The 71236-nt window shown below is 49.9% G+C and overlaps 2 protein-coding genes across 2 annotated transcripts; one reads left to right on the forward strand and one right to left on the reverse strand.

Annotated features, from left to right (window-relative positions):
• Positions 1-5249: 5249 nt before the first annotated feature.
• col5a3a (collagen, type V, alpha 3a) lies at positions 5250-48464 on the reverse strand. The gene is given in 77 exon segments (XM_067230847.1): positions 5250-7154; positions 7156-7233; positions 7488-7733; positions 8951-9019; positions 9144-9214; positions 9217-9255; positions 9477-9597; positions 9599-9649; positions 9651-9784; positions 10885-10939; positions 11368-11403; positions 11518-11540; positions 11543-11570; positions 11734-11789; positions 11792-11841; positions 12479-12531; positions 12698-12751; positions 12923-12987; positions 12990-13029; positions 13116-13169; positions 13465-13512; positions 13514-13519; positions 13800-13853; positions 13963-14022; positions 14116-14207; positions 14210-14222; positions 14507-14545; positions 14687-14758; positions 15594-15647; positions 17324-17379; positions 17517-17597; positions 17600-17624; positions 17717-17770; positions 18235-18288; positions 18379-18486; positions 18773-18880; positions 19115-19168; positions 19441-19530; positions 19883-19990; positions 20142-20195; positions 20373-20426; positions 20594-20647; positions 20875-20919; positions 21210-21263; positions 21397-21441; positions 21573-21626; positions 21933-21986; positions 22073-22180; positions 22372-22425; positions 22669-22713; positions 23291-23344; positions 23696-23740; positions 24148-24201; positions 24779-24823; positions 25069-25122; positions 25331-25375; positions 25703-25756; positions 26652-26696; positions 27009-27062; positions 27326-27379; positions 28157-28210; positions 28364-28417; positions 28524-28577; positions 29880-29936; positions 30191-30274; positions 30481-30555; positions 31482-31544; positions 31673-31714; positions 31815-31868; positions 31969-32088; positions 32187-32306; positions 33138-33545; positions 35424-35546; positions 39151-39313; positions 39608-39821; positions 39950-40117; positions 48360-48464. Coding segments are annotated over 77 exon segments (5631 nt in total). The 5' UTR covers positions 48445-48464; the 3' UTR covers positions 5250-7085.
• Positions 48465-57203: 8739 nt separating this feature from the next.
• On the forward strand, positions 57204-61650 carry rdh8a (retinol dehydrogenase 8a). Its single transcript, XM_067232848.1, has 6 exons — positions 57204-57445; positions 59247-59408; positions 60094-60273; positions 60533-60626; positions 60941-61124; positions 61317-61650. Exons 1-6 carry the CDS (start codon positions 57340-57342, stop codon positions 61542-61544), a joined length of 954 nt encoding a protein of 317 aa, XP_067088949.1. The 5' UTR covers positions 57204-57339; the 3' UTR covers positions 61545-61650.
• The last annotated feature ends 9586 nt before the right edge of the window (positions 61651-71236 follow it).

The raw sequence follows: 71236 nt of genomic DNA on the forward strand, positions 1-71236 counted from the left end.
TGTGACTGGAATCAATCGGAGGCTCATTCCAGGAGAGGATGAATTTGTGTGCGTGTGTGTGTGTGAGTGTGTACGGCCGCGTGCGAGCGGGTGCGCGTAACTGTCGTGTGTTATTTCCGTGTGACTGTTGTGTATAATCGAAGTCAAAGACATTAGAGAGAAAGGGGATTGAGGGAGAGGGTGTGTGTGTGCTTGTTTGTCTGTGTTTGTTTGTGGCGTGCTGGAGTGTGGTTGAACCGCACACGCTCACGTGCGGCTTGTGGGCGCTGGCAGGTGTGTGCGAGCACGCACGCTCTTCTTGGAAGCAGACGTGCCCGTGGCGGTCAGAGCAGGACGTCGCGGTACGGCAGTGTGTCGAGGGGAAATGAAGGGACTTCCAGCTTACCTTGGCCTGGGCTCTCCCCTGGCTAGGATAGCATGCTTTATTAGAGATCAAATGGGACTATAATGACAAGGTGGAAGCTTCTCCTCCTCGATCGATCCCAAACAAAAGGAACATTCCTACCAGCAGCAGTTAACTGGAGGAGCCCGCCGAACACTTTGGCAGCTCGAGCTCGCTAACACGCTATTCCCGGTGAGAGGCTGACCACAATGGGCATGGCTGGGTACCTCTTTGCCTGTGACTGGATTGTCTCTGCCAATTACCGACCCCTGTGGAACGCCACCTTTTATACCGCAAGACTGGTGAAGGCTCCCATCTGGCTGGACCTTTCCATATTCAATGAGAGAGCTGCCGTCGACAGAGAGGGCTCGGAGCGCAGGTGAGGCCTGGTGCGCTGGGCTCCTGCCATCAGGGGACAGGACGGGATTGGCCCAAGCTCTGAGCCGGCACAGGGGAGATGAGAGATGAAGGGGATGTGAACAGGTGTGTGTGTCAGATGCGTGCGCGTCTGTGTGTCTGTGTGTGTGTGTGTGCATGAGGTGTAGACGTGTGAAGGGTGTGTTTGACGTGTGTGTCGGCGTGTGTGTCGGCGTGTGTGTCGGCGTGTGTGTCGGCGTGTGTGCGTACATGGGGGGGCAGGTCTGCTCTTCCAGCCTGCTGCCTGACAGTCTCTTGATTAATGAGCAGCTGTCGACCATCACTATTCATGAGACCTGTCACTCACCTCCTCTCTCAGAGCTCCTCCACCTGAAAGCCCCAGCCTCTCATTAGCTCCACGCACCCCCCCCCCCCACACACCCACACACACACACACACACACTCAATCACAAACGCAACAAAAACATCCAGGAAACAAAACCTGCACCTTTGATACCAAACACACATCCAATATAGACTGCTGCTCAAAGGGAAATCCAGAAGACCCTTGCAGGTTAGAGTCTGGTGCCTAGCCGCTACATGAAGAAGTCCACTGGCAACAGTCCTCTACTGTCCTCTGGGACAGTTTCCCAGCACTGCTGCGTGGCTACATGAACCGTGCGTTTGTTTACCTCAACACCTGTGTTTGTGTTGAGCAAGATGCTCGCGTCGGTTTGCGCTTGTATGCCTTGGATGTACTAGCATGTTCCATGGGTGAAACATGAGCCAGGGGAATAGAGAGAGAGTTGTTGCTGTACAGCTTATGTTACGTCGCCTTCTATCAACCTTTCTGTGTACCCTATCTGATATTGCATCTTACACTGTGTATTGCTCAATTTCTCAGGTTTGTTGTTGAATGTGTCAATGTTCAGGACTTTACCGTACTTACCAGCTCGCAATGAAAACCACGTACCATGTAACGCCAGGAAAGAACACGATGCTATCTTGATTTACCACTACTGGTTACAGCCGTCGGCATCCTCATGAATGCAACTTATGTAGTCGACGGTAGTAAATTCAGCAGCCTCACGGTCCTGTGTCTCCCAGGTCCCCCCCCCACCCCCACCCCAATCCCTCTGTTTCCTGCAGGCCTGCTATCATGGCGCCTTCTCCTCGTGCCCTTCACCTCTGCACTGTACTGCAAGATTTACGGAAAGCGTCCAGGCCTTCATAAATAGCTGCCATGTCCGATTCCCTCTGATAGAATAACAACCGTGTCAGCGTTTGTCCTGAGGCCCTCGCAGGACAAGGTGCATTGATCATCCTCCGAGTGAGCGGGTGGGAGATGACGGGAGAGGGGGATGGAGGAGAAGGCAATGGAGGAGGGGAGGGAGGGAGGGAAGGGCTGATGGAATATAAAGGTCCGTGCGAAATACGGTTCACTCAACTCACAGGAGAGAGCTGGTCTGTTGGAGGGCTGAATGGAGATGCTAGCATCCAAGTAGCATCCATGTAATCAGAATCAGAAAGGGTTTTAATCGCCATGAAAGTTTGCTCAAACAAGGAATTTATTTAGGCAGGAAAAGTGCATACATTAAACACATAGGAATCTTAAAGCTTGAGTCTTAAGTGAGTCTGTCTGACCCAGTACGCTGCTCCCATCGTTATTACACGGTCCTCCTCTCCCCTTCACTGACTCCCATGATTTATATGTGCAAATCATCTCTATTGAGCGGTAGAGTCAGGCACTTTCTCTCGCCTTCCCCCCTCTTTGTCTCTGTCTCTCTCTGTCTCTCGCTCGCTCTCTCTCTCTCTGTCTGTTTCTCTCTGTTCCGCACACACACACACACACACCAAGTGCTGGCGTCAATTTCCAGTGATTTGTTTCAGTTCCTGATCGGGGCAGATTTGATCATTACCACTAGATGAATACGTCTCGCTGCTCTGAAAGACGACGTTCATGTTTAAATTGCCCTGAGTGATTCGAGGTGTGAGCTCTCTCTCTCTCTCCGCGTCTCCCTGCATGGCTGGTTAATATGGGCCCGTTGATGACCCCCTCTCCGAGGGAGCGCTCAGACGACTCTGTCCTCCACACTAAGGACTAAATTAAGCGAGTATGACACGGCACCGTCGGCTGTGCGGGCTGGGAGAGCAGGAACGGAAGGGGAAGCGGTGCAATCTGAGGACGAGCCTGCCTGCTCGCACTCACGCTCTCTCTCTCTGTCTCTCTCTGTATCTCTCTCCCTGTCTTTCTCTCTCTTTTTCTCTCTCTCTCTCTCTCTCTCTCTCTCTCTTTCTCCATTCCTTGATCTCCCTCTCTCAGTCTGCCAGATAATCATTGGACTGTCTCAGACCCCCCCCCCTCCCCCCCCCCCCCCCCACCATCGCCCATCGAGAAAATATTTTTCTCGTCTTCCCCTTCATGTCCTTTTTTATAACCATTTTGCTAATGTTAACCTTGTCGATAACTGCTTCGGCTGGAGAGGAGGATCTGCGGAGCACGTTTTCCCCTCTTCCTGAGACAAAGAGGCAGGGCACGGAGGCACTGCAGGCAGCTGAGATCCTCACGCGCACACACTCATGGCAGCACACTAACACGGCACGATGTTCCCAAATCTTCATTCTCCATCCTCATCCTCTAACATCCGTACTGTACGCACACACGGAGTGCGCGCGCACCCACACGCATGGACATAAACATATACTGTATGTGCTCACAAACTGTATGTTCTCAAAAAAGAGTCCAACGTGAACAGTTTCTGCTGATCTACGATGAAGGAAAAAAACACACACGTTTCACGCAACCCTGGTTTGGAAAGTAATTAGAGTTGTTATTGATCGCGACGCAAACAGCCCAATTTAGATGGAGGAAGGGAGCCGTTTCAGAAAGTCAGGTTCGGCCGTTCACCCGGAAATGTGCAGTAGATGATCTCACTTCACTCTCTTGTTAATTTGAACGTCTGTTTAATTTGTTCGTTTCTCCCAGTGACTTGGTGACATGGTCGGCCTAGTTAGAATCACTGTCACTGAGCCGGGGGGGGGGAGGGGGGGAGTGGGGGGGGGGGGGGGGGGGGGGAGGGGGCAGGGAAGGAGAGGGGTGCGGAGGGAGAGACGAAGATATCCTGCTAAAAAGTAATGAGACGCAAAGATGGGATGGAATAAGAAGGGAAACCAGAACAAAAGAAATGAGAAAACACTGAAGAGAGGAGAGTGAGAGAGATAGAGAGACAGAGAGAGAGAGAGACAGAGAGAGAGAGAGAGAGAGAGAGAGAGAGAGAGAGAGAGAGAGAGAGAGAGAGAGAGAGAGAGAGAGAGAGAGCTTCTCATCCCTGTGCACTGAAACTTAGGATCACAGTGACTGCCGAGAGGGGACATGGCTCCCCCCTTGAACCCAAACAGAAAAAGGGCAGTGTAGAATGAACATCACATAGATACATACTGCTCTCCCTGAACAATAGCAGAGATCACAACATCAGCTGGAATCCCTCCATCTGTGAGCGGTATAGATCTCCTGGATCAGAGGACCACAGAGCGGCGGATAAGAGGTTATCAGGAACACGGGGCGGCACAGATGAGATAGAGAGATAGAGAGAGAGCGAACGTGCGAAGGTTTCGCCGCCATCTTAACAAAGGACACGCCGAGCGAGGTCTCAAAGGCACCCGGGCGCAACGGCAGGCGGCGGTTTGAACCGACGGATATGTGCTCAGGAGAGAGGTGCCTGGTGCTGTGGGGATATCGACGGCCACGCCGCACTTTTCACTCGATCACTATGCCGAGGCAGCGGCGAGGGATGACCTTTCCTCGTCAAGAGCTGACGCGTCGGTTCAAGTTCCATCGAGTCGGAAGAGAGCACAAAGGCGACAAATACACAACCGTTATTCTGCTATTGACGCTAACCTTGAGGAATATCTCCCACGGGGGAACCTATCGGACTGGACTTTGACGCGAGACCGAATGAGTGTGTGGGTGTGCGCGCAGCGGCGCGCTCGTGCGTTGTGCGAATGACACGTAGATGTTTGTTGTGGGGGAGGGAGCAAAAGAGAGAGAGAAATAGCGAGAGATGCTGTAGAGGGAGAGGGGGGCAGAACAAGGGGGGGAGGGGGGGAGGGGGGGAGGGGGGGTGAGACAGGTGTGGTGATGGAGGACAAGCGGGGAAAAGGCGTTTTAGTGACGGCATAAAGAGGGAGAAGGTGTAAAGAGAGGGGGGGGGGGGGGCTGTGGTCACGGGACCAGACGACAGGAGCCGGAAGAAGCAGCCGTGTTCGTCGGCACGTCTCGAAGGACGAGCACGCCGCTCCACCGTCCCTCCATCTCTCACGCCGTCGGCTTCGTCTGGCGGTCCGTCCATCTCCGGAGAACGAGCCACCTTTCCTGCGGCAGTGTTCCTTATCCTAAACATATCCCCCTCCCCCCCACTTCCCTCCCTCCCTTCCCTTCCCTTCCCTCCCCCCCCCCCTCGAGGAGGGAAACACTAGCTAATTGAAACAAATGAACTGGGGAACGGATGAGAGTTGATTACATCGTCCGTGCGGGGATGTTGATTGCGTCCTCTCCTCTGTGAGTGAATGTCGCAGCACCGCTGATAATGAAGAGGCTTGTTTGTCCATTAGGGCCAGAGTGGACCTAACAGACAGGCTGCTCTCAGAGCACCTCAGCTCCAAAGCACAGCCTGGCAGACCAACCCAACCGGTTTTTCATCGTCTTTATTCACTTTTCACAACCACATTGTTTTTTCATGGAAGGCCACAGACTGTTATCACTCCGACTCAAGTACTTATATCTGTACAGTATATAAAAATCAGTATGACGTTACACTATACACGGGGAATGGCGGGACTGGGGGTGGAGGATTTTTAATAACTGAATTGTTTAAATACTACTGAAAAGAGTGAGAGGAGTACATTGCTAAGTGACGCAGACTGGGGGATGAGGTGGTTGCGTAGGTTGTCGAGATCCCATGAAGACAGTGTGTGAAGGCGCTACTACTAGGAACAGTAAAGGCCAATGGCGTTTCTTTCGACCCAAACACCTCCACAAACCATCCCAGGGGTGCTGCAGGCAGGAAGGCCGTTCTGCAGCTTAGAGCGTGCGCGCAACACGCACCCCTGTCTCAGCATGCACTGCTGTTTTAAGCACCAATAACTCACGTGTCCCTCATCATGCTTCTTTGGACACGCGGACATAACACGTTCTTTAGCACCACCGACGAGCAAAACATACATCGGAAAACAAACATGACATGATCAAAATGACAAACACATCCACAACAAGAACTGTACTGGGACTGTACGGATGTAGGGCTGAGGTGGAGATCGAGATTCTAATGTTCGAAAAGATACTTAAAAGCGATTAAAGTAGAAGCGTGCCTTGGCACAGTCTAACGGATCACCGTAACCGTAAACACGTTGCGGTCATTCGGTTCAGAACATGGTCTGAATCTCATTTAGTCTTTAAGAGCCCCGGCCCCGCTACTGAGGCCGGGGCACAAGGACAACAAAGCTGCGAGGTGGACGCACACCGCGGGTGAGAAAAAAAAAGGGAGGGATAAAATGCATGCAGTCCTGCCTGTGGATTAAACCAGTCGGATGAAGAAAACAACCCCATTCATTCAAGCAACTGTAAGGCTCAATACATGGGAACACGTGTACAGAATACCAATCGAGGTAATTAGTATTAAAACTGCAGCTGAAGGGTAGAGGCGAGCAAAAAAATGGAACATGCGGCACCGTTGAAATGAGATACATCTTCAGATACAGAATTAACATGCTAAAGCAGATAGCAACGCAGCCCGGCTCTTGTCATTCTGCTCAAACTGGAATATGCAAATGAGCGTGAGAGTGCTTCCTGCAAATCTCTCCATTTTATGTCGATCCCCCAGGTTGCGCCGAGTTTGAATGGAAGAGCTGGGATCCGACTGTTCAGGTGACTGACACCACAGATGAAAGACAAGCCACGCCCCAAATGGGAGGGGTTCAATCTTCTTTTTGTTGTTGTTGGTCATGTTCATGTGGTGCTAGTTCCTACTTCTAGTGAACTGAACAACGGGATTTAAAAGTGGCGAAAAGAAAAGGATGGAAAAAGATTGGAATATATCTTTTCGGAAGATTTCCCTTTTTGAACAGCTTGTTTTGTTCCTCTTGGCTTTTGTCCTGTGCTTGACATTGTTCTCAATGTCATGGACACTCCCATCCAATCGGCTGCATGAGAGTCTCACGAAAAATACCACAAACCCACCACATACACGACGAACATATATAATAAATATTGCTTGTGGCAACGGTGAAGTCCAGTCTCATTGGTTGGTAACCTTGTCGTGCGGGCCATGTCTTTGTGGGTACGACCGTGTTAACCGCTGAAACAGACTCGGCCGACTTCAAAGCCAAACTTCTGGTTGCTATTTCCAAAGTCTGACGGGGGCAACATCTTTGATGGGGAGCAGCTCTGCTGAGGGCGAGCTGATCTCCAGGACTGTCCTCTCCTGACCCTTGCGATACTGAGAGAGACAGAGAGAGAGAGAGACAGAGAGAGAGAGAGAGAGAGAGAGAGAGAGAGAGAGAGGGGACACACACAGCACAGATGTTAACTCTCCTCCTGAGCTGTAATGCACATTTAGATGTGAGTAGGTCACTGATCTGACCGATACCATCTGCTAGGTCTCGCTGCTGCAGCAGCCGACAACAGTTGAAGCACCTCGGCCTCCTTAAGGCTAATTCCTCTCGGAGCCCCCAGCTCCTGCCTGTCACTCACCTGGCAGCCGTCATGCAGCGGCTGGATGAAGGGCGTCTTGGCCTGGGTCATCTCCTCGTCGTTGCCCCCCCGGAAACGGAGAGCACGCTGGTGACTGCGGGTGGTGCTGTCGAACCAGCCGGCAGAGTTCTGGCAGGTGTAAGTGAAGGTCTGCTTGGCAGTGGGGGGCAGGGGGGCACTCAGCAGCTTCAGGAAGGTCAGCTGCACCACGTGGACGGGGTTCCCATCGGAGTCACTGTAGGAGAACTGAGACGGCACAAAGACACAGACGGCAAAGTTCCTCTCAGTGACGTACAGTGCAGCCGGCACCGGACGCGCGAACTTCGACCTCGATGCGCGGACTGCGACGGCTCCAATCAGGAGGGATGACTTGAGAGCTGAACACAGCGGACGGAGGGAGAATGGTGATGCGGCCTGGGACTGAGTTATGAAGCTGATAAGGGGACGAGGAGCAGGCTTACACCTATTGTACTTTTATGAAGCTCCTCTCTTGTCTCCGAATTTCACTGTCCGTGTTCCATGAATATATGTAGGAGGGAGGGGAGGACAGTTAAGGTTACTCTAATTCGCCCAGAGAGTGTGGACAAGGGAGCAGGGGAGGGAGGAGGAGAGAGAGGGAGGGAGGGGGAGAGCACGAGAGAGAGGGAGAGAAACGGAGGGAGAGGGAGGGAGGGGGAGATAGCGAGAGGGAGGGAGAGAGAGAGAGAAACGGAGGGAGAGGGAGAGAGAGGGTGGGAGCAGGAGAGAGCGAGAGAGAGAGAGAGAGAGAGAGAGAGAGAGAGAGAGAGAGAGAGAGAGAGAGAGAGAGAGAGGGAAACGGAGGGGAGAGAGAGAGAGAGAGAGAGACAGAGAGAGAGAGGGAGAGAACACAGAGGGAGAGGGAGATAGAGGGAGGGAGGAGGAGAGAGAGGGAGAGAAACGGAGGGAGAAAAGTTGAGAGAAGAATACAAATTCTTAAGTCTAAGTGAGCGAGTCTGTCGCTATTGTGTCGGCTGCTCTGTGTGATTGTCAGTCCTGTCTGATCAGGTGCACATGAAAGGGCCCTGCTCCTATTTAGCTGATGTGAATGACAGCCAATGACACCCCACTGCCAATGGCTTTGGATGACTCATCTTCACCATGACAGCACACACCACACACAATCTCAGAGCTCATACATGAGGACATATATTAGTGCTTAATTACCCTGTTGGCAGAATGACTAACTTCATAACGTAACTGAGCAAACACGCACGCACCCACGTACGCACACACACACATGCGCTGCCACTGTGCACCCCTACTCAATCATACGCCTGAACATTATCCAAAGGCACTCAATTAAGATGAGTAATCTAGCTGAAAAAGGCCGTCTGACATTTGGAGGACCTTGAGATTAATGGCAGGGGGCCGATCCCCCCCACGCCCCCCCCCCCCCCCTCCCCGCCCCCCACCCACACACACACCACCCCCAAGGCTGTTACCTGTTTTCCTTTTCTGTACTGGCTGTACCAGCTTCCTGGCTTCTCTTTGTTCCAGGCTGCCAGTTTGACCTGAACACGAGGGGGAAAAGGAGTCAGTCCCTCTTTCCGACACTGGCATGAGCGCTGGGCTCTGGGGAGGTCAGGGGGGGTCGGAACGTGCAGCTTGACGGGAGCTGACAGGCAGGAGACTCACCGTTTCAATCCTCTTGTCTGGGTAGATACAGGTCTCACCCTCGGCAGTGAAGTTACAGTAAACCTTGATGAGTCCCTGTGACAGCCTTGGTTTGGGTCGATCCAATACTCACCTGGAGAAGGGCAGACAGAGGAGAATGGCCTATCAGGGACGAGATATCGAGTGACAACAGACATTACCCTACAGGCGATGAGATTGCAATGACAGGAGGATTCAGTGGAAAAGCCGCCTGGTTGAAAGAGGCATAAATATGATCGAATATACGGAGTCCTCAAGATCAAATCCTAAAATGGCAATATCCCAAAGGTTTGATGCGGTTAAGTTGCCGCTGACCGTCTTTGAAGTCCGGCTGGACCATCATGAGCTCCTTGCAGGTGCGGGCGGGGCTCTCGAAGGTGCCCAGGGGCTTCCTCATCTGATCCACCTCGTTCTTCATGGAGGTGAGGGAGGCGAAGAACCTCCTCCATGCCCTCGGCGTCCTCCAGGGGCTGGTCTCCCTGCAATGGGCTCCTCCTGCTACCTCCGGGCCCCCTCCTCCTCCTCCGCGGGCGCCGCTCCTCCTCTGGAGCGGCCCGAGTGCCTTCTCCTCTGCCTCCTGCCCTCCCGGATGGGTAGGGCTGCACCATGGAAGCAGCATTGCCCTGGGGGGGAGGGAGTGGGGGTAGGGAGGGGGGAGGGAGGGGATGGGGAGCACAGGGGTTACCCAGGGCAGAGGAGCAGGAGGGGGAAGGGGAGACAGAGAGATCTGGGGCCCGATCTTGCACCCAGCGGCAATTGACTTTGTCAACGACGCAAGTATCATTCCTAGTTTGCACTCGACGCAAAGCTGACTTTTCCCTCCACAGACGCACGTCGAAATGACCTTGCGCTCCCGTGGGCGGTTCAGCGAAAAAGGGAGGCGTATTCCGCCGCAAACGTTCCCTGGTGCTATTTTGCGGTTTCCAAAAAACAATTCCACCACTGACCAGGAAAAACGTGGTCTAAAGTCAATGGCCAGGGTCTTCTTTCTGCGAAGCTACGTTACATTGTTTGATTTATGGCGTGTTACATTTCTTCAATGAATATAAAAAGATTTTCATGAGAAATCTCTATGTATGTGAACATGATTTGTAACAATTGTGCCAATTTTCTCCCACTCCTGTTTAACCGGGTTTCTTCTCCCATCTCCATCAGAATCAGAATTCGGTTTATTCGCCATGTAGCCTATGTTACACAAACACGGAATTTACTGTGGCAGGAAGGAGCAAACAATAAACATATACGGGTCTTAAATTAAGTAAAAACTAATTCCTAGAACCAAACAATTTAAAAAATAAAATATAGGGTAGGCTATATAAAAATAAGAATAATAATTTGAATGAGCAGCATGAGCGGGCAATTTAGTTGCAATGAGAAAACTGCTCTGCCTTCCCATACAATGTCACTTGTCTATCTGTTACGGCCCTGACTAGAACTTCGGTCTCCTTGGCTGTGAACCGCCATGGAACAAGCGCTGCTCTTAAAGGGAATGTGAGATGACGCTCTGATTGGTTTATTGCACGTTACGCCCAAACCACACCCATTAGTAATGTAGCTACTTCAGACCTACCATTTTATATTTGCGCCAGGCGCAGTCATTTATCCGCCGGCAAAATAGCAACCGAGCCGGAGTCCCACCCACAAAGTTACTTGCGCTTTGCGGTTTGGTACTTGCGTTTCAGATCGTCAAAATAGGGGGGCTGGAGGGGTGTGGGGGACTTACAGGGGGTCCAGGGGGGACCGATGGGGCCTGTGTCTCCTCGAAGACCGATCGTACCCTGGGGGAGCAGAGAAGGGGTAAGCCTTTTGTCAAACATCACTTTACCTGGCAGATCCGGATTCAACTTTATAGGATTATGCAGTTGTCCGCATCAGCACTCTCTGGTCAAACCCAGTAGTCCTCAAACCAGCAGTTTTCATAATCTGACACACTGGAACCAAATCCTCTTACAATACCAATGGAAAAGACACAGCTCAAGTATAATGCTGAAGTTGCATGATTTGTACAAAGGAGATTGAATACTGTGCGCACAGATTAACATTTTACGCCTATCCTAATGTATGGGATACACCACACCATCATCCAGCATATGTTCCTGACAGCTGCTGTTGTGCTGTAGTCAGGTGTGTGTGTTTGTGTGTGCGTGTATGCAAGTACAGAATGACAATGGATTACAATGGATTACAAAAGGATTACTGGATTTACCGAATCTCCCTTAGATCCCTTCTGACCAACCGAACCCTAGGAGAGGATAAGGGGAGGAGAGAAGAGATGAGAGTGATAATAGGTAATCAGAACCTTAAGTACAATGGAACCAGAGGCTCAGAGGAAGCATGAGGGGAATGGCCAACTTACAGACAGTCCAGGGGGTCCCGGGGCCCGATTGGACCGGGGGGGCCACCGTCACCCTACAAGACAATAACAAGATCATGCTATCTTGATAGTACAGTATCTACCAACGTGAATACGGATATAGACGCAGTCGTCAACAGAAGCGTCGACGTGCGTGACTTGAGTTGACATTGAATGCAACTTGTGTCGATGTGAGGTCACTGGGTGGGCTGTACGTACCCCGTCTCCTTTGGGTCCCTGAGTGCCCTGGTTTCCTGGGAGGCCTCGGTCTCCCTCTCTCCAAACTCTCCTGGAGGCCCAATCAGACCAATCAGCCCTCCATGTCCCCTGAGGGAGGTGGAGTCAGCCGGAGAGGGGTCAGGAGAGAGAGAGAGATGGAGGGGGGGGGGTCAGAGAGAGATGGAGGGGGGGGGTGAGAAAGAGAGATGGAGGGGGGGGGGTGAGAGAGAGAGTTGGGGGGAGGTGAGAGAGAGAGATGGAGGGGGGAGGTGAGAGAGAGAGATGGAGGGGGGGCGAGAGAGAGAGGTGGAGGGGGGGGTGAGAGAGAGAGAGATGGATGGGGGGTGAGAGAGAGAGTGGAGTGGGGGTGAGAGAGACAGATGGAGGGGGGAGGTGAGAGAGAGAGATGGAGTGGGGCGAGAGAGAGAGATGGAGGGGGGGTGAGAGAGAGATGGAGGGGGGAGGTGAGAGAGAGAGATGGAGGGGAGGTGAGAGAGAGAGATGGAGGGGGGGTGAGAGAAAAGTGGGGTTAAGAGAAAGAGGAAGGAAGGGGAGTAAGAGTGTGGGTATAGGAGAGAGGGAGAGAGCGAGAGGGAGAGAGAGAGAGAGAGAGAGAGAGAGAGAGAGAGAGAGAGAGGAGAGAGAGAGAGAGAGAGAGAGTGAGGGGGGGGGGGGTTAAAGACCACCATGAGCTGTCTTACAAATCCTCTGGCACAATAACGGTCGAAATGAAGCTGTGACTCACCTGTCGCCTTTCCTTCCAGGGTCTCCTTTCAGTCCGGGCAATCCTGGGGGTCCCTGAGTGTGACAGAGATGCTCACAGTTCACAACAGTACATCCCACTCCCCCCCCCCCCCACGGCAAAGGTTACGCAAGGGCGGGTTACATTGGGCTCTGTCACATGTCACAGATTGGACTGCTTGGTAATGGGTAGTTGTGCATGTCATGAGTGCCAGGTTCGTACCATGGGGCCAGGCGGTCCGGTCTGTCCCGGGGGCCGTTTAACCCTTGTTCACACCTAGACATGGAACACAGTAAATACAACACACAGCGTGTGAAGGTCCAGACCACCAACAGCTGCACTGTACATTGCATGCTAATCAGCCGCCATGAAGAGATGGGCCCAGTAAGTAATAGCCAGCCCCAGGCTGCCCACAGCTGTCTGCTGACATTAGTATGAGGGACTAACCGCTGGTCCCGGGATCCCTCGAAGGCCCTCTGGTCCAGGCTTCCCTGACTGTCCCTGGGGGCCACTGGGCCCGTCTTTCCCACCAGCCCCTCTGCGCCTATCGCCCCCTGGAGGGCAGAGGATCGAACGGTGGGGAGAGGAAACGGGCAGAGAGGAAAACCGATGCGGGAAGCGGATTGAATCTATACTTTACCTTCGCTCCCTTCATCCCCTGTTTCCCTTCTTTTCCCGCAGCTCCCAGGTGACCCTGGGAAAGGTGAGAGAGAAAGAGAGTGAGAGGGAGGGGTGGCCGGGGGGGGCGCGGGGGGGGGGGGGGGTGATAATGGTGTGTTGCTTCAAACATTATGCTGCTCCTCTCCCGCTTACACAAATAGAGGTCGATCAAACCCCTGAAGATATCCGAGTCTGCGTAAGCGTATGCACACACACAGACCTGCCCCGCTCGCACACCCAGACGCACACTCGCGGATACACACACACACAGACTTGCCCGCACACACACACACAAACGCACACACGCAGAAAGTGATAATCAGACTCACCCTTCGCCCTGGAGGCCCTGGGGGGCCGGGTTCTCCAGAGGCTCCTTGGAGGGCCCTGGAGAAGAGGAGAGGAGAAGGGTTAACGAGGTGGAAATGAACCCCCCCCGCCCACCCCCCCACCCCCCCCCGTCCCAGAGACACCGAGAAGGAGGCTCAACGGTATTGATGAATAAGTAAAGCCTCTAGCTCGTGACAAAAGAACAAAGGCTGAGCATGCGTCTCTGTAGAGGGAGCCTGGAGAACGCTAGTTGCTGCGCTCACACTCACATTCTCTGCCTCGGTAAAGAACTGCTGCATTTGGTTGTTAAGTGGGACCGGTGCTGTATCCTACTCACTGCTTTCCCCGGATCTCCGTTGTCTCCCTTAGCGCCGGGGTCCACCGTCACTCCCTGGGAAGACCAGAGACGTTAGAAAAGGCCACCGAAGGACGAGCGGCATTAGGGAACCTCCGCACTGCACTGAAGCACAAATTGGGTCTCATTTCTGGGCTGAACGAACTTACATTGATGCCGGCCTTCTCCCGGGGGGTCCCGAGTCTCCGGGGAATCCGATAGGGCCCTGTGGAGGACAGGGGGAGGGGGTTCAGAACCGAGCCCCAGGGGCACCAGAGGAACAGGTCAAGGACAAATGGCTGGAGAGGGAGCAACTCACAAGGTTTCCTTTGCCGCCGTCCTCCCCTGGTATTCCTCTCATTCCTGGGGGCCCGGCCGCCCCAGGAGGGCCGGAGTCGCCCTTCTCTCCAGCTCTCCTTTGGTACCCTGCGGGGGGGGGGGGGGGGGGGGAGGGGGGGGGGGGGACCAGAGCTGTGTTTAGGGAGGTAGCAACGAATCGTGAAAAAGGAAGAGTGGAGAGGGGGTAGAGAAACAATGAGCAAGAAAGGGAGCGAGAGAGAGACAGAGAGAGAGAGAGAGAGAGAGAGAGAGAGAGAGAGAGAGAGAGAGAGAGAGAGAGAGAGAGAGAGAGAGAGAGAGAGGAGAGAGAGAGAGAGAGAGAGAGAGAAAGAGAGAGATTAAGAGAGAAAATATATATCAGGGAGACTCACAGCACTGCCAGACTCTCCCACGGGCCCAGGGTCACCAGCCTCTCCATCCCTCACCCTGACAGAGTCGATGGACAAAGAATATGAGATTTCTCCCACCGCACGCACACACACAACACACACACACTCAAACAACCACACACACACACACACAACCACACGCACACAAACACAGACGTAAACATTCCCTCAGTCCCTTACCTTTTCACCAACGAGTCCAGGCTGACCTACTCCCCCAGGCACCCCGGCTGGACCCTGTAAATGTAGATAACATGTCAGGTTGACCCAGTGCTTTCTAACAGGAGGAGCAAGGGCTTTCATGCTGAAGTGGTTTATGGGTTTGTTTCTGACGGCAGAAAACTCAAAGTGGGTCTGTTATGATTTTCCAAACTGCTCTTTCACAGTCCCTTTGAGGTCGTGTCGAGCAGCTGCTCTGTTGACAGAGTGTGTCTGTGGTCCTTCGTGAATGCCAGTCGGCGAGTTGATAAGCGAGCCAGTGAAAGTGCTGTCCTGAGCAGAGTGCAAAACAGATGTGAGTGGAGAGGAGAGGAGTTCTACTACTGCTGTCCAACCGTCTCCTCTCCTCTCCTGCCCCTCGGGTTTTCCCCCCATCCACTCAGGGGCCTTTTCCTCTCCACTTCCCGCTCTCGCTCCATCCCTGTATCAATCCATTTATGGATCCTTCCATCTTCGGGGGGCCCTCGATCTTCCACGGCCCCGTTGCGAATCTCCACTTTGTCTGTCGTGGTGCTGGTGAATTATTCAGTGGTGGGAGATGTTGAGAGGTGCCCATTAGGAGAGGTAAATATAACTCTCTCTCAGGGATGATAGTCTGCGCCTTAATGATTCATAAAGCGGTAAATATAACCCTCTCTGAGGGATTATATTCTAATACTACTTAATAATTCAGGTCTGAAAAGCAGCAGAGGGGCTGAGAGAAAAGGGTAGGTGACATGTAGGCGGATGGGGTTGTGTGTGTGTGTGTGGTGTGGGGCATGTAGAACAGCATATGGCAACACTATGGCGTGTTCAACGTTTCAGGGGTGTGTGTGCTATGTTGCGTAGCGTCGGAGACGTGTATTCAGAATACCTCTCCACCGTTGGGGCCCAGGGGGCCTCGGGGGCCGTGCTGTCCTGGAGGACCCTAGAAAGACAGGACCGGATTAATCACTCGTTTACACTGAGAAGACTGTCGACACTGTGTCTATTTCGATGTTCTCTCTCACACAGACATTCAGTAGACATACGTTTCCTTTACATTTACATTTAGTCATTTAGCAGACGCTCTTATCCAGAGCGACTCACAGTAAGTACAGGGACATTCCCCCCGAGGCAAGTAGGGTGAAGTGCCTTGCCCAAGGACACAACGTAATTTTTTCACAGCCAGATTCGAACTGTCAACCTTCGGATTAATAGCCCGATTCCCTAACCGCTCAACATCTGGACCCCCCACATACGCACTACTGTACACACACCCTTCACTTGAGGTAGAACGGCTGATCCGTGAACACCTCCTTCGGTGAGTGCGAGTCATACTGTACATCAGGACGTGGGGGCCGAATGTCTCTGATCATTCCTACATTGACGTGATGAGACATTTGTGACAGGCCATTACCCTTGAAATGATACGGACAAAGATTTTCTCAATTTCCCCCTCTCTCCCCGTCTCTCTCCACCTCCCTTTCTCTGCGAGTCTCTCTCGGTCTCCCTCCCTGCCTTCTTATTAATGAGAAGCCCGGAAGCCGCACAGATAGAGGAGCACACATTGGCCCGACCACAGGGAAAACGAGAAATGTTCCGGCGTGATTGCGCTCCTCTGTGAACCTTGTGATGAGGAAGCGGCAATTAATCCAAACACCGGCTGTGCTTTGGTCTGAATTAGCAGCTGAGCTCGACAGCTCCCATGTCCCGGTGAGTGCTCTGTGGGGTAGGAGACACACTGCGCAGAGACAGCCAAAGAGCCAGGACAGAGAGACAGCCCAAAGAGCCAGGACAGAGAGACCACGAGCTCCTCTTGGCATTGCCGATTCTCTCCTTTTTTCCCCCTCTCGTCTGTTTCAGAGATTGTTCTTGCTTTGTTTCTCTCTTCTGTGTCTGTCTATTACATTTGCATACTGTCTCGTTTTTTTTTTCTTCTTCTTCTCAACCTCTCTCTCTCTCTCTCTCTCTCTCTCTCTCTCTCTCTCTCTCTCCCACTCCTTCCTGTCTTGTTTTTGTTCCGTTTTGACGCTTTCCCTCCTAATCTGGCGGTGCGAGGGGCTGTAGAGAATCTTGTTGCGCGTGCCTTCATGGTTGGCGGCCTTCTGAGATGACTGTCACAAAGGAGGATGCTCATTAGACAGCCAAGGCTGGGGCTAATCTGATTAGCAGCTGTCACGCTGTCTTCCAGACTCCTCAGAAGCAAAGCCTCACTCTCGCTTCACTGCGTCCTCCCTGTCACTCTCTCTCTCTCTCTCTCTCTCTCTCTCTCTCTCTCTCTCTCTCTCTCTCTCTCTCTCTCTCTCTCTCTCTCTCTCTCTCTCTCTCTGTCTATCCCCTGTCTTTCCTTCTCTCTCTTTCGCTCTATCCTTCTCTCTGTACGCGAGCTCCCTGTACAGCAGCCATAGTGGTCATGCCATGCTCCATGTCCTCTGCATAAGCCCTGGCAGGCAGCCACCATACAAGTGGAATGCAGAAGGCCTTCTCACATGGATGCAAGGACATCCTTGTTGGACATTTCGAGCGTGTCAGGAGTGACTTGCTGTGAGCAAAGTACTGTACAAGTACTTGGACTGTGTGAGGAAGGGTGACGGTGTGTTGTTGGCACTGTCCAGGACTCACCATCAGACCGACGTGTCCACTTTCCCCCTTCTCCCCTGGGGGCCCCTGGCATTCCCCTATGAAACCACAGAGGAGGAGAGGAATTACATCAGACCTTTATGTTGATTTGGAATAGGTCAAGTTAGCCTAGTGTGTGTGTGTGTGTGAGTGGTTGAGTGTGTGTGTCTGTGTGGTGGTAGTGTGGTCTCCAAACCTGTAGTCCAGTAGGACCCGGTAGCTCCCTTGAAGCCCCTGGCTCCCTCATCTCCCTTTGCTCCATACATTCCCTGCTGGCACGAGGCCCTGACTCTCCATCCACACCCTGACACACACACACAGGTCAGCCCCGTAAATACAGGTACACAAACACCCATACACCAACATGGCCCCCACACACTAAGGGTTTGTACATACCGGTAAACCAGGCTGACCGACGGGGCCCTGGCCCCCTGTGGGTCCTGAGGGGCCCTGCAGTGGGGGGGGGGGGGGGGGGGGGGGGGGGGGGGGGGTGGAACGGAGGGGACGTTCACAACTGTAAATCTCACAAGCTTCATGCCCAAAGCTCCATTTACCAGCAAGCCTACACTGTGAACCGATGAGGGGTTCACTCAGAACTGTTGTAGAAACGGCTTGCATCGAGCAATTTAAGTAATCTAATCTCCTAAGTAAATACAAATTGAATCAATGAATAGGCGGTATGATTTATTTACTAAAAGAAATGGCTTAGACCACTTAAACAGTTTGATGGAAGCAGTTTTCACAAACGTTAAGGGTGAACCCCTCGTGGGAGTTTACAGTGCTGTGAGTGTTCTTATTGTATTGTGTTTACAGTGTACTGTAAGGACAGTTAGGGCACAACCATTTTCAACCAATTAGGAGCCATCTTGGCTGCTGGTGCCCTGGTGTCAGTGCTGTGTTGTGTTCCGACTCACTGATTCTCCTTTGTCTCCTTTGCTTCCCTTCTGGCCTGGTCCTCCCGTCTCCCCCTGCGGACACACACAAGACGGTTACAGAGATGCGGAAACACACACACACACGTCCCCGTGGAGCAAGCCGTGCCTCTCCAGTGCAACTACCTTGTCTCCATCCTCGCCTGGAGGTCCGGCGGGGCCAGCCGCCCCCGGCAGACCCAGGGGCCCCTGCTCCCCGTCCTTGCCCGCCGGCCCGATGGGGCCTTTCTCTCCCTGGGGGGGGCAGACAGGAACACGTCAATCAACCTGACAGCTGCCCAACACTCCAAATATTCCCACGTTGCACCACGATATGTTGATGCATAGATACCGCAGAGTGTGAGGACGGGGGCCAACACACATACGTGTACATTCACACTCTCGCTCAAGGAGCGATGACACATGTACTGGAACCCACGCGTGTTTATTTCCCACCGATGAAAGGTGATGGTGCTTGATCGCATGCCTAAAAGCAGACGACGGCATTACATAAGGAATCCTAATCCTATAGGACGCTCACCGGCTCGCCCTTCTCTCCCATTGGCCCTGCGGGGCCCACACCACCCGCACGTCCAGGCTGACCAATGGCACCAGCCGTTCCAGAAGGCCCCCTCTCCCCACCGGCTCCCTGGAAAGGTAGGCAAGCAACACGATTCACTTTTTGATGAAGTGACGTGATCACGATCTCCATGGAAACCAACCCCCCCCCCCCCTTTTCCCCCGCATATGTTCTTGTATCCTACATGTCACTTGCAGGGGTGGGGGTGAATGCGGGGTTGGGGTTGGAGGGGAGGGCTGGGTAGAGGGAGAAAAGAATCACATTCCAGGAATAACACAATCAACCTGATGAATGCATACTCACGTTGGCCCCGGCCACGCCAGGCGGTCCCTCTCCTCCCTTCAGTCCAGCCGGACCCTGGGGAGACACAGGCGGGGGGATACAGGACTGAGCCAATCACAGACTTCACAGCCACACAACCTCCAATCACTCCCACACCAGTAGCATCAGGCCGGCCGTGGTCAGGTGTCAGGACTCGACATAATTGTCCCCGTCAGATCTGAGCTCAAGCTACCACTCAAAGCTCCCCCCCCCCCCGCCCCCGCCCCGCCGGTTTTCTAAAGGTGGCCGCCTTGGCGGAGCGGTACGTGGACTGAAGAGGAAGGTGGGGGAGATGGAAAGAGCGTTACCATGGCGCCGGGACTGCCCCTGCCCCCTCTGAAGCCCCTCAGCCCAGGAGGGCCACTCTTCCCGAGAGCCCCCAAAGGTCCTGGATCTCCCTGGAAACACACAGACACACACACGCGAGCACACGCACACACAGCGCCAGAGGATTAGATCAGACGGTAGCGCTGAGCAGACAGCAGGCCCCTTATGAAGTGATAAATCACATGGTGAAGCCGTCACACTGAGACGGCCTATTCATATTTTATGAGCCATAATACACAGAGCACAGTGAGGTATGGAATGAGGATCTCCTGTTATCTATTAGGGTATGCTAAAAGGAAAAGACCTTCTGAAGATGAGATATCTAGCGTTCTAGGTATTCCCAATCCATCAAGACCGTATATCTAGGATTATAAATACATTTGGAGTTTTAGAATGATGAGGAGGGTAATGAAGTGAGGTCACCTTGGCGCCTTCTTTGCCTGCAGCTCCTGGTAGACCCTGCTCACCGGGTGGTCCCGGGGACCCCGGGTGTCCTCTGTCTCCCATTGGCCCGGTCTCTCCGGATTTACCCTGACACAGGTCACACAGCAAAACATTGAGATCTACACCGCCATGCTACCTGTGTCTTCCGCTCGATCATCATGAAACCCTTGATGGTCGAAAGATATTTCATGAAACAGTGTGTGCTGTTGGTTCTCCACTCCATGATTGGCTGTCTCACCTGGGGTCCAACCACTCCTGTGGGCCCAGGTGGCCCAGTCTTCCCTTGGAAGCCCTGAAAGGTGAAACAGGACAAGTAAGGTGATGGTCAACAGCCAAGAGCTGAGTAAGGGCCAACATTTTATACACATATTTCTTTGCGGTTAGACAATTAAGTAGGCCTAACTACAGACTCTGCATTTCAATTGCTCAGCATAACCGCCACAGCATGTGCTTGGTCAGCTGTACTTACAGGCTCCCCCCGCTGGCCTGGATGACCTGGTAGTCCATCTTTTCCTGCCGGCCCCTGGAGAGCAAGGTTAGTTGGATTTTTAATAAGACAAAGAAAGTGCAGAGAAAATGGAACAATCGGGACAGAATACCTTCACAGTTTAAACAGACACTGGACATGGCAGCTGTGAGGTAAACCCATGTGTCTCTGTACAGCACAGTACTGATCTGGGACACTCTTACATTTGGGCCCTTTGGTCCTGTCTCTCCATTCCTTCCCTGTGGCCCTTGTGGGCCCTGTGGAGAGAACCAGACAGGGAATCAGTACAAAGTCCATCTCAAGCCTAATTTGAACCAGAGACCGAAATACTACGAACTGCTGGGAGCGTGTGCAATCTACATGATACCAGACACACTAGAGAATCGGCAAAATGCATAATTTCTCCTAAGCGAATGGCTAATGAGGCTCGCTTGAATAACTTGAGTGTACGTGCGGTGTGCGCTGCGGACAGACTGGAGCGTACCCGTTCTCCGGTCGGACCTGGGGGTCCATCGTGTCCGGAGGCACCCTGCCGGATGGACGAGACAGGAGAGGACATGAAACAGACTGTTATCAAATCCGCACCGGGTCGTTCACTCATTCATCGTCGAACACAGTCTGTGTCCCACCCTGTGACACATGTTTATCTTCCCCGCGACGGGGCTCGCGCCGTGTGCGCCGCGACGCCTCCAACCGACAGCTCTTGTTCCAGCACACCAGATGGGCTGTCGTATTCAAATGAACCGCTGCGGCTCCAAAGTGGGCCAGGGAGCTCATTCATTCTGGATGAGAGACGGGCTCGCGCCGGCCAAAACTCACCTTGTCTCCAGGCTTCCCCGTGGGGCCTCTGGCACCTCTCCCTCCTCTGGCACCCTGTGGAAAAAGCACACACATCAGCCTCAGGACTACAGATGACAGACTACAGTCTGTCGTCTGGCGAGGGAGTGGGGCGTTCTCGCTGAGGAAAGCGAGTGGAGATGGAAGCAACGGTTTACTGCATGCTCACATTAGGGCCCCTCTGTCCACCAGCCCCTGGCTGGCCAGCTGGTCCCTGCAACGGAGGAACACAGCATGGGTTATCACAAACACAAGCACACACACACAGACGCCCGCGCAGAACGTGCGCGGCACATGCTAAGTAGCAGTATTCGTGCTCGATGACCAGCGGCGTGTTTTGCTCACCCTTCGTCCTTTCTCTCCCAGCACGCCAGCAGAACCAGGGAACCCAAGTGATCCCTGGGGGCCGACACAGAGGTTCATCAGCTAAAAGTCTGGCACGAATCCCATCTCGGCCCCAGTCGTTCAGTAGCTAATAATGAACCACTGTATCGAATTATCCTAGATCTAATAGGTGAGTCTTAAATACACCATTAATCCACTGTTAATGCATTGTTGTGCCTTAAAGACTGGTAACAACAAACGGCAATTCATAATTCTTTCTTTTTAATATGACATCAATAATCAGAGCCGAAGACACATAAAACTTCTGATCAGACAGAGGATACATTATCCGTTGACTGTACAATCATCATCATCTCTTACCTTGGGCCCTAGTCTTCCAGGGTATCCTGGCAACCCTGGAACACCAAGTTTGCCCTGGGGACACAGACAAGACAGGGGTCAGAACCCCTCCAAGCCAAGTTCACTAAAAGGGATGGACAGTTGCTGGGACAGCACTGTACCTTTTCCCCAGCGATGCCAAGACCTCCACCTTCTCCCAGGGGTCCTGACTGGCCCTTTGGCCCCTCGGGTCCATCCTCACCCCGTGTCCCGCCAGCCCCATTATCACCCTGCGGAGAGATGGAGAGACAGCACGGAGAGAGAGAGAGAGAGAGAGAGAGAGAGAGAGAGAGAGAGAGAGAGAGAGAGCAAGGTCAGACGAGATGCCTTTGTCTATCTCATGCTTCATAATAGTTAGTAGAGAATACACTGAGCCTGTCCAGCCCTCTGTGAAATGACGCTGCTATGAGGTAATTCTCACCCTGTCTCCTTTGAGGCCCATGTCACCTTTAGACCCTGGGAAACCATCTTCACCCTGTAATGAATAGAGGAGTCCTGAGTGAGCATTAATGACAGCTTTGCCGGTGATTCATTACTCTCCCTCGTACCATGAGGCAGGTGTGAGATCTATCATTTCACCAGGGAGGGTGACAATCCAGAGGGTAAGCTGAGGAGGTGGCGTATTGGATCTACAGACAGGGAATCCTGACAGGCGGAAATAACTTTTCAACGGAAGAGTTGAAGTTCAGAAGGAGTGGAGCTGGTCTGGTTTCCTCACCTTCTCTCCTTTATTTCCTTTCAGACCTCTCACTCCATCCGCTCCCTGGGAGAGAGCGAAAACACATGTTGTGAGGACTGGCAAAGTCAATACCTAGTTGCATGTTATGACAAATAGGCAGTGGCGGAAAAGAACCCTCTCATTTCTCCCCTGTAGCATGACTCCTACATTTGCATTGATTTTGTTTTGCTCGGTTATTGACCAGCTATTACACTTAAACTCCTCAGATACTAACGACTCGAGCCGAGGCACATTACATCCTAATGATATATGCCAGCCAATGCAATTCTAGGAGTCTCAACAAGCCAGAAAAATCATCGAGGAAGTATACAGACTAGCCGAGAAAGAATACCCAACGCTGACCAAACACGCACGCATACACACACCATACACACACCCTTACGCCAGTCTTGACTGACACTGATTATCTATTGTCTGTCAAATGGGACTCCTTCTGTCATTGGCTTTTCCTCTGAGAACGAGAGCTCTCTCCCTTCACCTGTCAACTGTGGATCCCGGGAGCACAGAGCTTGTCCATCACATAGGAAACTGATAGAAACGTCTGAGGGAAGGAACATCTGAACGAACCTTTGTAGACAGGAATAATAATAACAAGCCTCACCTTTACACCGCGAGTTCCTGGATACCCAATAGGCCCCTGAGCTCCGGGTAAACCCTGTATAAAAACAACAACATCAGCTCTGCTCAGAGAGAACGGGCGCTATTGCTTATGGGTAGTGTAGTACAAAAGCTCCCATTGTGAGGATTAGAGTGCTTGATGAGGACTCAATGATGACATACTGCTTGACTCTAATGGGCTGACGTGAGTGTACAATGGCATAGTGGAAATACGACGACAACTGGAGTGACGCTAACATGGGCGAACAGGATATTGATGTTATGTTAGCACACAATTGGAATTCAAAAATGGGGTCCGGCAAAGATGCTGCGTGGCTGGACGTAATGGTCGTCTGGCAAGGTGTTATAATAGGAACAGTGAGGCCACGTCACGTAAGCCAGAACTCACTTGACCGCCTTTCTCCCCGGACTGACCCTCTCTCCCTGGATGGCCCTTGACACAGAACACACAGGGGAAAAAAGTAACATTACTGTTGGACAATCCGCGAATCATTCAAATGAGTCTATAAATACACATCTTTAAAAAACGCGATACCGTACACTACTGAGAATTCTGCCCGGAAGATACTCAAAAGATGTAACCCAACACAAGGACACGGTGTAGAGACTAATTTGCTCTGTATCTAAATACATTTTATAAACACGCCTGCGGGCCTACCTACAATAACACAATTCCGAATAGAGTGCATGAGATAGGATCTCGCGTTTAGCAGCAGGAAGAGCACTGCAGTGGAGCACACTCCCCAAGGCGGCTGGAGGAGAGCTGGAGCAGGTTACTCGGCCCCGACCAGCTCCCCTCAGCCCTGGGGAGGAGGCAGAGGGAGCGCGTGCTGTACTCACAGAAGGGCCGTCGATGCCTGGGAGTCCCTGCATCCCCCCCTTCCCCTGGGGACCCTGTGAGGACCAGAGACAGACATGTGAGGGGCCACTGAGGACAGAGTGTCTCGTATTGTCCCCGAGTGTGACTGAAGCCCTGGAAGCCACACACCAAAGGGGCCCCACAGGCCATCATAGGTATACAAACACGATATAAACCACTGTGGTCTCCAACCCTAATCTCGCACACCTGATTCAAATGATTATCCGAGTGTTGAATGAGGTTAGCTACAACTGGGGTTGGAGCAAAAAACGACGGGAAGGTGGCTCTGCAAAAACAGGGTTGGAGACCTATACACTGAAAAATATTTCCTTTGTTTCCCCTCTAAGCATATCCATGTGTGTATTCGGTTTTACTCTCTACATCAGTACAATGCGTCGTTCGTGGTGTGTGGAGGGACTGAGCGTGTGTGTGTGCTCCAGTGTGTGTTTCCTGGCTATTGATTTCCTGTCAGACCCACTCTCCAGCCTGAACTGCAGCCAAGAGAGGCTGGGTCACTCTGTTCTGCTCGGGTGGAGCCCCTAAGGACCTGCCGACAGGGGTCACAAGGTCATGGCTTTAATTCGGAAATGAAGAGAGAGACACAGCGCCTACCTTTTCTCCCGGTAATCCAATGGGACCTTGGGCACCAGGCAAACCCTGTACCACAACAAAGCATCAATTAGGTTAAGTAACGGCATGGGAAGGGAAGGGAGGCTTAAGAGTGTGCTTGTTTGTGTCCGTCTGTGTGTGAGGGTGTTTGTTTGTGTGTGAGTGTGTGTGAGTGTGCGTGAGTGTGTGCGTATGTGTGTCAGATAGAGAGAGACTAAGAGAAAGACACAGGAGTATGCATGTGGATTATGTCTTCTTGTCCTTTATAGTGTCAGAAAGCAGCCGTAGGGTACCTGTAAACCAGGATTTCCTTGTTGGCCTGGGGGTCCTATCTCTCCAGATGGCCCCTGGAAAGAACAGCAACACTATTTTCACCACGAGATACCTTCTCACACACTCACTATGTACAAAACCCTGGTCACATGACCTCATTATCATGGGAGAGAGATGGTTCACTCTCACACTTTCATTGCTGTGGGTAGTTTATCTCCTCTATATCACACATATCAAGACATTCGTATGACCGTGCTTGCTTTGCTGGGTTAAAATACTGACCAGGTTTCCCTTTGATCCTTGAACTCCATCTATACCAGTGATACCCTGACAGACAGACAAACATACAGACACACAGACAGACACACAGACAGACACACAGACAGACACACAGACAGACACACAGACACACAGACATACAGAGGGGTTAGAGCAGTCTGTATAGGAAAACTGAACAAATTCACAGTATGATCCCTCCCCGCAAACCAATTGTGACCGAAAAAATGTAACCTGTTAGGCTCCAGTAGATTGCATCAAAAAACAGTGACCATTGGTACCTAATATTAATATAATAATAATACTATCTCTTTTCCTCCAGAGAGCCTGTTGAGGGATGGTGTGTCTGACCGATCCAGGCCACTGAGGCTGACTCACCGGTTGTCCAGAAGGTCCAGGTGGACCTCTTGATCCGACAAGCCCTCTCGATCCCTGGAATTAAACCATACACACAGCTGTCATTATACACTGCAACGTGAATTCGATTCTGTGTGTGTGTGTGTGTGTATGTGTGTGCATTAGGTGTGTGTTTCTAAGAGAGCTCAGGAATATGCTCATGAGAGCAAGTGTATTTTGAAGGAGTCAGTATGTGAGAGTTGATGATGATGTGGGGGAGTGTGTGCATGTGTGTGTGTGTGTGTGTGTGTGTGCATGTGTGTGCTGTTTTTTTGTTTCACTCTCTGTACGCTGGCCAAGCCACCTGTTCCTAAGCCACATCTGTGATCTCCCGGGAAGTGATTGATATGGAAATATAATCATTCAGGCCAGGATTTCATCTCCATCTCCATCCCCCCCCCCTTCTCCCTTCTATCCATCTCTCTTATCTTTGTCGCCACCCACTGAATTTATATCTCACAATGATCTCTTGTCTCCTTTTCGCCCATCTCCCTGCCATCGCTCTATCTAGCCATTTCCCTCATCAAATTAGAAAGTTCCTCTCTCTTCCCGGTTCTTTGTGGTTTAACACAGCCCTTCCACTGTACTCTATGACAGCTCTCTCTCTCCCTACCTCCCTCCCTCCCTCCCTTTCTCTCTCTCTCTCTCTCTCTCTCTCTCTCTCTCTCTCTCTCTCTCTCTCTCTCTCTCTCTCTCTCTCTCTCTCAATGTACCGGGTGATCCATTTAGAGAGGCTGAGCCCCACTGAGTCTCATCCTCACCTGCTGGGATAAAGATGGAGTGTGAGTCATAACCAATCAGCCCGGGCACTGGACAGACATAGATCTGCCCGTGGGGGATTATAAATAGGTTGTGTACGCTTGTGTGTGTGCGAGTGTGCGACTGTTGCCAGCTTGTGTGTGTGTGTGTGGATGTTATCGTGGGTACTCACAGGTTCACCTGGTTGCCCTCCAGGTCCAACTGGTCCATCTGAACCCTACAACAAGACACCAGAACAGTCAACAAAAACACTCGACCTCCAGACGTGCTAATTCCACAGAGGTGCATTCAAAATACCGACAAATCCATCTACGATGCTAATACTAAGTTCAGTTAGCTTATTTCATTGAAGATAAGTACATTGAATTCACCTATCAGGGCCACTGAAGTGCTATTTGGGCGGCAAGGTTTGACTGTTTTTTGGAGTTTTTATTTGAAACTAGATGTTGGGTATGGGTCCTGGGCCGTGCAGTGCTCCTGTCCTAGGTCCTAGTTGATGGTGTTCCAGGGTAGCATGAGAAGCACATACCTTCTCTCCTGACTCCCCAGAAGGTCCATGGGGACCAGGCTTTCCTCTGTCCCCCTAGGAAGTCAATACACCATGAGAAATGTCTCCCGGACAGAACATTGACGTAAGAAAGACTAATTGAGCAATCAAACTGTAAAATGGTGTTGGTACAATAAGGCTTACAAACATACACTCGCACACACACGCACGCACACGCACGCACACACACTCAAACTCCAAACAAGCTGTGAAGTTAAAAGAGCTGCAAGACACACAAGTAAAAACACGTTCTCCTGGGTATGGTACTGCAGGGTTTTGGGCTGTCATCTCTAACTCACTCTGTGTCCCTTGTTACCCGGGAGACCAGGCAGACCGTCAAAGCCCCTGTCACCCTGAAAGAGAGAGAGAGACCCCCAAGAGCATTACACCCAACAATACTGTACAATACACACACTAATGAACACTTCACAGGAACCTACCTCCTAATCATCCTCTATCTCTCACTTTTACATCACCTTTTCCACGGCCATACACTTCCCTTGCAGCACACACACACACACCCACACACAGAGACACACACAGAGCACACCTACACACACACACAAACAGAAATGCACACACATGCCCGCATACAAACACAGTGTCGGTGACAGCGAGGTGCCGTAAGATTGCGTTTCACTCCCAGAAGACCCTCACATCTGTTGTGAGTCTGAGTGTCTGTCTGGGGGTGGGGGGGGGGGCTGCGTGGGGGGGTTGTGGGGATGGGGGGAGGGGGGGGAAGATTAGCTGGAGGTCCCTCCCTGTGCTACAGCACTGCTCTGAGAGATAAAGACGTGGCTGTTCTGTCAGTTTTGCTATCAGGGGAACCTTATTTATTTACTAAGCTCTTCCTATAGCTGCTAAGTATTGAGTTGCTGGCGCTGTCAATACATGTAATAAAGTTAGGCCCTGGATATTTGCAGGCTTACTCTGCAGGAAAACATGATTAGACTTTACAGTAATTCAACTATTTCCCATATGAGCACTCGTTGTGCACACACCGAGAAGACCTTGAAAAGGAAACCTGCGCATTAGTATGCAAATACACCGATTTATTAGGACCGAGTGTGTTGCAGGCATACACTCAAACCGTATTTTCCATTCTGCCTCGTATAATACGGACACCTTACCTTGGACCCTGTTTCCCCTGGTGCACCACGGGCACCATCTGATCCTGCCCGTCCCTGAGACACACACACAAATAAACAGAGATACAATATGGTAATGTAATCAGAAAAGAGCAAACCAATACTACCTCTGCCAGTAAAGAAATAAAGAGGGAGGTCACAAATGCGGTATCGAGTATGGGTCGTCAAACTGCTAAAAAAAGGGTTCACCCGTTTTCCTGATCTTCCGCTGAGTCCAGGAGAACCTGGCAACCCACGAGGACCCTGGACACAGACAGAGGGACAGAGGGATGACCAGAGGACCGTGATGCAAGCTCACACTGTTGAGTTGGGGGATACCAGAATGCAATAAGAACGGTGTCATTCTTACGGCTGGGCCGTTGTCTCCGCCGTCTCCTTTCAGTCCGCTGGATCCAGGGAGACCCTTGAACACACGCACAGGGGAGTCAGAACAGAGAGGCACGGTCTGGGACCAACCTGACCTGGTTGGGTTTCGTTTGAAAGAATGTGGAGGCCAGAGGGATTGTGGAGACTGTGTCAGTAGTGTCGTATGGTGGTTCCAACTGTGTCAGTAGTGTATTATGGTAGTTGAGACTGTCGGTAGTATCTTATGGTAGTTCCGACTGTGTCAGTAGTATCTTATGGTAGTTCAGACTGTGTAAGTAGTGTATTATGGTAGTTAAGACTGTGTAAGTAGTGTATTATGGTAGTTAAAACTGTGTTAATAGTATCTTATGATGGTTCTGGCTATTTAAGAAGTGTCTAATGGTGGTTCAGACTGTGGCAGTAGTATCTTTTGGTAGTTCAGACTGTGTGAGTAGTGTATTATGGTAGTTAAGACTGTGTTAGTAGTATCTTATGGTGGTTCAGACTGTGTCAGTAGTATCTTATGGTGGTTCAGACTGTGTCAGTAGTATCTTATGGTGGTTCAGACTGTGTCAGTAGTATCTTATGGTGGTTGAGACTGTGTCAGTAGTATCTTATGGTGGTTGAGACTGTGTCAGTAGTATCTTTTGGTAGTTCAGACTGTGTGAGTAGTGTATTATGGTGGTTGAGACTGTGTCAGTAGTATCTTATAGTGATTGAGACTGTGTCAGTAGTATCTTATGGTGGTTCAGACTGTGTCAGTAGTATCTTATGGTGGTTGAGACTGTGTCAGTAGTATCTTATGGTGGTTCAGACTGTGTCAGTAGTATCTTATGGTGGTTCAGACTGTGTCAGTAGTATCTTATGGTGGTTGAGACTGTGTCAGTAGTATCTTTTGGTAGTTCAGACTGTGTGAGTAGTGTATTATGGTAGTTAAGACTGTGTTAGTAGTATCTTATGGTGGTTGAGACTGTGCCAGTAGTATCTTATGGTGGTTCAGACTGTGTCAGTAGTATCTTATGGTGGTTGAGACTGTGTCAGTAGTATCTTTTGGTAGTTCAGACTGTGTGAGTAGTGTATTATGGTAGTTAAGACTGTGTTAGTAGTATCTTATGGTGGTTGAGACTGTGTCAGTAGTATCTTATAGTGGTTGAGACTGTGTCAGTAGTATCTTATGGTGGTTCAGACTGTGTCAGTAGTATCTTATGGTGGTTGAGACTGTGTCAGTAGTATCTTATGGTGGTTCAGACTGTCAGTAGTATCTTATGGTGGTTGAGACTGTGTCAGTAGTATCTTATGGTGGTTCAGACTGTGTCAGTAGTATCTTATGGTGGTTCAGACTGTGTCAGTAGTATCTTACTATCGGCCCTGGACGCCCTGTAAGGCCAAGCGGACCTGGAGGGCCCTTCAACGACAGCTGAAACAGACAACAGCTTCATGAATAAAAGATTCCAATTCAAAAACAGATGAGATGTCACATGGCATTGGGCATGAAAGAGCACACACTTTATGTACAAAATAAAAAAAGGAAGCCAACAGTATATTCATGTGATTTTCAAAGCAGACATGAGAACGCATCAGCAACCTGAACATACAGTTCCAGTATTACAGTGACGTCACCCTTCTGGGTGAGGCTGCCAGCTGCTCAGCTGTGTCGATTGGCCACCATACCTTGGTCTGCTGCAAGATGGCCTGAGCTTGGGCCTCCTGGGCCGACACCACTGGCCCCTTCTGGGAGTCCCCACCAGACTGGAACTGGAGGGAGGAGAAAGGAGGGACTACACTGCAGATTCACATATTCACTCTCCACTCATTACCAGGACTGAACCTCTATCACACAGCTCCCCCTTGTGGCACTGAGCTGGTATTGCTGTTCAAGAGGCATTGCTCTCTGAAGTTTTGGTAAACAGGGAAAGGGTATCAATTAAGAAGTGAAAAGATGGAATCAATCCCATTCTTACTGGTAGCATCAGCATCGTGCCCGGAGGACCCGGTATCCCATCAGCCCCAGCCAGACCAGGTCTTCCTGGAGGACCCTGATAAGAAGAGAGAGGGGAGTGCTTAGGTAACGTGTGTGTGTGTGTGCATGCATATGCATGTGTGTTCCGGCCTGCATGTTAAGTAAGTAAGAGTGTTAAAGAATGTATGTGAGGCTGAACAGAGGGGTGAAAGATCCCTGCTATCTAATCACTGTGAAAACAAGCTCTGCTCCATTTCCCGAGGGCATGTCACTCACTCTCACTATCAATTAGCCTGTCTCCTGGGAACACACCAAAAGCTTATGATGTTGCGCTAGCTGCCTTGATAGTATGCCTATAAGCACAACACAAGGCATTAAAGTCATCCACTAATCCCTCTCTCTATTCCTCCCCCCCTGCCTGTCCAAACAGGACCGTACCAGCACCGCAGCTAAAGGAGTCATAAACTATCCACTGCACTTGAAACTAATCAGTGTGTTATGTTGAGTGATTGACTCCAAAGCTTGCGTATAAATGCTGAACCTCAGCCTGGTGCTGTATGTTTTTAGGGCTGTCAGAAGGCTGGCGTAATGATCTGATCTGAAGGGTTTCGAGTGGTGAGGCTCTGCAGGTTAATAGCTCTTTCCCCCAGAACGAACGACAGGATTTAAAAACCTGAACATCACTGAGAATGACTAAGCTGATTCAGTCTGCTGGAAAGAGTTAGTCTAGGAAGGACAAACAAACACACCCACACACATACTCACGCACACACACTTTGACCAACAGCAAAAATGAGGTCAAATTCAAATGAGTCACCATCAGTCCCTGGAGCATGTAAGCCGTCAGGGCCATAACCAGGTCACTAAATTACTTTGGGCCTCTCATTGCTCCTCTATAGGTCCTGGGCAACGCCTTGGACATCCCGACTGGCCCTGTCGACCTCCTTCTACAGGTATCTAGCCGTCCCACAATGGGGACTGGGGTGGAAGGGAGCAACTCACCAAGTCTCCGGCGTCTCCCATGGGTCCTGAAGGGCCGGGGGGGCCTGGCGTTCCTGGGAGTCCCTGTGGAGGACACACACACATACCCAGTCAGCAGTTTTTTTATATGGTATGATATTAGTATGGTGGCAGCATGATGGGGAGGAGGTGCTGAGGCTAGGAGTTCCGGAATCCGAGAGGACGCGCCTCACCTCTGGTCCCGGGGGTCCGGGCGGTCCCTCGGCTCGTGTGCCCTGTGACAACACAGACCCAGATGAGACACTCTGCACCACACGGTAGCAGGGAACCAACTGGCACTGTACATTGCAATGAGCTGTTCAGGAAATGACATACCGGCTCAATGATAGCAGGATCTCCCTTTTGGCCCTTCTCTGCTCTGAGACTTGCCTGAGGAACAGATGGGTAGACACAAGACGCACGTTGGAACAGCGCTCGCGAGGGTCAGTGCGTGGGTTTTGGACAGACAAGGGTGCGTGGCGGACAGTACCTCTCCATCCCAGGTTCCGGCACTTTCTCTCTCGGCGAAGCTGTAGCCGTCGTCGTAGATCTCGTACTCCTCGTATTCCTCCAGATCCGTCTCGTTTCTGATGTCATCATACTCGATAACCTGGGAGGCCATAAGAGGATGTCTCACTAGACTCAGAAAACAGAGGTTGTCCAAGATGGCTGAGCTACTGTATGGTAACGGAAGTCAAAACAACTCACGTCGTACTCGGTGACATTGGGGCCCACCGCCACCGTGGAAACGGAGAGGTCGTCGTACACGTTGCCGTAGAAGTCGTCTCCGTACTCCTCCACCTCAGGCTCCTTCACCGGCCGCTCCGCCTGCAACGCAGGGCACAGAGTCACCCCACCGCCATGGCGACTGTAGCCCTGGAGACACTGGGCAGTCCTGTGGGTGAGGCCATCCTGGAGCCTCCTGGCCCCAGTGTCCCCGGGGTACAGGGGGGAAGGAGAGCGCACCCTGTTGGGCTGGTGCAGGTTAGAGGGATGTGCCGGGTAGACATGGAGCAAGGCTGAGATGGGGTGTTAATATGAAAGAGGTGAGACACTTTACAACCAGGAGGAGATGACATTGTGCCATGGTGGGTGACAGCCAGTACCGGGTGAGGAGAAGCAGATGATTAAATGGTTATACAGTATGTTACGGTACGTTACTTGCTACAGTATAAACACACAAAAGACATCATATTTATTGGAAACTTGGGATACTTAATATATATCATCACACATTCGAATGTGATGTATGTATATATGACTAAATATCATGAGAAAACAGCACCCGGTCACTTTTTTCCCCGCACACAACTAGTTCTCTACGACTCTAGTTCTTTTAGCATGTCTTATAACACATACACCGTACAACCACTGTAACTTGAGTTATATCTGTCTATGTGTTCTAAAACATGTATAACTATGTTAGCCTAGGTTAGGTGATCTATTAGGTCGTCTCCATTCGAGTCCACAGGCTCAGTGCTGCTGGAGGTGCTGGTTAGAGATGTGCTGGTTAGTGGTTGGGGTGAGCGGGATGGTAGGAGGTACAACGGGTGGTGGGAGGGCGATCTCTGGGGTTAGGAGGTAGTGGGGGTGTGCTGAGTTAGATGAGTTTGGATGAGATGGAGTAAGGGGGGGGTTACACGGTCAGTTTCAGTCTACCTCCTTAGCGACCACTGGTTCAGGCAATGCACTGGGCCCATCGAAGGAGACCTCAACACTGACGTCGGGCTTGTGTGTGGTCATTTCTGCGACGGCGTGGTCAATGTCCTCGCTCCGGATGACAGCGCTGGCGGTGGACTGTTCCACGTCGGGCAGCACAGTGGCCTGGTAGGGCTCTTGGGAGAGGTACTCGGGCAATGCGGTGGACACACCGAGGAAGCCATCTTCCGAAGGCCCCTCCTCCTCCTTCCTCTTCTTCCTGGGCTCCTTCTTGCCCTTCTTCCTGGATGACTTGTCCCTCTTCTTTTTGGATTTATCCTTTTTGCCCTTCCTGTCTTTTTTGCGGGACTTCTTTGGCTCCTCCGGCTCGTCGCTTTGCATCGCGGGAGCAGATCGAGGCGGGGGGATCTTTTATGAGGGGGGGGAGGGGTGGTGGGGGGGGAGGGGGGGAGGAGGAGGGGGTACGGGCAAGAAAAACAACAACATGGTGAAACACAGCGTCGCAAATAGACTGCGAAGGAGGCAGAGGCAACACACTTGGAAGCGCCGAGGCGAGGTCAGGGCCAGAGCAGGCTCACTCATCCTCCCCGGCGTCTGAACCCACAGGAAGCGACGACAGACTCGCAGGTGGGCGGGAGGAGAGTACTGCGTGTCTTCAACGCGACCATGGGAGAGGACGCGTTCGGCGCTGAGGTCACAGGTTGGTCATTCCCATGGGCTTACTGAGGCGTTGATAACAAGTTGAATTCAATTTCGCTCGCAAGACCGTGCTTCTGTAAACGTGAGGGTGGCTTGTCGTTGACATTGTTGAGTCTCGGCATCTGAGAGAGTGTGTGTGAGAGTCATTGATGGGGTCCGTGTTGTTTAATGTGTTAACAAGGTCTGTGGGAGAGTGATGGAAATGGGCTCGCTTGCGTGCTGAGCGATGTAGAAAATATCTGGACACACAGCCTGTTCCTCAGCTGCAGTCCAGCCACAGCCAGAAGGGCCTCAAATAAACACTGGCGGACAGTCCCTCGGGCATCATAGCAGGACACACACACACACACACACACCACTATACACACAGCAGGGAGTACTGTAGGGATAGAACTCGATGTTCCTGCTAGAGACCCTGACAGGACCTCACGTTCTGCCAAATTAATTATCAACACTTTCTACCATTACACGCACACACACTCGCACACTCACATTTATATATATATATATATTCTCTTTGTATTTCTCTTTCCCACTCATATCTTTATCTGCCTCTATTAGACTGTCTGTCTCACTCTCTCTCTATCTATCTGTCCTCCATCGTCCATTAGTTTTGACTTTATCTTCCCCTTAATCTCCACCACAGATGCACTCTCACTCACAACCGTACGCACACACACACACACACACACGTTACCGCACAAACCACAAACACACACACACACACACAAATATACTGTATCACCAGGAATGCTCCCATTGCCCATGCAGGCCCATGGATTGGATAAGCTGTGATATCCTGTGAGATGTACAGTGCCTTTGGCTGTGTACTGGGGATGTGCGTCCGTTTGTGACTGCGTGTGACTCTGTGTGTCTGTGCGGGCGTGCTTAGGCTACCAAACTGAATGGGGATGCTGCCAAAGGAACACCTGACATTGCCCTGGCAGGGATGCTCTGCTACTGGCTACATATCAGATAAGAGGAGGTCCTTCTTGTCGTCTTCCTCTTCCTCCTCTGCGTGCTGCAGCTCTGCGTGATGTCTCACTCTGGCCTCGTGCTCGCTGCTAACTGAGTTAGCGCTAGATGTGCTCAGGACCCACTGGCTGAGGCAATCGATTTGCAATAAATCATGTGATATGTGGGCCGGGGAAACCTGTGGTAGTAGCTCTAGAGGCACATGCATGCTTGTTCCGTTTTTATTGGTTGGCTGAGAAACAAGGGCTTCTGGGAGAGACGCCTGGCAGCAGCAGGACTTGCTTACGCCTAAACATGAAACTGTCTCGAGGGAATCTTGAAGGCAGATTGAGTCATGGTGCTTATCCAGAGAAATCTTTCAACTATGTCACTGTAGCATTCATCATAAAGTCCTGACTAGCTGTTGCTGCAAAAAAATCTGTTAATTATCTGTCAAACGATTATCAAGGGAAAACGGTTATCAAGCCAAATCTTACAGTACGTACTGAAAGTCCCTTTCGGTCTTCTGTTCTCTAACACACACCCTCTCTCTCTCCTTCTTGGAGTGTATGTGTGCGTGTTTGTGTGTGATTGGTGCTGGGTGTGTCTCCCCCTGGTGGTGGGAGTACTCACCTCCTGGGTGTCCTGGGCCTGGGTGTTGTAGAGCAGCGGAGAGTCACAGTCTGGGATGTAGTGCAGGCAGTAATCAGCTGCAGCCTGGGGGTCCTCCACAATCAGCAGCTGTTGGATGTCTCCCTGTAACACACACACATACACAGGCACACACACACACACACACGCAGACAAGCATCGTGTCATATAACTCTTTGCGCCACACTCTGTGAGTGAGCAGACAGAACCGTTCCGTCACTCTGACGGAATGACCGCTTTGACCTTTGACAAACTCTCAAAGGTCTGAGAGTCTGGGTAGGAAATCTGAGGGTAAAGGGGGTCGGACGAGGTTGGAGAGAGAGCAGGGAGAGGGGCACACAAAGGATGAGTGGAGGTCAATCAGCCGTGCGGACCCATGTAGGTCATCGTCTGTCTGGAGTGGCTAATAATACTCCTGCTGCCATCGCCACTTCAGGCTCTCTCTCTGATCCCAGTGGCGGAGTGTGTAAACACACAAGCAAGGAACCCTTCCCTCTCATCCCCCCTCCCCCCCCCCCCACCCTTCAGGACCCTTCACTTCCTGTCCCTCCCCGGGCAGGCTACAGGGTGTGTGTGTGTGCACATAAACACCCAGAGGGGCCAGACTCGCCCCTCACAACGTCACCTAGCTGTCTGGTCTGGATGGATCCCACTTTGCACCAGCACAGACAACCACACCTACATCTGTCCTGGCCCATACTGTGTGTATGCCATGGTGTTGGTCGAGTAAATAGCTCAATCTGAGCGTGACAGCACACTGCATAAACTAGCTGGTTTGGAGCGAATCATAACAGGAACTGCTAAGCAGCCATTTGAGATCAATGAAGACAGATGAGGCCAGGGTTCAGTAGTGACAGGCCCACATCTACCTCTGTAATCTGGTTAAACAGGTGAGATAAATCAACACTCTCCCGCTCACACCGCCACCGACACAAACCCCAGCGTGGACTCCATTCACTACAGCCATACATTCCTGTCAGCCCTTCACTCGTTACAGTTCCACCCAGGAGACGGTCACACAGAGCTGGGTCCAAGAGCCAGCCAACCAGCCATCTAACCGTTCGGGAAGTTATCCCACCAGCCAGGCGTTCACAATGACACTCCTTAACAACAACTGGCAGTTCAGTGAGTCACCGGAGATTTGCCTCCATGGGTGAAGGAGAGCGCATGTAGGTTTTACATGCGCATAGCAGTAAACAGTCAATGGTTTCTCCTTTAGGGCCTAAAGTGCAACAGATGCTCATGACTAAGTCTGAACATCTGAATACAATCAGAATCCTTTTCAGAAAAGGAAAAGGCAAAACGGCAGACCCTGACCCAGCCAATGTGCCTCTCGCATCTACCCACTTAACCATGAGATTCCTCAATTGAATCCGGCAGTTGAAATGATAACAAAGGCCTTGCGAGACATGCTTGACAACACAGAGACTCATGGAACTTGTGCCAACGCCACAGTTCTGGGTTCTTTACCACCAAACGTTGTTTTGTTTTTCTTTTCCTGGATCATATCTGAGAAATGAGTGTGTTAAAACTCCACCAAAGCACACAGAGGCCGGGAGAGAACCTTCAGAAAGGTTTGTTTTTGTGTGAGAGAGAGAGAGTATTTAGATAATACAATCTTTTCACTCGCTTGTTGGTCATTTGTAGGCAATCTGGAAGCAATAGAGGCTTTAGAGACTGACCACAGACCCCTGGCTCCTAGGCTGGGCTCCCACGCTGGGAGAACTGGACCGGAACACAGCTACACCCCCCCCTTCTCCCATCCCCAAACCCCCCAGCCTCCCACCCAGATCCCCCCGGAACCAAAGCCTGGGAACAGTCTGTAGGCCGGAGAATGGGCTGCACTCTAACCTAACCCTACCCCAGTACCAACCTAACCCGAGTCACTTTGCAATGACCCAGAAACTCACTTACTAACACACATACACACACATACACGCACAAGCACACACACCCACACACACAAAGTTCAACTGGAAAACATGCACAGGCCTCTTACTTCCCACATAGAGAGCAGAGACTAAAGAGAGAACATTGATAATTGAAGAGGAGCATTAGTCATCACCACGGGATCTTTTACAGCCAGGAGACGGCTAGCTGGAAAGCTCGTTCAAGGGAGGGGTAATAGGCTGGGCTGTTTTGCGAATGAATCCTAAAAGTTATGAAAAAATGAGGGATGAAAGATAAGAGGGTAAGAGTTATGTTTCATAAATAGTGCGTCGCCTGTCTCATTATGGCAGGGGGCAGCGGCAGGGGGAGTTACGACATGTGAGAGGGGAATGAGGAACATGGAAGGAGTTACGGAGGGGCAAGGCATTGTGTGGGCGTGGCTAAACCGATGGAGTTCCTGTCCATTAGGAGAGACTGTGGCTATACTGCGAGTACAAGGACATCTGGTTTCCTCGGAGTGAAAGCCGAGAGTGCTGAAGTGTGCGTCCATTAAGTCATCAAGCACTGATAATAGCTCGTCCTCTGTCCTCTTCAGAAGGCTGAAGTATGTGGGTATGGTGGGCCACAAGGTTAGCATGGTGCCCTGAGGGAGAGAGGCGGTCATCTTATGTGCACTTCCCTCCCTTGTTTTGCCCTCTCTCTCTCTTCCTCTCTCTCTCTCTCGCTCTCTCTCTCTCTTTATGTCTCTCTGAACTGAATAGTCCCATGGCCTGAGGACATGTGTTGAAGATAGATGAGCGACGGGACTTGCACTGAGCTCCCCTTTATGTTCAAGCCCAGTGATTTAGGCGGGAGCTGCACTGGGAATGACAATGGAGTAGTAGGGACTGTGACATGAGCAGGGACACACTGAGAATGACTTACACTTTGACAAAAGGTCACAAAAGGTCATAGTAGAGGCGTTGGAACCACTACCAAAATTCACAGTTTGCTCCGGTTTCCAATCCTTTTCATATTCAATTTTTTCCTCCAGGCTCCCGAAGTGTCACTTTGCACAGTACCTATTCCTAGATCAGACAAATTCGTTTTTGCCATGACCTCTGACCTTCCTTGCTACTCTGGGATAGTGAGGACAGAAGCGCTGACAGGTGACGCAGGAGGAATGAGAACCCCATGAGACATTCCTCCTCCAGGAGAATCCGTCCTCATTCACCGGCACAGATTCACAGCCAGTCCGCGGGTCTTTGCTCACACACACACACACACTAACACACACGTACACACTTAAATATACAAAGCGTGAACAAAGTGTGCGCGGCGAGGCCAGAGCATGTCTGAACAGCACTGCTCCTCCCGTCTCCTCCTCTTCCCCAGGCTACCGTGTCCTTCTCCTCCTCACGAAACAACAGACTCTGCAGACTCGGTCCAGCAGTGCTGCTCTCAACGCCTTCCGACCCATACTGCATTAACCCTGGCTTACCCAGGCCGGCCAGTCACACGCTGCGCCACCACCCTGCCTAATCTATCATTTCCTATTATCTATATGAAGAACTGAAGGAATTGCGTTTGGAAAGTAAGAGGGACCTTCCAAGGGATTGCTGTCCGAACATTCAGCTGCCACAGTCTCACACTGTGGGGTATACGACGAATAACGAATGGGTAGTAATAGGATGATGAAACAGGTCTCCACTGATTTGACATGAATAACATGACTTGATGGATGAGGTTGCTGCAGCACACGACATATTCTCGTCTAATAGCCTCCTCTGTGGAGGCAGTTAACTGCCAACAAGCAAACATATGAACGCAGTGTCTCTACCTCGAAAACCTCTTCATCCAGCAGGCGCGTGCCGAACACGGTCACCCCCTCGGTGCTGACCACGGGGTCATCTCCTCTCAGAAGGTCCAGTGTTTGCACCTTCTCGCAGTCCAGGTAGAGGGTGACAGACTTGCCCTGTACGCTGTAAGCGATCCTGTGCCACCTGGAGATGCAGAGCACACGCCAAACGTTCAGATGTAGCAGAGCTAAGTGAAGCACAGTAGGTTCATGTGAATTGATGAAAGCAGAAAACTAACAGATGAATCCTTGTCGATTGTAAAAAAATATATAAATCAAGGTAATGGCAGGTAACAGTGCTGTTGAGGATCATGGTAACACACAGACCACAACCCTCAGGATGAGCTAGTCTATTTCCCTCCTGTCTGCTTCCAGGTTACAGGGGTCAATCACAATAACGCCAAAAATCTAGCCTGGGTGGCTCATCCCGTCTACCCACTTTCCATCAGCCAAGGAGATCTTCTTAAAGATTGGGTAGAGGTCCGGAGAGGGCTGTCCCTGGTGGTCCTCGTACAGGAACACCGGCGAGCGCCCCACCTCCAGCCCCAGCTGCTGCACGCCCTGCTCGTCATACACCGACAGCAGGAAGAACTGGGTGCCCTTCTTGGCTCGCACCGTGGCCATCAGGGAGAAATCCGCCGGGAAAGGTGAGTCTGGGGAGAAGGGGAAGACATTGAGGTCAGTCTGGCTGGAGGTGGAGACCAGCTGGGGGTAGCCCGGGCCTTGTGACTAAACCCTGGGGAAGGGCAGCCATTGACCACGTCCGTTGGACGAGGGCTACCTGGGTAGAGCTGCTTGGTGGGAGCGCTGAGCTGGATCTTCTTGTCGATCCTGAAGGCCAGGTCGGCCTCCTCCGTGTCCTTCCTGGCCGTGCAGAGACCGGCCTCCATGGAAACGCCCTCCATGTCCTCCGACAGCTCCAGCACCCGGAGCACGTCGATGGGCTCGGCTGGACACGGGGGAGAGAGAGGAGGTCAGCACAAGTCCAGCCCAACACTCAGAACAAACCCAGGATTCCATTTCATGCATTCATAGTCATGGGTGCATTCAGTAACTTGAAATGTGCCACTGTAACGTAAGCTTTCCGCTATTCCAACCTGATTTTTTAGAGGAAAAACAAGCGGGATGTTTTTTTGGAACAAAAACGAGAAATAACAGCTTGTATGTTTCTGTGTGCTATGGTGCAGGTCTCTTGGTGGGAGACGGGTCTGCCTGCCTTAGTGGAGGGATCGATAAACAGTGCAGAATGGGAGCTTCCTGCGCCTGGGGATGGAGACAGCTCCAAGAAGAGCTCGGCTGCAGGTGGCCTGCTGTGGCTGTTATTATGGGATAGAGTTGTGGCCCAGCCTCCGCCGTAATCCTGCTGAACCTCGAGCCCACCTGACAGCTGACACCTGCCCTCAGCCTGTCACTACAGGAAACACCATCCCTCTCTATCATTCACTGGCGTGAATAATGCATGATTCTTTTAGTGGTATTATTTGTATTCTCCACACAAAGGCCATTTCCTCAATGTATGAAAGATGGGAAGAACGTGTGGGAAAGAGCTCCCCTGAAAAAGATCTAATTACAGTGTGACTTTGGTTTATTTAACAGTTGGCTGGCTGGGTGTGTTATTAGATTTTGTGTTGATAAAGTTCAGCCCTGAGCTTCGGTGAGTTCAGAGCTTTGCTTCCTTCGTATCCCACCAGCTGGCTGAGTGAGACTGTTAAGGGCAACGCAGCACTTAGCATTCCAGGCATGAATTCAAATAGCTCCCCCTCCCTCTCCCTCTCCGCCCCCCCCTCCCCCCTTACACCGTCGCTTGCCTTTTATTCTCTGTTAATTAAACATGTGGTGAGAGTTTACCGGTGCCCAGACAATGCTTGCGGAAAACACTGTGTAACATTTTATAGCACTGTTTATTTGCATAGCCTTGGACTTTTTATTGGGAACAGCTCCAGTCTCACAGACAAAGTCCTATAGCACAGCAACAGAACTGTAAATAGGTTAAGCTGTGAATTACAGCGTGGCCCCCGACACAGAGGAGACCATCAGGTGATGACTTAAAAGTACCTCAGACAAAGGAACTTACATTTGACTTTGATACTGAGTTATTAACAATCTCTGTAAATGGAATAATTGCGGGAGTTTTTGCCCCCCCCCCCCCAACAAACAAAGCTGCCACACATGCAACCCAACTGCTCATGCTTGAACACATTAGCCCACACACAGACGATGCTTTTCAAACCCAGCCTAATTGCCCGGCATTACTGTGGTCTAAGTAAATGTCGATGAATAATTCATCCGTTCACAGACCCTTAATGTGCGTTTACACACATACACACACACACATACACACACACACACACACATACAAGCATGCAAACACACAAAAAACGAGAAAGAGAGAAGAACAGGTCAGAGGGTGATGATGTTTGGATGAAGCCGAACACAGTTTTAATCTGAAGCAGCTTGGACACAATTAGGATGTGTCTTCGTGATGCTGCCTTACACAGAGCGTCTGACAACTGAAAAACCCTCATTCAGCTTTCAGTCCACATTTTCATTCCCAACGTGCTATCCTGTCCCAACTATTCTACATTGTAGCATGTCTGATCAGGTGTTTTAACTTAACACCCTGACAGACACTGTCACTTCATGACCGCTCTGTTTGTAAAGACACGCAGAAGTGCTGCACATCATCGATGTCCCTACTTGCTCCCTCAATCACCAGTGTCCCAGTCCAATGGTACAAACGGTACAGGCAAGTCTCTTGTAAAAACTGACAGAAAGGCTTAAGCCTCACCTTTGACCCCTGCAGTTTTTCCATTACAGTACAAAGGGAGAAATACAGAAGAGCAATTGTGCAACGCCTTGGGGCCAAACAATGGGAGGAGCACCAGAACATTCCTCCAGGACCCTTTATCTGCCAGATACAAACTGAAAGACCAATGTTTGCAAAAAGAAGATTTATAAAGGACCAAAAAACACAGTAACGACTTTGAAAAGCATACAAATATGTAATTGTCATATCAAATATGTTTGCATAATATAACCTGTTCTAAAAAATATTTATTCCAACATAGATCTGCATAAAAACGATATGGATGGACCCGATGCCTGGTGGACATTTGTCTTTCACTTGTTTGACACTTGTTATCTATTCAGACTTTATTTAACATTACAATGTAAGATTTAAATTACTTTACTGACACTGAAGTATGCTAACATGATTTAAACCTCTACAGAAGTAACCCTAAAGCCCTATAGGGATTTGTTTCCTATCTGTGAACTGCATATAGTGCTTATTCAACCTTCTTTGGAGGAGAGGAGAGAATATTTCTGTGATTTGCTTTTGCCAAGCTTTCTGTTTTCTCTATCCCCTAAGAGAGTTATTCAGAACATATAGTCCGGCTTTGTTTTCTCTCGGTTGTTCTAAATTCCTCTGTGACATTGCATGTGAAAACAAGCTGCACAGCAAATTCTTCGAGAAATACTGCACCGCTTGTAACCGACATGTGGAGCTTCAGCCATGAGGCAGGTGGCTATGTTCTAAAGATCTGGAGCCAGCCCAGGATCAAAACGATCTCGCTAACTCCTAACAATTGGATCTGTCTCCATCGTCTGATTCGGGGCCAACAATCTATCAGCCAATCTAGTTGTCTCGCGGCACTGTCTCCTCAGCCAGCTTTACCTGTACATCATCTGACTGGAGCTGATATCCTCACCTCACCTTACCTGTCTATATACTCTTCTACATGTCCACACAGTGGCCCCACACACTTAATCTTCATCAAAGCAGCATTTTGGAATCTCATCAACGGCTACCGTCACTGAGTCAGTGCCAGGAGACTGTTCTGCATTCAGATCAACATTACGTGAGGAGAATAGGGTTCTTCTGGATCTTTTTGGTCCTCAGTGCTTCCGTGGAAACTTTGTGTCTGATAAGACAGCGAGTCTGTCCTGTGCCTATGTGTGTCTGTCTTATGGCACTTCTGGCCCCTGGGCTTTTTGAAATCTGAGCGCTCGATTGGCCCTCTGACACAGAGAGAACGTTGGTCGTCGATTTCACACGACAACGGACATACAGCGAGTACATTCTCAACTCTCTTTTCCCTTCTCCAGTTACACAAGCCGCATCTTGCAGATGCTCTCTCTCACTCTCACTTTCTCGCTCTCTGTCTCTCACCACTCCCGGGCCTAACCTACAGTACCACCCATTGTTGAATATGATCATGGCGATCAGGGGATTTCTCCAACATCCCGCCAGGAATGAGACTGGGCAGAGACAGCGTCTTCCCCATCCCACCCAGAGCCCGGCAGAGCAGAGGAGTCAGATCGACTCAGCTGTGATTGGTGCTCTGCTCGGTGTCTGGCGATATCCTTTCTTGATATTCTCGAGCTGTCGACATATCAGCAGATGTCAGCCATGTGTCTGTCAGGCATGTGAATGTCAGCGTCTCAAATCCTTCATATTCCGTTTGAACTTTAGGAAATGTCGCTTTCTATTCACATTTCTCTGAGGCAGTATTTCTTTGGAATATGGTATTGATGAATGACATCAACTGGCTTATGTTCCTAAAATGGGGAGTCAAGGATATATGTGGAGATGAAATACCCTCTTGAATAAAAAGGCACTAACATGAGGGCTTCAGTTGGTCTAATTTACCCAGAAGCAGACCTCTGACCCAGGGGTCGGGGTCACTGCTATGTGGCCCTCACAGGCATGGGGCCAGGACCTCTAAACACGCCTCCTGTTCCAATGTATTACCACTAACATTTGGACACACTTTAGCGTAAAACAAAGCAAACAGAGCCAATTAAATATAATAACACCTAATGACATTAACCACAATTGATTACAAAAGTTAAAAGCCCCACCTGTGTACCAAATAGCAGTACTGTATATTCCACCTCTCAACAATCCCTTTGTTCTCTTTCAGAATCCTGTCCATCATTAGTATGTCAAACACACGGCTCGCCCACTTTCTAAACAGTGGAGGACATGCAAGAGGGGATAATCAGAGTTGTCCACCATATAGCAGGGCAAGTTTACATGGAGATGGAGGAATGTGTGGTGTAGGAGGAATGTGGGCCAGCAGACTGCAATATTTATCATGTTGATTGGGCTTCAGGGCTGGGTCTGCTTTGAGTTATCACCGGGAGTTTGGGAGCCATTCAAGTGCATGGTTGTGTGGGAGACCGCTGGGAATCCACCCGTCGCACCTCTTTGGCCCTGCCCTCTCTCTATCACTCTCTCTCCCTCTCTCCGTCCATTTCCCTCTCTTTCTATCGGACTTTGGTCCCTCCTCTTCTTGCTGCCTCTGCTCTCTCCCCGAGTGTCTTGTTTGCGCTCTTCGTCTCCCTTGCTCTTCCTCTTGCTCCCTCTTTCTTTCCCCTCTGTTATCCTTTCTTTCTTTCTCTCTCTCTCTCTCTCTCTCTCTCTCTCTCTCTCTCTCTCTCTCTCTCTCTCTCTCTCTCTCTCTCTCTCTCTCTCTCTCTCTCTCTCTCTCTATCTCTCTCAATTTCTCTCCCAGCACGGTCTTTCATGGTCCAACGACTCAGGGATGCGGGCTATGCGGTACATGTGTGAACCTGGCATGTCTAAGCACACACGCCGCACACGTATGTGTGGGTGTCTCGCTGACACGGCTGGGCCCTCCTGTTCACGGTCCAAACCCCCACCCTCTCACTGCCTGTCTCCGGCGTGCTGTCTTTAATCCGACAAGACAAAGGTGGTGATTGTCGGACTGTGATGTTGGGAGTTCTGAATGGGGGATTTTCCTTTTGGTTCAATGCGAGTGACTCTACTGTATGGATGGAGCTGAGTGCTGTCTGGACAGATCTGGTTTGGTTGCACACCGCCCTCTAACTCGCGTCACTCTGACATTCTTCCATCTCGACGGTTTGTTCTGCTAATGTTTGCTCACCGCGTGAACAGCAGACAGGCCAGGCCCTACTGGGCCCGAAGAGGAAACACCTGCCCGTGTCCGCTCTGTCCCCTCGCGGGATACGCACCCACGGAGACACACACACACATGCCCACACACAAAGAGGGAACAGCGCACGCAAACCCACGCACCCACATATAAACAGCCTATTTCCTGTCGACTGTCCGCCATCAATCCCTTTCTGGGATATCATAACACCGAGGCGGCTATCGTGGTGTGCAGGATCAGAGCCGCACCAAGCAAAACACGACACGCCATGCCGCATCCACATGTCATCAGCGGGCCCTCTCTCTTTGAGGCTCTGGACCTGCAGTAGTTGAGAGAAACGGAATGCCTTTCTCCTTTCAGCCCTTCTTTGCTCGCTGTGGGCCTATTTGGCCTCGAGACGTATTAGAACACCTGTCCAGGTGTCAGGGATAATGTACACAGAATAGCACAGAGGAGCCTTTCGCCGTCGTGAAAACTGATCACTAAAAAAGGATCACCAGTTCCTTAGTCAAAAGGTTGTGTGTGCGTTTGGGTGTTTGGGCGTGTGTGTGCGGGGTGTGCATGCATGCGGAAGTGTGGCTCTATGTGCATGTGTGTGTGTGTGTGAGGGTTTAATGTATAAGATGTGGCTACAGATGATTTTAGTCAAGTAGCGTGCTACTGTTGTGCACTCCGAAGAGGATCGTGCACAACGTTGATCAAAGTTATCTATGGTCTGGTGTACATGTCAGATCAAAGTGTATGTCTGGTCCCTGTTCAATGGATGACAGGTAAAAGGACACCACAAAGAGGTCCACTCACATGAGAGGACGGCTGGAACAGAAAGGGGCCTCATCTCCTGTCCTCAAAAAGCAGCATGAGCCATCGTTCTCTTCAGCATGGGGACAGAGCCTGGGGGAAGGGGCTGTTGGCTTTCTGGAGGCCAGATGTTTCTTGCTCACCATAGATTTAAGACTGGCGCCACACGACGTTAAGTAATATCTCCATGTATTGGCTGTTATATCATTCCAAACAGTTGGCATAAACTAGCAGAATTACAGGCAAATTCATCCTAACATTTGGGACACGAGTCTGATTGTGTACCGGGTGAAGAGGAGAACCTCACGCAGAGCGTCAGGTTCGATTGCTCCGTGACGAGAACTCCAAGCTGAGTTTCTAGCGGCAATGACTTGTGTGCACGGTTACTTGGCCCTCTTTTCTTTGCTGCTGACAAAAACGTGCTGCTTTGCTACTGATTCTGTCTGGGGATCAAAAGGAGCACGACGCCTCCTGCTCTCCTCTGGGAGTCTTCTGCAGGATCAGGACGGAGGGGGATCAAATAGGACCCACAGAGGGGGCTGCACGCGTGAATTCCCCCACCCCCCCAGTGTCATACTCCCTGAGGGAGGGAGGGAGGGAGGGAGGGAGGGAGGGAGGGAGGGAGGGAGGGAGGGAGGGAGGGAGGGAGGGAGGGAGGGAGGGAGGGAGGGAGGGAGGGAGGGAGGGAGGGAGGGAGGGAGGGAGGGAGGGAGGGAGGGAGGGAGGGATGTAAATGAGGAGATTCAGCATCTGAAAAAGAAACAAACCCCCACCATCCGGAGCCTTTGAACAGCGAAAGAAAAAAGGGAATCGAAAATATGTGCAGAGGCACAGGAACAGAGGACAAACTGCGGACGTGTGCAAGAATGTCTCTCTTCCTGTCATCAAACATGACGACGGAGTTCTGTCCCCGGCTCTCTAAAACACACAGTGAACACATGGGAAAAACAGCCTTACCCACCATCAAACAGCTTCAGGACTGCCATGTCAGCAGCAGCACATACATCCCTCACACCATTGCTCCTCTATGCACACACTCTCCCAGCCCAGGCAACACAGTCAGTGAGTCTGATGTTTTCAAGGTTTAGTCCTCGAATGTGACTTTTGTATTTCAGGCAACCCATTCCGGCAATTCCCATCCTTTTTGGTTGTTTGTCAAATTCTCAAGTGAAAATGGGATGTGCTTTAAAAACCGTTCTGGTGAGCAGAGGGTTAACTTCAGCTGTTGAGGCATGTCTCCTCATCAGCCTGTCTCACAGGGGAGAGCACCTGCAAGAAACCAGCGCTGTCCAAGACACTCAAGACACGGCCAGAGGGCATCTTTTCCACCCTGATACAAAGGCTTCATATCCCAGGACTGTTGTTTTACTGACCCTCTGTAGACCATATATGGTCATTTTAATGGTCATCTCAGGATAGACAATGGTCAGATGTGTCTAGCTGTGGTGGCTTGTAAGCAACCCATGATCACCACATTGACCAGGCCATGGCATGATGGACAACAGCATTCTCCTGTAGCCAAACCATAAGAAATTGTGTCCGAATAAATCATTACTGCACCAACCATCTTCTGCAATTACGAATTACACATTAACAACATAAATACATCAAGGCAAATATTTGTAAAAGCACTAAATTTCTTGGGGACCATAACTTTGAATAAGCAGCCAAGTTACTTCTCCTGGGACTTGTGTGAGAACATTAAACAACTCCATGACAGGAATTTTAATCTACTGTGTTAGGTCAGTCTTCAGCCATTCCCCTCTTTCTCAAGCCAACGTTAAATCGTTTCACAGTAAACCGACAGTGGTCACGAGCAAACTCAAACATGACATCACAGGCCCATTGGAATATGGATGCTGGCTTTACAGAGGGACTCCAATTACATCTGATGATCCAAATTTGGAGAGTTTATTCATGGCACGAACAAACAGTGAAATATCATCCTGCTTGGAAATTCAATGAGAAGGGCAGGACAAGTTGAGGCAACATATCAAGCGCATGTCGTGCAAAGACGTACTGAACGAATTGATAAGAAGCCCATCTTATCAGAAATGTTTTACCCTTCAAATGATCAATGTTAGTTAGAGGAAGGAATGACTTTAGCTTCTAAAGTGATTAAGCGTTAACGCCCGCTAGAAAGTAACTCCAGACGGTCGTTCAGTGGACAAGTTTTAACCAGCAGCATCCACACAGATCAAAAATACAGATATCAACCTCAAAGATCATGGTCTCGACTAAGTGCACAAATATGCGCGGAACGGGTTATATTTACAAATAAAAATAAAATATTAAAGGCCTGGATTACCCTAGTTAGTACGTTGTATATGACCGTTGATTTATTTCAACGCGCAATACTGAACATTAACTTGAGTTTGCATTTGATTTCAATCAAATGCAACTCACTATTCTACCGGCCATACAGTGTGACCCTTTGATTTCTAAGCAGGTGCATTCAGACAGATACTTTACCAGCATGTGAAGTTGTTGCGTGTAGTAGGACCATAAGAAACAGCGGTAATCTCCTGTGCGCTGACGTCCGTTTTAAGCGGTCCATCTTTCAGAGCAGAGACCCACTTGGCTCCGCCACAGAAGTTTGTGAAAGGCTAAAAGTATAGACACTTTGCAGCCATGCGTAGAGGAGTAAAGAGAACCAGTGCGACGCTTGAGCACACTCGGTCTGAAGTTTCACTTTGCAACTACTTAGAACTTTTTGGGAGAATCCTCTCCTCTTCGCTCCGTCCCTCTCATTCAATTTCACCCCCACCTCTTCACCCTCCCTCCCTCTCTCTCTCTCTCTCTCTCTCTTTCTCTCTCTCTCTCTCTCTCTCTCTCTCTCTCTCTCTCTCTCTCTGTCTCTCTCTCTCTCTCTCTCTCACTACACTCCCCCTCTCCGCTCCCTCCCAAACAAAAACTGAGTCCCGCGACCGTGGTCGACAATGAATGGTGCATACAAAGGACACATGTCATGAGTGGCAAACTTCACACCAACTCATGCTTATTAAACCCATCGACCTTGTAGCATTAGTGCGCCGCAACTCTGCGCCATTCTTGTATGCGTATAGCCTCTATTTCAAATGATGAGAAATCTCTAATTATTTTTTATAAAACCCTGTAATCTGTCGAATGTAGTTGATGCAGGTAATGTTCCTTTAATTGAATGATGAAAATGATTGAATGCATACTAAATGCAAATGACCTCAACAAGTCACAAATTGTTGATGTAAAAACCCTTACAAATGTGAAGGTTGCTATAAGACCATCACGAGTGTTGGCTGACACGCAGGATCCATTTGTGCTTTGAACTTCACAGTAATAAATGTTCTAGGACGCCAGTTCATGCCGAGTGATCCAGATGACCTTATCTTTTTCCCATCTCTCTTATCACCTTCCAGTATTGCTTCCCTACCTCACACAAGCAGCAACTTGACCAGACTACACAGGCCATGTCACCTTCACTCCTGCAAGGTGAGAGGCCAGGAATGGAAGAAGGTTCAGGAAGGAAGGGTTCAGAGCTGCTGAGACACATCCTGATGACCCTATCACAGCTGATGTCTGTCTATAATAGCAGATGTTAGCAAATGTTAGATGGCATAGCCATCTAACATCTAGTCATTTATCAGATGCTCTTACCCAGAGCACACTAACAGTGTTGAGATGGTCCCAGCTGACTTTAGATTAGATCTGTGGATAGGAAATTGTGTACAGATCGGCTCTTGGCGGAATATCGAGAACGCATAGTTGAATGTTTCCCTATTTCGAGAAGGAACATGTTTTTTCTCAATTTTCCTCATCCTTTGCTGAGCTTTGCATGCAGACAACGGGGACCCTGTTGTGAGACCATGTCGAGAGTGAACGGTGAAGCTGAAACCCCAGAAACCCAGTCTGGGGTGTCTGTGGGTGTAACAAAGACATAACATATGAATTTGAAATGGAATTAAAAGACTTTCGGTACTGAAAAAACAAAACAAACCCGACGTCATCGTAGTCCAGGCTGCAAACAGGCCTTACAGGATGAGCTGGAAAACCCAAATGCCGTAGAGGAGATGAGCCAAACCATTCCTCTCAACGGAGACCAGAGGGAGGATGACTGTATAACCACAGCGAGGGGAAGAGGAGGACAGCCCAGCAACCCTCACAAGCAATTCTTTCATGCAGATCCTCACGATCATCTGCTTTTCCATCTCCGCAGAGCTCTTTGGTAAGGAAAGGATGGGAGTTACACGTCCACCCCTCACAGGAAGTACTGTCGGAACACAAACATACTTTTGCATGGGAAACATTCTGTCCAAAGCAACCCAGGACACTTGATGAAGCCGGAATCAAGGAGCAGGTCATCCACCACTAACATGCTAGGAGACAGTTACTTTCAGTTAGTTTCAAAGATGGGGAATACGGGAAAGATGAATGATCAATATGTGAAGACGGTGGATTGGGAAGGTTGCCAGGGATATGGGAGATGACAAGCTAACCCCGGGAACACACAGACATATTTACATCCCAAGCCTGATGTGCTAGGTAAACAGAAGGAGACCCAAGTCCCTCTTTCTCTTCCCCCAGAACAACAGGCTTAGCTGCCCCGAATCCCAGCCACATTCCTGGCAGGTTTTAGCAGATAGTTACGAAGAGGGAAGCTGGTAGTCTGAGCTTTGGGTGAGAAATACTTCCAGAGGATGTGCTGTGTAACCCCATCCACCCGGAGGTTGTGTACAGTACACAACCTCTTCTGTTCCTCTACTCGTCGTGGGCCCTTAGTGGGCTCCCTCTCTCCAAGGCCCACCACATGAAACCGCACGGATGAAACCAATCCATGCACACGAAACCACACACATCCACGGGGGTCTCTCTGACCGTCTAAACACCTCAGCTCGTGTCGGAGCAGAGATTAGGTACTCGAGCATTAGAAAAGACAAGGCGGACACCCAGTTACCAATAATATATTCCGTTCATTTTCTCCTGTTTGCCATTTTGAGTGAATGCCAGGATGGAGATACATTTCCCATGGATTTCATGATTGGATCTGGCATGGATTCAGATGGCTGAGCAGTTAGGGAATTGGGCTAGTAATCAGAAGGTTGCTAGTTCGATTCCCGGCTATGCCAACCGAATGACGTTGTGTCCTTGGGCAAGGCACTTCACCCTACTTGCCTCGGGGGAATGTCCCTGTACTTACTGTAAGTCGCTCTGGATAAGAGCGTCTGCTAAATGACTAAATGTAAATGTAAAATGGATCTCATTTCTATTCCAATATCACCGCTGTCATCTGTGCTTCTCCCCCCTGTCATGAGCCAGTGCTGACTCAGCCTTGCTGTGACTATTTTCATGCTGTGCCTTTGCACAAAGGTACCACAGGACATTCTGCACCCAAGCACACTACAGATAAAATAGACAAAAAAGAACTTTCATCTTTTGTCACTGGCCGGTAACATATTATCACTCACCGACTCAGCATTTGAAAACAACTTAAATGAAAATTCTATTTGATTTTTTTTCTTATTTTTTTCTTGTTGAAATGACGACATGTTCAGTCGGATTAAAAAACGTTCTTAGCAGTCTCGAAAGGTCTTAGCAGCCCAACACAAATCATCATAATTTGACAAATCCTCTTTCATCTGGATACACTGGCAAAATACACAAATCATGTGGAACACCAAGACACGAGACGCCATCTGTGTTTTGACACATTATGCTCTTGGTGTGGTGAGTAAAAAAAAACTATGTCAGAGATCAAGGCTGGCAAGGGATGAATCTGTCCCAGACCCGTGGAGGAAGCTGGAGGTTTCTCTCAAACGAGGAGCCGTGCAGGGCGACGGCACCAGCTGCTCTCCCTTTCACTCATGCATCTGAGTCTTACCGTCTGCATATTTTAAGTATAACTTACCATGGTCTTCAGTCCCTCACAGACACATTTATAAGTGGCCACTTAAGTGTCGTATTAATCATCTCTCTCTCTGTTTATCTCTGTGAATCTCTCTTTATCTGCATCTCCATTTGTGGGAAAACTCTCTTTCTTTATCTCTCTTCTAAGTACAAAATGATGCGTGGGTAAGTGACGATAGAAATGTCTTATCATGGAATCGTTTCTGAGAGTAGTGTAGAAGATGAGAGGACGTCATTTGGCATCATTTTCTGCGAGGGTAATAAGTCAAGAGAACATAATCGTGGTAGAGTTGGCATGAGTCGGGAATAAGAGATGACTATAGGATGAGGCTCATGCCAAGTCGGCCTCACGCCTCTTCCCCAGGACCAGAACATGCCGGAACAGGACAGCCGTCAGTCCGCTGCGGAAAATATGCATCTGAAGTTTCAGAGTGAGGAGACAAATGACTCTTTCTGCTTGACAGAAACATGATTTATGTATGTTTGGGGGGAAATGCTTTACAGACTTTTTCTAAGGGGCACTGAAGATACATAATCTTGCATAGTACACCACTCCAGTGTAAACTGTGAAATTGCCCATGATAATGGATTGGTTTGAGTGTCAAATGTTTCCCCCGAACCAAATAGATCACACACCATGCCATCCTACCCCTGGCATTATCTACTTACGCTGTGAGGGTTGGGTCAGTGATAATGACGGTGATTGAGCATGTAATAATAACAGGCTTCTTTGTATGAATTGTAAATTGTGTGTTTGAGTCAATTTGTGTGAGGTGGGGCAGCTTGCTGAATACAACACTGCAGACATTGACTTGGTTTGAAGAGTAAGATACAAAAAGAGAGTATTTTCTCCGTAAGGTGACATCTGTGTGTAGCACGTGAAAAAGTGCTCTTTGAATGTAGTTTGTGTCAATGTCGGAAAATAGAGACATTGAGCAAGAGCAAAATAGAAGACTAATGTGGGAATATGTAGGTTAATATGCCAGACTGGTAACCGCTGGTTAACAGCCTTTCCCTCCCATGTACAGACACACACATAGACATACACACACTCACCCCACACACAGTCACACACAGTGAAAGAAAAGAATGAAGGGAGATCCATCTCTTTGCTGAGCTCTTGTCTGCTGGCTTTGTAGACCAGAAGAAGTAGAGATCCCCCATAATTAACTCCACATGTCTCAAAGGAAGCAGTTTTATACACAAGCTCTCTCTTCACACAACACCTTCAGATGTCCAGTAATTCCTCTCTGTCTGTCAGAGACTCTTCCGTGCATTTCTCCATTGTCTACTGTACCAGAGGGCAAGAAAAACACATCAACGAGGCCAGCCTTTTGATATTGCACGACTGTACCTCTCCACCTGTCTCTCTCTCTCTCTCAGTCTCCCTTTCCTACTCCCTCTCCCCTTTTCACACAGCCACACGTCTGGGTTGGTATGACAGCTTACAGCTCAGCTCCAGAGCTTGGACAATGGCAGGGGGAACAAATCTGCAGTAAATCGCAGGGGTGGGATCAGAGTGCTAAGAGTATTATCGTGCTATCCTAGCAGCTAACCTATGTAATCAGAACCCATGCAGGTTATTAGACTGCACACTGGGTCCACGGTGACAGGAAACTGGGTGGATACGTTCTCACGTAACCAGGGTCATGTGACAGTTTGGGGTGAATGTTGCCAGTATGGTGTTAATTATAATACTTCCAGAGTGAGGTGACCCGGCCTAATTATCATGTAGAATCAAGTTGTTTAAATAACAGACTTAAACAAACAATTTTCTTCCGAAATGACACTCTTATTAACTCTCTGGCCGTACCCCATCCATGTGGTTCTGCAGGCCTCCAAAACCTTTCTTCTCTTCTCCCGACTCTCCCTTTTTTTTTCTCACTCTGTGGCTCCGCTCTGCTCCTTTAAGCTTTGTGTCCCTCTGCCCCTAGTGTGCTTTCCTTTCTTCTCTCTTCTTCTGTCCATGTGAAGTTTGCATTCCACACCTCCCCAGCAGACCGCACACAAAAGAGCAGAAAGGGCCACTCCTGACCTGTAGCAAACATTCCAGTGCCCTGGGTTCTTTCCCAGAGCCAGCGTTTGTGCCGCGAGGGACGGTCCTTCCAGCCGAATCCAGCTGATCCTGCCTGCTGCCCACTGTTCTACACCGGGATGCCAACAGGGACAACAATACTAGGAAGGCTGGCACATTCAGATGAGGTCCATTCATCTGCCGCGGCCCATGCTCAAAACATTCACTTTCGGTTGTCCCACGTGATGGACTCTTTTTCAGTTGTTCATATACACAACAATATATTTAATTCAACTAAATCAATGTGTGAATGATCCAGAACTCCTACGAGGTGTCATTTAAAACCAGATCCGTGATTGGCTTTTGCGTTGATCAATCTTTGATAAATGCACCAGAAATAACCTTAACTTCTCTTCATAATTACCAGATGAGACAGTACAGTGAACCGATCCCTAGCACTTCAATAAGCCTGGATTCATCACAATAACATGAAACAGGGTTACAGAGAAGCGAGCCAACCCTTTCCCATCTGTTGTGCAGGACTGACACCAGACATGGACAGTCAGGCCAGGGATAACATCAGCCCCAATACAACTTAGGGTTCAATGGACATATGTTGATGTATCCTTCTACTTAACAGGCAGGAAATTGACGATTAGGACGCCGAGGAAGCCAAGGAGAGTGGAGCCAGTGTGGGGTCTCTTCCTGGTCAAAGAGAAGGGATGGACAAAGGAGAGGAGAGGTGAAGAGGCTGATGAGGCTTGAAGCTCAACCCGTCGCTGGAGGAGAAGAGCCTGACAGGTTAAACCCGGTTTGGGATGATGGAGATGGAGGCTTATCTGAGGCTGAGGGGAGGATTTGCACGTGACCGAAGAAGGACAGCGTGTGGGGATGGAGAACGTGTATGGACTTGCACTCGTCCCTAATCTCTCTTTTCTTTCACTCTCTCTCTCTCTTTTCCATGTTTCCTAGCTCCAGACCCTGATCCAGACCGGGCTCTAGTCATAGACCCTGATCCAGACCCTGCTCTCGTCCTAACTCCAGACCCTGATCCAGACCCTGCTCTAGTCATAGCTCTAGACCCTGATCCAGACCCTGCTCTAGTCCTAGCTCTAGATCCTGATCCAGACCCTGCTCTAGTCCTAGCTCTAGACCCTGATACAGACCCTGCTCTCGTCCTAACTCCAGACCCTGATCCAGACCCTGCTCTAGTCCTAGCTCTAGACCTTGATCCAGACCCTGCTCAAGTCCTAGCTCTAGACCCTGATCCAGACCCTGCTCTAGTCCTAGCTCTAGATTCTGATCCAGACCCTGCTCTAGTCCAAGCTCTAGACCCTGATACAGACCCTGCTCTCGTCCTAACTCCAGACCCTGATCCAGACCCTGCTCTAGTCCTAGCTCTAGACCTTGATCCAGACCCTGCTCTAGTCCTAGCTCTAGACCCTGATCCAGACCCTGCTCTAGTCCTAGCTCTAGATTATGATCCAGACCCTGCTCTAGTCCAAGCTCTAGACCCTGATCCAGACCCTGCTCTCGTCCTAACTCCAGACCCTGATCCAGACCCTGATCCAGACCCTGCTCTAGTCCTAGCTCTAGACCCTGATCCAGACCCTGCTCTAGTCCTAGCTCTAGACCCTGATCCAGACCCTGCTCTAGTCCTAGCTCTAGACCCTGATCCAGACCCTGCTCTAGTCCTAGCTCTAGACCCTGATCCAGACCCTGCTCTAGTCCTAGCTCTACACCCTAAATCTGCTGTGGCCTTGGCTTCCCTAGATCTGCTGTCTATAATGGTAAACTCTCTGGATACAAGAGTCAGCAACGCCAAGCATGCACGCACAAAAATTCAAACATTCACGGTCTCATACAAAAAAAACAAGTGCCCTAAAACATCTCTTTTGTGTCCTTTACTTCTGATATGTCTTGTATGTGTCATGTGCTCGTGGGGGAATGTTTCACAGCAAGGCTAAACTTGTGTCCACTTCATCGTCCTGTTGGTGAGACACTGACCCTTTGTGAATCAGGCAGAGATTCCATTCATAGTTGAAATATGCCTTCCCTTAGGGGTTATCTCTCCTTTCAAAGTTATGACAGAAATGAAAAACAGCCTCCGAAAAAGAAGCTCTTGGCGATAGAGGCCTATCCATAAATAACCTGGCCCGAAGAAGAGACACCACTTCGAGGAAATCTTCCTAAGATTGGTTGCTGTTCTGTCCCTGTCTACCTGCAGGTAAGAAGGACATCAGTGTTCTCTTGTCATCCAGTCAACCAGCTGACTCTATGATTACACAGAGTCTCTAATCTGATCCTTGTACGAGATAGGGTATGACTGGTGCCTATGCATTCACTGCTTGTTCGCATGTGATTTGCATTTCATTGTCACTGCCTTGCAAAGGGAGAACGGAAGGATTTGAGGGCCCTACTAACAGTGCAGCTGTCGCAGCCAAATAGCCAACAAGTCCACACATGTTTTTGACCTTTGCACTATGGCCATATCCATTGTACTGCCAAAACCATCCAACTTTGCAGTTTCTTTGTAAATTCTTACAAGGAATGAGAGTCTATTAGAACACCTGTCCTAATTGTTTAATCAGGGCCCACTGGCCACGAGACAAGCATTTCAACCATTTCGCACACTGTCACGCAACACCTTGTGTTTCTCACGTTGAGAAGTAAGGGATAACTTGTCAGGTCGACAGGTATGGTCAATGTTTGAGAAATTTGAGAGCCCTGTGTTTAATCCCATTCTCCCTAGTCTACAAACAATAGCTACACACCAAGCCAGTGCTTGAATGCTTAATGAACAACTGAATTAAAACTACACTGACTAAATCACAACTCCATGTCCCTTTTTTGATTGTTTTGAAAACTATTTACATTATGCTATTGACAGAACTATTATATTCCGTTTCCTCTTGTGAAAACAGATTTGTCAGATGCAACGTTGTTCGTCTGCCAGAAGGTGGCAGCAGAATCCCATTTATGCTCTGAGATACTATAGAGATACCACTTATTGAGGTGGATTAAAATTAACCTATGGTTATTTGGGCCTATTTCAGAAGAGTTTATTGCCCACCAGTGTCTCAGTGTCAGAGTCAACGCTAATAAACTACACCCCCTAAGCTTCTGTACAAACTAAATGTTCAACTTATTTGACGTTATCTTGAACATATAGGGAATAACAAAACATAAATGAAAAGACACAATCTGAAGTAACATCAAATGAACACAGGGTACAGGCCTAGGTTTTATAAAACCTGTCAATCCAATCTCTCCTTTCAACGTCACTATTTCACAAACACGCGCGCGCGTACTGTACGCACGCACCCAGACGATTAAGTTATTTCACATCAACTGAGACAGGCAGGATTTATCAGATTTAAATTCGAGGTGCCACGTATTTTAGAAACCGATTTCATCGGACATGTGACTGCATTACTGCTCACATGGCCTGTGTGTTTCCATGATCCGCTTTAGTTTTTAAAGTCCGGTGGTCGGACTCGCTCAGCAACCACCATCCGGAGTACAAGACCACTAAAACACGACATAAACGGACAAACCATGGCGAGCAGTGGACAGAAAGTAGTGCTGATCACCGGTTGCTCCTCCGGAATCGGGTTACGAATCGCCGTCACGCTGGCCAAAGATGAAAAGAAGCGTTACCATGGTAAATGCACATTACATTGTTTCAACCTTTTTCCAAAAAGTCTACTTGCTCTGATAGCATTATATGTCGGGCAATTCGTGGTGTTTGTTTAAGTTTTTTTCGTGCAAATAAATCGGCCTGTTTGTCTATGGGCTACACTAATATCAAATCTCCTTTGCGCGTAGGTCTACCTCCCTCTATGAGTTTTTTTGTCTATCCTAAATCATATAGCCCTCTACAAACCCAGTCTTATCGAATCTATTTCCTTTTGTGAACACTGTTTCATTCCCCCTTGGTTCCGCTATTATCATCTGAAAGCGCAGTTTCCAGGGTACGGCTCTGCAAGGATGCCGCTTGGCAGGCGGGGATCATAATAGAGACTGCCAGTTCTCTTTCAAGTGACTTCTCTAGTACAAAGCCCCCTTTATCGCTCTGAATTGTAGACCGCTGCCCCGATTTAGTGCCGTATCTAATGTGCCTATAGTTCACTCACTGGAGCGAGTGTTGAAAGAGGGACAAAGTTTGAGACCTGTACAAGCGAAGGTTCACTCTAAGCAAGGCTTGTTTGAAGTCTTCATCTGGGCTCAGCAGAGTCGGGGTCTCTGACAGACATTGTTCGTTTTTCCTCCCCTTCCTAGCTACAGCCATCCCGTCATTAATGTCAGTCTGAGGATAAGTTTAATTTTTCTCATTCTTTAGGGATACTGGGGGAGATTTATTACCGTGAAAGTAGAGTAGTGGAAAAGAAGCGATTGAGAAGCATACTCCCAAACATTATGCTACTTGGTTTAAATATAATTGTTTTCATTGAATTGTTATGCCCTAAGCAAACTTTTCTCATCAAACTTTAAACTGCTTTTCAAAACCACTTCTAAAATCTATAACAATTGCTCTGTGGCATATAGTATATGCTCTGGGACTATTAACTCCAGTAGAGATTACATATTGCTCTGCTTTGAGCAATGATTGGTACCAGTGGTATAGCATAGCTTCAGAGGACCCCAATATTCCATTTCAGGGTAATGTAGTCCATTTAAGAAGTTTAAGCTTCCCGAGAATAATTCCAGCTTGACCAAAAGAACAATGGAACCCTTATTCTCTCCAATCCATAAATCATATGGATGGTTAAAGGACACCCACATTTCTCATTGTCAAGATTGTAAGTTAAACGGATCTTATTGAATCGTGCAATTCTACATTCTATAGGAACATGTGTGCCACGTTTCTACTCAGAGCAGATGTCCATAAATTCACAATTAAGTCATATTCTATTCACATTCCACCATTCCATGCTCCTTCTATATTAGGCTTACTATCACCCTCACAAACCAATGAACAGTGTCTGTAGGTCTGTGTATGTGGGGGGTGTTTTTTCAGCCAGATGTAATAGAAAAGAGGGTGGATTTATCTATGGAGGGCAGCCGGGTAGATTAGTGTCTGATTAAGCTGTTGTTTACAACAAGTGATTGCTTGTGTACTGCTGTGCAACACTCCAAATAAGGACAAGATTATAAAGAGGCCCACGTTGATAGACTCTTAGTTATAGATTCGTCCGGGGTTTGTAGGTTAACGTCAACGCAGGTTCAAAGTTCAACTGTCTATGATTAAAGCTTTGTGGGAGTGGCAACCTTCTGACCTCATTTGCTATCTCTGCTAATGTGTGTGTGTGTTTCCACAGAGAGATTAGGCCTGTGTCTGTTCTCTCTGTCTTCGGGAATGTGTCACCCGTGTTTGTGTCAGTGGACCATTACCACAAACACGTGTCCTCCCTCGGGGGCTGCGCGTCTCACGACTCGTCGTCTTCTTCCTCTGTCCCGCTTAGTCATCGCCACCATGCGGGACCTGAAGAAGAAGGACAAGCTGGTGGAGGCAGCGGGAGAGGCGTACGGGGAGACTCTCACGCTGCTGCCTCTGGACGTGTGTAGCGACGAGTCAGTCAAGCAGTGCCTCAACAGTGTGAAAGACCACCATGTGGATATCCTTAGTGAGTACAGTAGCACAGGTAGACCCAAAGTGGCCATAACAGTCCTGTTGTTTGGCCGTGACCTGATCCCCAGCTTAGACGAAACCGCCTTTCTCACTGCTTGTTTTGTTGCTTGTGCGTGTGTGCGTGTGTGTGTGTGGGGGGGTGCTTTCAACTGGGCTGTGAGCCTGGTTTTGGTAAGGCATGTCTCAATAAGAGACAATGTAATGAACCCTGTTTGACCTTCTGGATTATTTTTGTGATCTGGATATAGCTGCTATTCATGGCACAGACCCATTGTGTCCACACATTTATCCTAATTACACAAGACCAGACAAACAGCAAGTTACATCACAGCTCTGTTTTCACTTTAGTTTAGCCATATACTGACACCTGGTGGAGACAGTCAAAAATACTGTCTGAATGTGAGGAAGTTTAGTTTTTTTTCCACACGCAATAGTCACACATTCCCCATCAAACGAATTACAAGAGAAAATAACGTACTTCTCCTGCCTTTGTGGGAAAAGCCTCAACTGGAACAGGAACTGGAAGTGGACTGCACAGCAGTGCTTAGCTCCACAGCAACAATAATTCAGATTAGAATTTGACCACATTGCTGGAATCAAAATAAGTTTGAACTTCCCAGTCTGTGTGTGTTTCTGTGTGCGTGTGTCTGTGTGTGTTTGTGTGTCTGTCGTCGCGTCAGTTAACAATGCAGGAGTGGGCCTTCTCGGTCCTGTGGAGAGCATCAGCATTGAGGAGATGAAGAGGGTGTTCGAGACCAACTTCTTTGGCGTGGTGCGCATGATCAAGGAGGTGATGCCCGACATGAAGAAGCGACGTGCCGGTCACATCGTGGTCATGAGCAGTGTCATGGGGCTACAAGGTAGGACAGAGATGGGATGGGGCGGGGGGGGGGGGGTGCAGGGGGAGAGTGCAGAAGGAGTGATATACATTCACTTGATCTGTCCATATGAAATTGACTAATGTCGTACTATCAGAATGTTTGCATTGCTGAATGTCAGAATGTTTGCATTGGCTGTTTCATAGGTTCTGTGTACGCACCGTGCTGGTCATAAGAGGTAGTGAGGTTCAAGTGCAGGAAAGAATCTCTTAACGTGAGCCTTCTGTATCCGGTTGGACAGGAGTGGTGTTCAATGATATCTACACGGCCTCCAAGTTTGCAATGGAGGGCTTCTGTGAGAGTATGGCTGTGCAGCTGATGAAGTTCAACGTTCAGTGAGTTTGCCTTCAGCCCTTTTTATTAACGTCCTCCTGAGGCTTCCCAAGTCCTGAGGTACAGCTGTTCTTGAGAGTGAATACTCTAAGGAGTCAGGTGGCTGAGCGGTGAGGGAATCGGGCTAGTAATCCGAAGGTTGCCAGTTCAATTCCCGGTCATGCCAACGTTAGTTGGCATGACCCTACTTGCCTCGGGGGAATGTCCCTGTACTTACTGTAAGTCGCTCTGGATAAGAGCGTCTGCTAAATGACTAAATGTAATGTAAATCTACTCTAAGCCCGTTTGTCTGTCTGTCCCACCCTCAATCGGTCAGCCTGTCCATGATTGAGCCGGGGCCGGTGCACACCGAGTTTGAGACCAAGATGATGGACGACGTCGCGAAGATGGAGTACCCGGGCGCCGACGCCGACACGGTGCGCTACTTTAAAGACGTCTACCTGCCGTCCTCCATGGACATCTTCGAGGCGATGGGACAGACCCCAGAGGACATTGCCAAGGTCAGTAAACATCTCACCCTTCTACCACAGTACTTAAAGAGCTCTCTATGCAACCCTCCCCCCCCCCCACACACACACACCGTACACCGACTGCTCCTCCATTCGCACATCATTTCCCCCCCCCCTCTCGCCACCCTCTAACGCCAGAAAAGCACGTCGAGCGCTCAAAGGGTTTGCCGTCTTCTCCTCTAGTGCACCAAGAAGGTGATCGAGTCGAGCAGCCCCCGGTTCAGGAACCTGACCAACAGCATGTACACCCCCATCGTGGCCATGAAGTACGCGGACGAGACGGGGGGGCTGTCGGTGAACACCTTCTACAACCTGCTGTTCAACTTCGGCCCCCTCATGCACATCACCATGAGCATCCTCAAGTGCCTGACCTGCAGCTGCCTGCGCAGGCGCACCATCTCCCCCAACTGAAAGGGGGGCGCCAGCGAGACGCCTGCGCTCGCTCGGCCGGTCTCCCGACAACCCAGACTCGACGCCGGGAGGGGGGGGGGGGGGGGGTTGACCAGGGGGAAACGGGATAACCTGGTAGACTAGAGAGGACCACCCTGGAGCCAGGCTTCATAGTTCAGCGAAAGTACCATGATAAGCTTAGCCCCAGCAACACGCACAATTGCACAGGTCGGTTGCGGAGGTACACGGAATGACCTCGCACACACACTAGACGTGAATACATACATTTACATTTAGTCATTTAGCAGACGCTCTTATCCAGAGCGACTTACAGTAAGTACAGGGACATTCCCCCGAGGCAAGTAGGGTGAAGTGCCTTGCCCAAGGACACAACGTCAGTTTGCTTGACCGGGAATCGAACTGGCAACCTTCGGATTACTAGCCCGATTCCCTCACCGCTCAGCCACCTGACTCCCTGACTCCCATACACCAACACAGCCATCCATGAAATGCCCTCCTCTGCTCCTATCAAGGTGGCTCAGTCCACGTATGCTGCCTGCTGGTTGCCGATTCATTCGGCATCGTTAGGGAGAACAGGTGGGTCTTACAGAGAGTAACAGAGAGTAACCTAGCGGTCACACAATCCCAGGAAATCATGACATGAGTAGCCATTAATCCAATGACTCAGACCTTTCAGAACCTACAGAACAGTGCAGTGTTTCTCGAGTCAGCCCGAATACGAAAACTGCCTTAACGAATTGATTTGAACATGAACGCAGTGTTGTTTTATGTTCATCTGCTGTTGAATCAAAGTTATTTTCAAGCTTCATGTGTGGTTTTTAAAGTTTGTGAATGGATAGATATCTTATTTTTTGAACGTAACAAACTGATGTAGAAATAAACATATTGATTTACCCTTTACTTCAGACTTCGTCGATAAGAACACGTTTTGGGCCTCATCTTTCAACAGGTCTTTTTACATTTAGTCATTTAGCAGACGCTCTTATCCAGAGCGACTTACAGTAAGTACAGGGACATTCTCCCCGAGGCAAGTAGGGTGAAGTGCCTTGCCCAAGGACACAACGTCATTTTGCACGGCCGGGAATCAAACTGGCAACCTTCAGATTACTAGCCCGATTCTCTAACCGCTCAGCCATCTGACTCCATCTTTTTACACATCAGACTTCACACTAGCAGGCACCCGCAGCTGACAATATCTCCTATTCACCAACGGGGGGCAGTAGATCACTGACATTGATTTTTCGCACCAGCAGGGCCCATCTGCGCTGAGATGGCATGTGATCCCCCCCTCCCCTCTCCCCCCAAACACACACACACTGATCGTTAGGGAGACGGGAGGGAGCTGCACTTGAGTTGAGCCCATCGCTTTCTCTACTTGACTTGACCGTAGAGTGAAGTCGGAAAGTGGGCCAGATATGCTTGGGAACATCTGTGTGGTTAGACATGATGAAAAGGGTGTTTTCATTTTTGTTTTGTCTGAAGTGACTTCCTGGTATGGGACCAGTACTGCATGGCAGAGCAGCTGGGTAATAAGTAACCGTGTTTGGACCGTAAACTCTCCTCAACCTGTTTGCTCTGACTCACACACATAAGACCTTTCGGGCGTGAGCCTAACTATTATACATTTTGGGAGTGGGAGTGGGAGAGAGAGATAGAAAATGTGTATATAAAAGACAGAGAGGGATATTCCCTTTGTGTGTGTGTGTGTGTGTGTGTCTGTGTGCGTGCATCTGTGTGCATGTGCGAGTGTATATGAACCAAGCCAGTGATCTGTTGATGGATATAAAGAGGTCATGGCCTGCCCCCGATCTAGGCCCCTCCCAGAGCCCCCCACCCCTCTCACACACACACCCCGCTTTGTGCCGTGTGAGAGGATGTGACCCGGTTCCCATCCCTGAGGAAGGGTGAGCCTTGTTAATGACGTCCTCCCCAGACACGGCCCGCACCCCCAGAGCCACCCTCTCCAGCTGTCCCCCCCCCCCCCCCTTGAGCCCCACTGCTCTGGACCCCACAGTCCCCACAGAGGGACAGAGAGGGGCTTGGACGTGGAGTTGCCCGTCTGTCCTCTGGATGCCCCGGCTACAGGCACCCGCCTGGGCTCGGCTGTATTCAGAGCAAGGCCCTCGCTGTGTGGAGGGTCGTCAGCGGTAGGCAGCGCAACTGGTCGCAGACCTGTGGTATCGGAGGCGGAGGGGAGCCACACAGCCCTGTGTGTATGTGTCTTCATCAGAGGCGACAGCTCCGCACAATGGGACAAAGACGCTGTCAATCACAATCAAATAGGTTGGGGAGGTGGGGGGGGGGGGTGGGGGGTGGGGGGGCAGTCCGGTGGGGGAGGGGGGAGGAGCCTGTGTGTCCTGAATGTTTAGGGGGTCCAAGGCCGATTTGGGACGCTGAAGGCTGGGGGGACAGTGAGAGGCGGGGGTGTGTCTGATTTGGGAAAATGAGGGATGGGGTGCCCTGGGCTGAATAGAGGACCTGTTCACTAATTGAATGAACACAGGAGTTACAGCAAGTCTCATTAAACAAGAGCATTATTCTTATCAAACCATTGTTGGGCACTTTTGTTTCAAAATCAAGAACATAATTGCTATATAATCAGGGGCAGCATGACGTGGCTTGGTCTTGACCCCGTCACAACTACTGAGCCACTAAATACACAGGCAACAACGCAAGCACACAGCTTCCTCCTGCACGCAAGGTCCGTGTACACTGACATAACAGTCCCCGTTCGGCTCAGGCACACACACGCACGCGCGCGCGAAAGAAAACACGGAGACACACACACAAACGGCACAGACTAAGGCTGAAACGTTATCTTTGGCATGTTCATGGTCAAGACACATTCCAGAAGGGTTCCGTCTGTACGCTCCCTGGCTGACTCCACGCTGGTTTTGATCTCTCATCTCCTCCACCCCCTCTCCTCCTCTCCTCCCCTCCACCAACATCATCACCTGTCGCCGATGCCTTAGACTCAGAGGGAGAGAGAGAGAGAGAGCAGGGAAGAGAGAGAGCAGGGAAGAGAGAGAGAGAGAGAGAGAGAAAGAGAGAGAGAGAGAGAGAGAGAGAGAGAGAGAGAGAGAGAGAGAGAGAGAGAGAGAGAGTGAGTGAGTGAGTGAGGGAGGTGTGCGTTGCAGACTGAGGTTGTGGGACTCCAGCACTAAGTGGAGCTGTTGTCTGTGTACTGCAGGTTATTCTCTTTGATCCCCGAGCGTGTACGAGTGGCATCACTCTTTAGCCCGGTCTGCTGTTTGTGATGAACAGCCACACCGACACACAACTACGACAGAGCCCAGGCCTGCCTGTCCAAGCTGGAGGTGACGACTCCCTCTTTCTCCCTCAGTCTCCCTGTCTCTAAATCTCTCTCTCTCCCTCCCACTCTCTCTCTCTCTCGTTGCTTCCTATCCCATCCATTGCCCTAGTCTGTGACCTCCAACCCACTCGCACACTCATTCTCTCAGACATGGAGTCTGAGTCATTCTACAGGCCACAGAACAGGCATTGTCATCATGAAAGTATCATCCACTTGTGTCACGGTGTGAGGTGGGCTAGGACCCAAATGCAAGGGAGTACGCAGCCATACTGAAAACAAAGGGTTTATTCTCGAAAAAGCCAGGAACACAGAACGGGTACTCACTGGGACATGGGTAGTAAGGACAAGACAAAGACCGGACACAAAACAGAAACCTAAATACACAGAACCAAACGACACACAGGTGGACACAATGGCGCTAACGAGAACTAGACACAGGTGAAGACAATGACAGGGAAACACCAGGACAGGGCAAAACCAAAAACGGCTGTGGCCGTGACAACTTGTATATGGTTGTGGCCTTAAAAAATCCTGCAGGAATCTCCAGCTTGGTCAACCACCATGCAATTCTGGTCCACTCCCTACCCTCTCAGAACCACGAGTCCCTCTCGTTCAAAGATTACAGGATCCAGTGTGTGTCCCACAATTATGATTCTCGACACCCGGGTGATATATGAAAGAAGCTGGTGTATGTGTGTGTATGTGTGGGCCTTTTTCGACAAAAACAAGCAGCACTGGAGTGTTCGATGGTCGTTTTTCGACGGAGTAGAGGGAGAGGTGTGGCCGTGCCAAAGTCGTGTCAGTCGAGGACTTCAGCTGTTGCTGTACTTCCTCTGTGACTAGGTGCCAAGGCACCTACTCTGTTAGGGTGTTACTAACAGCCTGTTACTGTGGCGTGCCTCATCTGCCTTCTTCACAACGCTCCACACCCCCCCCCCCCCCCCTCCCGCTCACCTTCTTTTCTGCCCTCTCTTTTTCCCCCTCTCTTTCTTATTTTTCGAACTCTCTCTTTTCTCACACTTCAGCCCCGATGATGTCGCTGGATTTCACCCAGCTAATCACACTTTGTGGTTTTAATTAGATGTCTGGAAATCCAAGATGGGCAGAGTGTACGTTTTCACATTTTCCGTGAATGTCGAGCTGCTTTCCTTTCTGCCTGTCTGTTTGACTGAACAGGGATTTCTTCCGTCTGCTTGATGCTTATCCTTCATGCTCATTTCCTAGTGTTTCAGTTGTTGTCTCGCGTTGAGGCGGCAGTGTTGTCCTTTGAGTGTATGTGCGTGTCTTGGTGTGTGTGCGTGTGGGTGTGTGTGCCTGTGCATGTGTGTGTTAGTCCAAGTTCAACCTTAAGGAGCCTTTAACCATCGTCTCCCTCAGCGTGGGCCAGTCTATGACCTCAGCAGACAGACACACTCATGACTCAAGACAGACCGGAGATAAAGAGCAGAGAGCGGTTAGTGAGACTGGAGGAGAGAGACAGAGAGAGAGAGACAGAGAGACAGAGAGACAGAGAGAGAGAGAGAGGACAGAGAGAGAGCTCTCCTTGTGTGACAGACACAAAACCTTATGGCAGAGTGTGCATATCAACAGCAATGAGCTTTTGTTTTCGCCAGGCAACACTGGCCCTTTTCCAGACACTCTTCTCCACTGTCTGTGGTTAGAGTCTTAACAAGACAAGCACTCTCATCTCTGCCAGAGAGAGAGAGAGAGAGAGAGAGAGAGAGAGAGAGAGAGAGGAGAGAGGAGAGAGAGAGAGAGAGAGGAGAGAGAGAGAGAGAGAGAGAGAGAGAGAGAGAGAGAGAGAGAGAGAGAGAGAGAGAGATAGAGAGAGAGAGAGAGAGAGAGAGAGAGAGAGAGAGAGAGAGAGAGAGAGAGAGAGAGAGAGAGAGAGAGAGAGAGAGAGAGAGAGAGAGAGAGAGAGAGAGAGTAGGACAAAGACAGAGACAGAGACCAAAGGATCCAGAGAAATAGAGAGAGAACGAGCGAGAAAGATGACGACGATTCCAAGAGAAAGACTGAAAGAGCGAGAAAGATGGAAATGATTAAAAGAGAGAAACAAGAACATAAAGAGACCGATCGATGTATAGTTAGGGAGAGAACAAGAGAATGAGAGAGACCTCGTCACCAAAGCCAAGACCTGATCCATTCACCAGAGCCAACCATAGTGGGCCATGCTGGGTGGGGTGCTGGGCTCTCGCCTTTGCCAGCAAGCCTGTCCCAGACCAAAGACAGATCATTGTTTATTCAGCTTGAGTGCATCCCATTTTGGCTGCCAGTTAAGAGGCAATAGCATTCCAAATGTTATTTAATAAAAAACACATCAAAACCATGACGTAAACTGATGCACAATCATAAAGACTTTAGGAGACATGCAATATCGTTCCAGACAAGCTACACACATAGCAACATAAACATAAATACATACACAAACAACCGCTTGCATGCATTGGTTATCTTGCTCATTCAACAGCTGATACATAGTAAACTTTGGATAACGTGCTGTACTCGTGCATTCAGAGCGGCATTCTCCCAAAACAAAGAGAATGCCTACGTCTAATGACCATGAGCGATGCGAGGCAGCTTTCGGGCCCCGTGGAAGAGATGTCTTTGTTGGTTATCTCCAATGGAGAGCTGCCTCTGTTTGGCTCGGCCTAATCAGAAGACAAACACGCCTCTGTCGTTTGGTGGCTGTCGCGCCCCCTCGTTCGGATCCACTGCGACGTGTCAGGAGCTGTCCCCCTCTCTTCTTCTCTCGTCAAGTCCGGCAGGGTCTTCCCATGCGTTCGACGGCTATCTCTTTTTTTTCTCATTGGCCTTCGGCATTCTGAATGACATTCTTTAATTAGCCACCGGGCCTGAGGTCTGCCTTTCTGCCCCCCCCCCGTCCCTCCTGTGTGTCTCATCTAAGATGACCCACCTCGGCCCCACACCCCCAGGGATCCTAAAACGTGATTGGTGAACATTAGACATACCTCCACAAATCAAATCAAAATGTATTTGTATAGCCCTTTTTTACACGCAAGGATGTCACAGAGGGCTTCACATACGCCCATAGAACTGCCCCTCAACCAACCTAAACCCTCAAGGACACACAGACTGGCCCCCTGCGCTGGAGGACGAAGCTGGAAGTAGGGACAATACCACAGGGGACTCCCGATCTGGTGAATCCACCTCAACAAGAGGGGTTCATTTCATGTTCAAATTGACAGTATCATTTAACAAAGCACTTCTGCTCTAGGGCACAAGCGCAAGACAATATATACATTTCCTGTGGTAGCTCATGTGCTCCGCTAATGCATCCAGAATTTCTTTTCTCATTTCTATGTGTGTGTGTGTGTGTTTACTGTATGTGTGTGTAAAGAGTAGGTGTCAGACAGAAAGCTACAAAGAGATGAAAAGAGTGAGACAGAAAAGGGGGGTTGAGGTGTGTAAGGAGTATAAAAAATTGATTGAGAGAAGTACACTTGAATTCCTAATGGGAGTACAACAGTACTTAGGAATGATTTGCTGGACCTGATGCTAGTTTCCTCCAGGATCACAATGACTCTTATTGAGAGACTTGTTGCTCTTGTTGGTTTAGTTGTAACTGATTTAAAATTCTTGTACTCGATGTGAAATATTTTACTGTTGATTGCTTTTCTACAGGTACACTCTTGCACTTTTTGAGGTTCATGTTGTTTAATTGTAACTTGTTTAACTGCATGCTCTTATGGTTCTTCCCTTTGGCACTTCTTTGGTTTTTCACAATGTATGCTCATGTTTTGGCTACCCGCAATGTTTGGGGCTATCTCGTTGTTATGATCAGTAACCTATGCACTTTTGTAAAGCTCTCTCTTGGAAGTCGCTTTGGATAAAAGCGTCTGCTAAATGAATACATGGAAATGGAAATGGAAGACTTCCAGATAGCATGAACAAAGTCATCTTTCAGGTGAGCCAGAGACACTTCAGACAGGTAGACTGGTGTCCCCTGGTCTCCTAGTTTCCTGTCCTACTGGTCTCCTAGTCTCCTGTTCCCCCCTTCTCCTGTTCACCTGTCCTAATAGGCTCCTGGTCTCCTACTCTCCTGGTCCCCTGTTCACATAGTTCCCTGGCCTCCAGGCTCCCTGGTCCCCTGGTTTCTGGGTTGGTGGTGGAATGGCTGGGCTGTGCCCTGAGATGGAGGTCAATACAGAACCCTACACCGGTCAAGACACCACTCATGTGATCACCCACTTCCCTGGACGTCCGCCAGCAAAGAACAGAGTTGTGTGTTTGGTCTTTGGTGGGAAAAGCATCCCTCGGAATGTGACTGTGAGAGGGGCGTAGGGGGTGCTGGCACGAGGACCCTGTCTTTCTCAGCACAAGGGCTCACCTCCCGAGGCTGTGGGGGGCCAGGGGTTAGGGGTCAGGTCTGCACAGCGCCCACTCTCTCTCCAACACACAAAACCACAGCCGAGACAGCAACTCTAACAGAGGCCTGACACACCACATTGGCTTCACAACCAGCCTCCATAATCAGACACACAAGCCAACATGTAACCCCCGGACTCGACTCTTTGCCAGCCATACTTCCCACGTACACCTTGACTCGAGGTCTCTGAGGTTTGTCGTCACTGTCACTCATCAGCCATGGTACGCGAACATCTGTTATCGTGCCGCGCTGGAAGTGCAATACCAGATGAGTGATCGAGTGACTTGAAACAAAACTGTTTGCAAACAAAACAGGACAAGAAGTGCTTGTCTGTGCTTGGCTCTGTCCTGTGTCTCTTTTCTCTTTGTCGTTCTTTTCTTTTAGGATTCGTTTTTTCCATCCTGTCGTAGCCCAGGGTCATTATCCGTCGCGTTGTGCTCGTCAGGTGAAGCAGCGGCAGCCATGAGAGCTTAGCAGTCCAGCTTTATTCTGTTTCAGCGCAAACACCCACACATGGCTCGTGTTTGAACCACACTGCAACTATGTATATTCTCCAGTTCCTTTTCACATGCATTTCTGGCTCTGTTTAAAACACACACTATACGGGAATTGTTTATGAAACTTGGGAGACTATTCCATCTATCTTGACCTCCAGAACACCCGCCCCAATTCTCTTTTGCAACTCAAGTACTCCCAGTGAAATAATAATAAACAGATGAGCAATATGGGAACAACTCACAGAGCAAGCAGCCATCCAGGCAGCCAGCCAGCCGGTCAACCCACCAGGCAGGCAGGCGATCTGAGCCCCATCTCTCTTCTCTGGTTCCCAGGCTTCAGGGAGGAGCAGGCAGGCCTCAGCCTGTCTCCCTGAGCAGAACCAGAATAACCGGGCTGATCACCGTTACCTGTCACGGTCACATCCCTCAAGCACACCCATGCTGTACACACCCCACACGCAAGTCCCTGCACACACCAGCTCACCTCTCCGTTCACTGTGGCCTTTCATCGTAAATTACACATTCTAATAATGAATGTCAACTTGGTTTCTGCCTCAGGTTGAAAGAATCATCGAGGTCACGCTGTCTTGTGTAAAGTACTGAATGTGTCTGTGTTAGACCCAGCCTTCTGTGGGGGGAGTCCACGGCTGTTTGTGCCTGTGTGCTCTCTGGCACAGGTTGGGTAATCTTGGAGAGAGGAGGATTCTCCCAGGCCTGAGGGCCCAGGCCTATGCCAGTGCAATCTGCAAGAGAGCCCAGACCATTAACTACAGTGTTACACAGTCGTAAATATACTCCACTACTCCCACACACAAACACACACTTAACCACTTGCACTGCTCCCTCGATAGCCAGCGAGCTCACGCAGGACCTGTTAGCGCGGAGGCACATCAGGGGCTTGTTACAGCTAAAGCACTTGTACTTCACACCAGCGCTAAGAGACATGGACACCCTCAGTGCTCCAACCCACAGACAAAAGCACTCGTTTCGCCTCCCTCTCTCATTTTCTCATCCCCTCTCTCTCTCTCTCTCTCTCTCTCTCTGTCTCTTTCTCTCTCCCTCTCCCTCTCCCTCTCCCTCCCTCCCTCTCTCTTTCTCTCCCATTCTCTGTTCTGGCAAGGACCTCTCGGGCAAATTAAACCCAGATCTCCCATAGATTTGGGGATTGACAGCCGGTGCTACGTGCCAGCACTTCTAAACATCTCAGGGTTGGGAGAAGCCAGGAACACAGGATTATCCCCGACTGGCTCTCAACAGTCAGACCCGTATTTCAGCTGGCACTTCCAAGTCTTTGTCTGTGTCATTTGGGTCCAGCTCTTGGCAGTGACAAACGAACAGGCTAGTTACAGCCGTCTGCTAACGGCTTGGAGGGGATGGCGTCAGAGAGAGTCTGAACGTAGTGTGTGTGTGTGTCAGTGTGTGTGTGTGTGTGTGTGTGTGTGTCAGTGTGACAGGGTGAATATTAGCCTCTGGAGTGTATGGAGCGGACTTC

The sequence above is a fragment of the Osmerus mordax genome, chromosome 3 (genome assembly GCF_038355195.1).
Source record: "Osmerus mordax isolate fOsmMor3 chromosome 3, fOsmMor3.pri, whole genome shotgun sequence".
Lineage (NCBI taxonomy): Eukaryota > Metazoa > Chordata > Actinopteri > Osmeriformes > Osmeridae > Osmerus > Osmerus mordax.

Excerpts from the sequence above, each read along its gene's own strand:
- rdh8a (XM_067232848.1), top strand. The coding sequence starts at position 57,340 with ATGGCGAGCAGTGGACAGAAAGTAGTGCTGATCACCGGTTGCTCCTCC. Across the intron at positions 57,446-59,246 it reads TGAAAAGAAGCGTTACCATG|TCATCGCCACCATGCGGGAC; the intron begins GTAAATGCACAT and ends TGTCCCGCTTAG. Across the intron at positions 60,274-60,532 it reads CAGTGTCATGGGGCTACAAG|GAGTGGTGTTCAATGATATC; the intron begins GTAGGACAGAGA and ends CCGGTTGGACAG.